This window comes from Trichomycterus rosablanca, chromosome 10, assembly GCF_030014385.1.
Source record: "Trichomycterus rosablanca isolate fTriRos1 chromosome 10, fTriRos1.hap1, whole genome shotgun sequence".
NCBI classification, from domain to species: Eukaryota; Metazoa; Chordata; class Actinopteri; order Siluriformes; family Trichomycteridae; genus Trichomycterus; species Trichomycterus rosablanca.
Window position 1 is genome coordinate 8,411,762 of NC_085997.1, and position 72,089 is coordinate 8,483,850.

Below are 72,089 nucleotides of genomic sequence, written 5' to 3' on the forward strand. Positions count from 1 at the left end.
AGAAGTTGAGTCCACGTGTTCGGCGTCATATCCAGAGGTTGGCTTTAAAAAATAGACACATGAGTGCTGCCAGCATTGCTGCAGAGGTTGAAGACGTAGGAGGTCAGCCTGTCAGTGCTCAGACCATACGCCGCACACTGCATCAACTCGGTCTGCATGGTCTGCACAAGAAAGCCCGCAAACAGTTTGCTGAAGACAAGCAGTCCAAGAACATGGATTACTGGAATGCCCTGTGGTCTGACGAGACCAAGATAAACTTGTTTGGCTCAGATGGTGTCCAGCATGTGTGGCGGCGCCCTGGTGAGAAGTACCAAGACAACTGTATCTTGCCTACAGTCAAGCCTGGTGGTGGTAGCATCATGGTCTTGGGCTGCATGAGTGTTGCTGGCACTGGGGAGCTGCAGTTCATTGAGGGAAACATGAATTCCAACATGTACTGTGACATTCTGAAACAGAGCATGATCCCCTCCCTTCGAAAACTGGGCCTCATGGCAGTTTTCCAACAGGATAACGACCCCAAACACAATCTCCAAGATGACAACTGCCTTGCTGAGGAAGCTGAAGGTAAAGGTGATAGACTAAACCCAATTGAGCACCTGTGGCACATCCTCAAGTGGAAGGTGGAGGAGTTCAAGGTGTCTAACATCCACCAGCTCCGTGATGTCATCATGGAGGAGTGGAAGAGGATTCCAGTAGCAACCTGTGCAGCTCTGGTGAATTCCATGCCCAGGAGGGTTAAGGCAGTGCTGGATAATAATGGTGGTCACACAAAATATTGACACTTTGGGCACAATTTGGACATGTTCACTGTGGGGTGTACTCACTTATGTTGCCAGCTATTTAGACATTAATGGCTGTGTGCTGAGTTATTTTCAGAAGACAGTAAATCTACACTGCTATACAAGTTGTACACTGACTACTCTAAGTTATATCCAAGTTTCATGTCTATAGTGTTGTCCCATGAAAAGATATAATGAAATATTTGCAGAAATGTGAGGGGTGTACTCACTTTTGTGATACACTGTATATCGCGATAGAAAATGTTTCAATAACGGTGATATGATTTTTAAACAAATTCGATCGATATGCATACGTAAGTGCATGATGACGTGCGCCACAGTTACCGCTCTGATTACACTATAATACCTACAACACGGTGGATATTAGCGGCTAAATGAGTTCAACAGCTGTGAGTGAACGAGCATCCACAGTCAATCTGCGACCAGCCGTTCGAGGGGAAAAAAAAGTCTCTGTGACTCTGAAAGTCTCCGGTGCACCAACAGACACACATTAGGCCCATATCTAATCATATCTATAAATCTAAACCAATCAGAGATAGTGAAGGGCGGGACCAGCGTCATCACCGGTGGGCGTTACACAGCAAAATATCATGACGGAGTGTGTAGAATATGTGTGAGCATCTGTGCTGCTGTTACAGATGTTTGTTTTAATGTAAAAACATCAGTCAAATATCGGTGATAAGAAGACGTGACGTGTTTGTCTCAGTTGTTGTTTTCTTTAGTTCACTGACGTGAGAAGAGTTTTGCGCTTCGCTTTCACCGCGACTCTCGACCTAAATAACCGATTTGCTCAGCGCTCGACTCGAGAGATAAAACATCATTAAAGTTCCATGATACAAACAAACATCTGTGTGAAATAACCATCAAACCCAGTCTAACAGCTCCACATGTATCTGTGTTTAACTGGATTTACTTCACGTGTGGTGTTTATATTTCACGTTAAACGTTGTTCGTTCTGTCCGGGTTACTTTTACCGCGTCACATCACACAGTTCATCTTTTCTTTAAGGCACTTTAAAAATATCAGCGACAAACTGACTCAAAATGTAATAATGTCATGTCATGTAGCCTATGTCAATAATATGCGTCTCGTTACTGCATTAATTATATGTAATATTCTTATCATTAAATGAGATGTTCAGTTTGAAGCCCTTAAAACACTTGCACTTTTAATTTAGATTTTCTTTTAATTTAATTTATCTTGAGTTTAAATTTCAGCTTAGTGAAGCACTTTAATCACCAACACTTTTTCAGTAAGTTACCTTTCGTGTAGAATTGTGCTTCAAATACAGAACTTTATGTTGACCAGATTGTTAGTTAATCAATATCAATCAAAGTCAGTATTTAAAAAAGTGAACCTGTAAAACAGGTGTTAAATGCGATGCGGTTGAAAATTGGGTGCACCTAACTTTTGTGCTGGTGCACCTAAGAAAAAAAGTTAGGCACACCAGTGCAGCCAGTGCAAAAAGTTAGTCTAGAGCCATGAGTGTTGCCAGATTGGGCGGTTTTCCTCTAAATTGGGCTTTTTTTTAATGCTAGGCTTGATGTAATTCTACATGACACTCACTGCCTGTTTAAGGTAAATGAGTGAGTGACCAAAACACTACTAGATCCACAGCAACTTGCCACATAAAAAAAAGGTTTCAGACAGTTTCTGTGCCACCCCTGTGTGAGCAATGGTCTCAGTCTGGCCACCCCTATGAAAATTGTCTGGCTCCGCCACTGGTGTAAGCAGCAACATACTTCACCTAAAACTTTATATAATCACCTTCAAGAGAGCCGAAACAGAAATAAAAACATTTTATATTAATTGAAGTTCTACAGGACAACATATGTTAAAGTTTGTAATTTAAGTCACATGCTTGTGGGGATTAAAGCAGGTTGCAGAGCCCGGATAGCTCAGTCGGTAGAGCATCAGACTTTTAATCTGAGGGTCCAGGGTTCAAGTCCCTGTTCGAGTGAGTTGGTTCCTACTGCATTAGGTAAGCGGTAATTTCTAGCATTTAACCAGCCACAGCGAAGAACTGTTGGAGTAGCGACTAATCTTAACCCATCAGATACACGACCATTCTTTTGTTACAGTAAGCTTGCAAGCAGAGCAACAAGACGGTCAGTATTTAAGGGCTTCCTTTCTTACAACATTTCTTCTGCTAAACCATCGTGCTGTATGCTTAATTTAAGACTCTGTGGTGCATCGGTGTGTTTGAGCTTGTTTAAAAGCTCATTGGCTTTAGAACGTATGCTGTTTTCACAGTGTCTGCGTTCCATTTTAGGTATAAACACAGTTATTGGGTGAGTACAATTTTTTATTTTTTATTATGCTTCCTATTATATCATAGTTGCATGTAGTCGGAGTGATGCTAGAGATAACAGCAACGATACAAAGGTACACCAAGTTAAGGTTTGTGTGCACAGTGCGGTCGAACTGTTTCATGTTACATAAAAAAAAAAGTTAAGAAAGGTTGTGGGTCGAAAAGGGCCAATTGAGTATACGTTGCATTGGGTGGGTAAACATGGAGCCGGCATTGAAAAGCCTGAGTTGGCAGCGGTGGGATTCGAACCCACGCCTCTGAAGAGACTGGAGCCTTAATCCAGCGCCTTAGACCGCTCGGCCACGCTACCAGTGGGTAAGGTGCTGATCGAAACGAGCAACTACGTATGCAATTTCTCCTGCATTTTCCAATAGAAGTCAAAGAGGTTGCTCAGTCGGTAGAGCATCAGACTTTTAATCTGAGGGTCCAGGGTTCAAGTCCCTGTTCGGGCAAGTTGTTTCTTACTGCATTAGGTGAGCGGTAATGTCCCGTACTACATGGTTTGTTTAGAATGATGAAGAATTTGTACTTTGTGAGATATTTCTAAGTAAAATAGCATGTACTTGATAAGCTTGAAATAATTGCACACTGCATGTGTAACATGTTCTCCACCCCAACTAGTTGTTTTAAACAGACTGTAGTAAATAGAGGACCGTTTAAATCTATATTTATGTGCAGCCTAATAATGCACTGAGTTTTAGATATTAATACCCACATATTTTATGTTGAATGACATGCATCATAATTTTAGTTCTTGCTTCACAGAGCTGCTTTGTTATTGCACTGCACTAAACAGTTGGTATATCCTGCACTATTTTGGTCCCTACATAATGCAGCATCAACCCTTAAGTCAGTCTGTCAGTGGTACAAAGTTACGATTTGGTTCAGTTCGTCCTAAAGGCTGCGTTAAACGTGAGTACGTGAGCTTAAACACGTTGAACCCCCACTTTAGAATGCAGCATCAATGATCTGTTAGTACATTACAATTTACAAAGGGTAAAGGCGAGTTCTTTATATGGGGAATTAGCTCAATTGGTAGAGTGCTTGCTTCGCGTGCGAGAGGTAGCGGGATCGATGCCCGCGTTCTCCAATGCAGAAACATTATGATCGTTTAAAGGCAACACGTAACATCAGACTCCTTTCGTCATTGCTCACTGAAACGCTGCGTCAAAAATGAGGTCAGTTTTCGCTCTATTTTCATTCATCGTTTAGTTTAAAGACCTTTATTAATTTTTTTAATTGACAAACATGCAATAACTTTGAAACAATCTTGAAACAAATCTTTTCACATTATTATGTATGGTAGAGGGTTAAAGATGTTAATTTGTATAAAGCATGAGCTGTAGCTGCACGCATTCAGTTTAAAACACTGATGCTCGCCTACAAAGCCAAAAATGGACCAGCCCCAAGCTACCATCGTGGTCTAATCAAACCCCGCTCTGTACCACGCAACCTCCGAGCCACTAGTCTCGCTCGACTTGAGCCCCCACCCAGGACTAAAGGAAGACAAGCATCAAGGCTCTTCTCTGTTCTAGCACCCAAGTGGTGGAATGAACTTCCTCTGTCTGTCCGAACATCTGAGTCTCTTGCTGTCTTTAAAAAACGATTAAAAACCCACCTTTTTACTAAGCACTTAAGCTGACTTGTACTTATTTACTAACATTTTTTTTTCCATTTCAAAAAAAAAACAAAAAAAAAAACACTTTGGTTCTAACAGGTTTCAGCAGATTTGTGTTCTTTGACTGTTGTTTACTAAAACTTGAGAAATGAAATGTTTACTATGGAAGCACTTCTGTAAGTCGCTCTGGATGAGAGCGTCTGCTAAATGCAGAAAATGTAAATGTAAAATGTTAGAAGTGGAATTCAAACCCACGCCTCCAGGGGAAACTGCAAACTAAACACAGCACCTTAGACCACTCAACCATCCTGACCTGCTTGCAAAGGTCTAATACCAATCCCACAACACCCTCACGTGAACTAAGCTTTGGATGAACTGTTGTATCTTTTCACATTATTATGTATGGTAGAGGGTTACAGATCGCAGCACCTTAGACCGCATCCTGACTAGCTTGGGTACCGTTGACACCACATCATATATCAATAGAAAGGGAGCCCCATATGAGCACTCCAACTGACCAAATAATGTTTTTGGGTGGACCATTGTTAGCACTGTAACGGCACTAGCATGTTAGGGTGTGTTTTCTCTGGTATGAATGTATTAGGTACAGCCTTCTTGTTGGGTTTTTAACTGACTGGATTATGTGTTAATAACTCAAACCTTGTTTGTGCTGGTTGTAGGCTATTCAATCGACCACTAGATGTAGTGTAGTGTGTATTTGTGTTTCCTTAATTTCGTTGTGTTCTCCCTTAATGTAATTGCGTTCCACCTTAAAGAATTTGTGTTGTCTCTTAATATATTCGCGTTTTTCCTTTTTGTTGTTGTGTTGTCAGCTTTTGTTTGTTTTGTAAATGTTATTGTGTTTTAACTCAGCGGGCCACCGTAATATAGATGGCATAATATGAATACAGTTAGAAAGTAAAACGATGTCGCATGCTGACCTGTGTGGAATACAACTAATGTATGTAGTACTAAGAAGTGTTCCTTAAGGGTTTTTTTTGGTGTTCTTGCTGGAACTGTTCTACAGGACAACATATGTTAAAGTTTGTAATTCAAGTCACATCCTTGTGAGACTTAAAGCAAGTCTGGATAGCTCAGTCGGTAGAGCATCAGACTTTTACTCTGAGGGTCCAGGGTTCAAGTCCCTCTTTGGGCGAGTTGTTTATTACTGCATTAGGTAAGCGGTAATGTCCCGCACTTCATGGTTTAATTAGAAAGTTCAAGAATTTGTACTTTGTGAGATGTTATTAAGTGAAATATCATGTACTTGATAAGCTTGAAATAATAGCACTCTGTGTGTGTAACATGTTCTAGTTGTTTCAAACAGACTGTAGTAAATAGAGGACAGGTTAAATCTATATTTATATTTATATATTTATCTATATTTATATTTATCACTGGGCCAGTGATAGCTCAGTGGTTAAGGTACTGGCTAGTAATCAGAAGGTTGCCAGTTCAAGCCCCACCACCACCAAGTTGCTACTGTTGGGTCCCTGAGCAAGGCCCTTATAATAAGCCTAATAATGCGCTGAGTTTTAAATATTAATACCCACATATTTTTTGTTGCCTTAAAGACTCACTTAAATCCTGATCTAATTTTTGAAGCTACGATTAAGCGATGCCGCAACGAGTTTCATATTACATGATACCCTTAAATAATCATAATGTATCTGCACTGGAGAATGCGGGCATCGATCCCGCTACCTCTCACATGCTAAGCGAGCGCTCTACCATTTGAGCTAATTCCCCTTACGATGCTCCCTTGTTCACATTTTGAAGGTTGTGATATTACTTTAAACTTACCTTTTCTTTTTCATGTAATTACTGATATTTTTTTGGATCTCTGCTGATATCTTGTGGGCCATATTGACTAATCAGTGAAAATTAATGTTTCCTTGTATAATAAAACCATTATGCTTATTTAGCTTTAATTAGCTTTAATTATTAAAGAGTTAATAAGATAGTGATGGTGAAACTAAAAACCTGTTATTACCATCACTAAGTGTTTTTACCATCACAACAAGATATGTGTTGGTAATGACATGTTGAGGTAATGACAGTTTTTACTTAGGAAAAAAGTAAACAGCTAGTATACAATGTACTTTACATACATTTAAATAATGTGAACGTTTCAATTGTAAAATACAGCTGTAACAATGTAAATAGACGCTGAATAAACATACTTCATGATCAGGATGAATACATGTTTAAATTTCTCACACTTATAGAGATCAAAAGCCTGGATCCTGGCATCCATGCGGATGTTACTTTGACACGTACCACCTACTGTACCTCAGCATTGTTGCAGACCATGTACACCCAGTTCATGCAAACTGTATTCCCTGATGGCTGTGTCCTCTGAAGAAGTAAACTTGCATAAAGCATGAGATGTCAGAAGTGGTTTGTACGAACCACTTCTGACATCATTTGTACGAACTGCTTAATCTTTTCATATTATTATGTATGGTAAATTTACTGACTGTAACCCATTTGCTGCACTGTACACTTTGTCACTAGGCTGTAAATCATATATCAATAGAAAGGGAGCCCCATATGAGATCTCCAACTGACCAAATAATGTTTTTGGGTGGACTATTGTTAGCACTGTAACGGCACTAGCATGTTAGGGTGTGTTTTCTCTGGTATGAGTGTATTAGGTACAGCCTTCTTTTTGGGTTTTTAACTGACTGGATTATTTATTAAGAACTCAAACCCTGTTTGTGCTTGTTGTAGGCTATTCAATCGTCCATTAGATGGAATAATATGAATACAGTTAATTTTGCGTTAGAATCAAGCAATAGAACACGAGAGGGAGTGTGTTATCGTGAATAACATCACGGCTGTGATTCGGTCGCAGCCGTGATGTTATTTGCGATAACACATGACCTCAAGTGTTCTATTGATTTTATACAACAGTTTTTACAAAATAAAGAAAGAAAATATATCAAAGAAGCCCTAAATTTCATAATAAATATGCTTTAATATTGACAATACCTTCTGCCAAAAAGTAGTTCCACAACTAATATAAAGTTTAACACTACAAAGCAGACATCCCAAGTTGCAAAAACTCATTTCAGGGAGGTAAGAACAACAAGAAGAAAAAGGCAAGAACCTCCGAAGGGAAACAAAAAATAAAAAACCTCTTGCACACACCAAAGGATATTGGTGATAACAGAACTTTTAGGAGCTGCTAACTGGGCTATTAAACTAACTGTTCGTGTTACAAACACATTAATGTTCCCTACATAGTGCACTAGATTGTGTATCAGATCACGGATTCATGTTCCCTACATAGTGCACTAGACAGTGAATTAGACAACTGATTTATGTTCCCTACACAGTGCGCTAGATTGTATATCAGATAACGGATTTAAAACGCGATCGGGAAAAAGGTCTGTGTCGCCTGCGTGCGCGTTTGTGTGCATGAAGCTTGTCGTTACTGGCAACGTGTCAGCGGAGTAATACAGTTGTGGTGTGAAAAGGCTGTGCTGTTATCACAAATATCACTTCTCAACCAATCAGATTGTAAGGAACTAACTGTTGTATAAAGTAAAACGATGTCTGTTTCTATCACAGTTTCATCGCATGCTGACCTCTAGAATACAACTAATGTATGTAGCACTAAGAAGTGTTTCTTAAGGGTTCTTTTTGTGTTCTTGGTAGAACTGTTTCTACTTGAAGAACTCTTTAGTATAATTTAAGGTTCTTTGCTAACTCAATTTGAGTTTTATGGATTTTTTTTTCTCTTGCCACATATAAATGCACATAACATTTTAATGACTGGAAAACAATCGTGCAATTGATACAGGAAAAAAGGAAAAAGGTGAAAGAAAGGAATCTGTTTGTAATCTACCTGCAAAATTCTCCTCCCGAGATGTTTTTCTTTGTGTGTGTAAGCAGTAACATACTTCACCTAAAACTTTATATAATCGCCTTCAAGAGAGATAGCACGGATCTCTACAGCCCGGATAGCTCAGTCGGTTGAGCATCAGACTTTTAATCTGAGGGTCCAGGGTTCATGTTCGGGCGAGTTGTTTCTTACTGCATTAGGTAAGTGGTAATTTCCTTTACTACATGGTTTATTCAGAAAGTTGAAGAATTTGTACTTTGTGAGATATTTCTAAGTGAAGTAGCATGTACTTGATCAGCTTGAAATAACAGCACCTTGTACAGTGTATCACAAAAGTGAGTACACCCCTCACATTTTTGCAGATATTTAAGTATATCTTTTCATGGGACAACACTGACAAAATGACACTTTGACACAATGAAAAGTAGTCTGTGTGCAGCTTATATAACAGTGTAAATTTATTCTTCCCTCAAAATAACTCAATATACAGCCATTAATGTCTAAACCACCGGCAACAAAAGTGAGTACACCCCTTAGTGAAAGTTCCTGAAGTGTCAATATTTTGTGTGGCCACCATTATTTCCCAGAACTGCCTTAACTCTCCTGGGCATGGAGTTTACCAGAGCTTCACAGGTTGCCACTGGAATGCTTTTCCACTCCTCCATGACGACATCACGGAGCTGGCGGATATTCGAGACTTTGCGCTCCTCCACCTTCCGCTTGAGGATGCCCCAAAGATGTTCTATTGGGTTTAGGTCTGGAGACATGCTTGGCCAGTCCATCACCTTTACCCTCAGCTTTTTCAATAAAGCAGTGGTCGTCTTAGAGGTGTGTTTGGGGTCATTATCATGCTGGAACACTGCCCTGCGACCCAGTTTCCGGAGGGAGGGGATCATGCTCTGCTTCAGTATTTCACAGTACATATTGGAGTTCATGTGTCCCTCAATGAAATGTAACTCCCCAACACCTGCTGCACTCATGCAGCCCCAGACCATGGCATTCCCACCACCATGCTTGACTGTAGGCATGACACACTTATCTTTGTACTCCTCACCTGATTGCCGCCACACATGCTTGAGACCATCTGAACCAAACAAATTAATCTTGGTCTCATCAGACCATAAGACATGGTTCCAGTAATCCATGTCCTTTGTTGACATGTCTTCAGCAAACTGTTTGCGGGCTTTCTTGTGTAGAGACTTCAGAAGAGGCTTCCTTCTGGGGTGACAGCCATGCAGACCAATTTGATGTAGTGTGCGGCGTATGGTCTGAGCACTGACAGGCTGACCCCCCACCTTTTCAATCTCTGCAGCAATGCTGACAGCACTCCTGCGCCTATCTTTCAAAGACAGCAGTTGGATGTGACGCTGAGCACGTGCACTCAGCTTCTTTGGACGACCAACGCGAGGTCTGTTCTGAGTGGACCCTGCTCTTTTAAAACGCTGGATGATCTTGGCCACTGTGCTGCAGCTCAGTTTCAGGGTGTTGGCAATCTTCTTGTAGCCTTGGCCATCTTCATGTAGCGCAACAATTCGTCTTTTAAGATCCTCAGAGAGTTCTTTGCCATGAGGTGCCATGTTGGAACTTTCAGTGACCAGTATGAGAGAGTGTGAGAGCTGTACTACTAAATTGAACACACCTGCTCCCTATGCACACCTGAGACCTAGTAACACTAACAAATCACATGACATTTTGGAGGGAAAATGACAAGCAGTGCTCAATTTGGACATTTAGGGGTGTAGTCTCTTAGGGGTGTACTCACTTTTGTTGCCGGTGGTTTAGACATTAATGGCTGTATATTGAGTTATTTTTTTTTTTTTTCTTAAATTTTTACCCCTTTTTGCGCATCCAATTGTTCAATTAGCATCGTGCTTCCTCTCTGTCTATGCCGAACCCTGCCCTGACGGAGGTGATTGAAGCTAACCCGTATCCCCTCCGAAACACGAGCAGCAGCCAGATGCATCTTTGCCACCCACACATTGATGAGTTTGGCACCACCTAGCGTTGCATGCGGAGAGACACACTCTAAGGGCACCCTCTCTCATCTTTGTGTAAGCGCATCCAATCAGCCGGCAGAGAACACAATCGCATTCTGACAGAGAGAGACCCACATCCGGTTCTTTGTCCCACCCCCCACATGAGCAACCGGCCAATCGTTGCTCATATAGCCACTCAGCTTTGAACCAGTAAAGCAAGGCTGGATTCGATACCACGCTCTCAGAATCCAGCCCTGGTTGCAGCGCGTTTCTTTTTACCGCTGCGCCACCTGAGCGGCTATATTGAGTTATTTTGAGGGAAGAATAAATTTACACTGTTATATAAGCTGCACACAGACTACTTTTCATTGTGTCAAAGTGTCATTTTGTCAGTGTTGTCCCATAAAAAGATATACTTAAATATCTGCAGAAATGTGAGGGGTGTACTCACTTTTGTGATACACTGTATGTGCAACATGTTTTCCACCCCAACTTGTTGTACGCCAAGCTGTTTCAAACAGACTGTAGTAATTGCACTACATTAAACAGTTGGTATATCCTGCACTATTGTGGGCCTTACATAATGCAGCATCAACACTCTGTTAGTACATTACAATTTACAAAGGGTTCTTCGTAAGGGGAATTAGCTTAAATGGTAGAGCGCTTGCTTAGCATGCGAGAGATAGAGGGATCTATGCCCGCATTCTCCAGTGTACAAACATTGTGATAATTTAATGGCATCACGTAATACGAAAGTCAATGCGTCATTGCTCACTGAAACTATATCTTTTCAGATTGTTATGTATGGTAGGGGGTTAAAGATGTAAATTTGTATGTAGCATGCGCTGTCAGAAGTGGGATTCGAACCCACGCCTCCAAGGGAGACTGTGACCTGAACACAGCACATTAGACAGCTCGGCCATGCTGACTAGTGAGTACTTTTGGCAATATAGTGTATTAAGTGACTTCAAAAGAGTCGAAACAGGTATAAAACCTTTTTATATGAATTGAAGTTTTACAGGACAACGTATGTTAAAGTTTGTAATTCAAGTCACGTCCTTGTGAGGATTAAAGCAGGTTGCAGAGCCCGGATAGCTCAGTCGGTAAAGCATCAGACTTTTAATCTGAGGGTCCAGGGTTCAAGTCCCTGTTCAGGCAAGTTGCTTCCTACTGCATTAGGTAAGCGTTAATGTCCCGTACTACATGGTTTGTTTAGAATGATGAAGGAATTTGTACTTTGTGAGACGTTTGTAAGTGAAATAGCATGTACTTGATCAGCTTGAAATAATAGCACACTGTATGTGTAACATGTTCTCCACACCATCTAGTTGTACGTCCAGCTGTTTCAAACAGATTGTAGTAAAAAGAGGACAGTTTAAATCTATATGTATGTGCAGCCTAATAATGCACTGAGTTTTAGATATTAATACCCACATATTTTATGTTGAATAACATGCATTATAATTTCAGTTCTTGCTTCACAGAGCTGCTTTGTTATTGCACTGCACTAAACAGCTGGTATATCCTGCACTATTGTGGCCCTTACATAATGCAGCATCAATGCTCTGTTAGTACATTACAATTTACAAATGGTAAAGGAAGGTCCTTCATAAGGGGAATTAGCTCAAATTGTGGAGCGCTCGCTTAGCATGCGAGAGGTAGTGAGATCGATGCCCGCGTTCTCCAGGTTTTAAAATTATGTAGAGAAACAGATGGACTACAGTCAGTAATTGTAGAACTACAAAGTGCTTCAATATGGTAAGCGGAGCTGATAAAATGGACAGTGAGTCTAGAAACAAGGAGGTTGTTTTAATGTTATGTTCTAACCTGTAATAAATTGCATTTCTGAAAATGTCCACTAGGTAGAGGCAAACCCCAAATTTACAAAATTGCTCCTCATGACTATTGTTTATTGAAACACAACATTTCCATCACAGATCTGCTTCAAACTTAGGGAAATCCGCTGTCAGAACTCGGACACAGTCTCTATGTTCAAGTCTAGATTGAAAACATATTTATTTACTCAGGCTTTTGATTGGTCTTTTCAAACTAAACAAGCAAACCTAGTTATGCTGTAATAGTTAGGGGTGCTGGAGTCTAAACCTGTAAAACTCTCTGATATTTTACTCTTAACGATTTCACATTGTAACAACATCTTCTGTTGTTTTAACCCGAGGAGGCTCTGACGGAAACCTGTTCACCCTCTCGAGGTTAAAGACTGCAAGTCGAGACTGCAGTGCCAACAATGCTGCTCCTACTAGATGTGATGGATACCTGGCGTGTTTGCACCAAAAATGTCCAGAACTTAAAACAGACTTTATCACAGACTGGACTGAACAATGAAGAACTTACATCATTTTTTTGCTAGTTACAACTTTCAGTTCAATTTTATTTTGTGTTTGTATGATTTGTGTAAATCCTATTTATTTAAAATATCCTCCAGGCCACCCAAGAAGGACGGGTCCCTGCTGAGTCTGGTTCCTATCAAGGTTTCTTCCTGAGTTTTTCCCTGCCACAGTCGCCCTCGGCTTGCTCAATAGGGGTTTTTGGTCTGTTGGTCCTGGATTTTGTAAAGTTGCTTTGAGACAATGTTCATTGTAAAAAGCGCTATATAAATAAATTTGACTTGACATGTGTCTGAGATCTCTAACTCAAGCACCGTTTATGCAATCCATTTGAGTACTACTGTATTTTATAGAGTACATCCTGAGCTTTTTAGTAATGTCACATTTGTGGGTGTGTGGCAAGCAGCTCATGAACTTTCTTTTAAAAATGGCTGCCATGTCATATTTCACGTTTTATGGAAATAAGCAAAGTAAGAGATCAGTTTTGTTCAATATGAGTCGTAACTTCAGTTTATAAAGATTACAGAAATGTACAGCAATTTCAACCCTTTCTAAACAAAACATTTATCCAATGTCCTTTGTTGTGGCAAGCAGGACTAACTGCCCCCTGTTTTTAGCCTATTTCTATACAAGGAAGCAGAGAGCTGAGTGAGTAAGGCAGAAAATATTTTATTACAAATTTATGCAGGAAATTCAGGTGGTGGTGTGTTAGTGTGTGTTGTGCTGGAATGACTGGATAAGACACAGCAGCGCTGCTGGACTGAGAATAGTCCACCAACCAAAAACATCCAGCCATCAGCACCCAGTGGGAAGCGTCCTATGACCACTGATGAAGGTCTAGAAGATGACCAACTCAAACAGCAGCGATAGATGAGTGATCGTTTCGGACTTTACATCTACAAGGTGGACCAACTAGGTAGGAGTGTCTAATAGAGTGGACAGTGAGTGGACACGGTATTTAAAAACTCCAGCAGCGCTGCTGTGTCAGATCCACTCATGCCAGCACAACACACACTAACACACCACCACCATGTCAGTGTCACTGCAGTACTGAGAATGATCCACCATCCAAATAATACCTGCTCTGTGGTGGTCCTGTCAATAATTGTAGAACTACAAAGTGCTCCTATATGGTGAGTGGAGCTGATAAAATAGACAGTGAGTGTAGAAACAAGGAGGTGGTTTTAATGTTATGGTTGATTAGTGTAAACTCACACACTGCTGTATGTGCTTGCATGACTGTAGGACGCGTTTTTCAGCGCATTACCGTAATATCCATAAAATGTGTCCTTGAGATTTCAGTGCAGCAAAGTTTGTGTAGAGACTGCAGCAGCGGATACTGTGTTTGTTTAGATTTTGAGGTCATACTTTATTAACAAGGTAAGTTTATTTTTTTAAAGAAAGGTTTGTGTATATTAGCTTCTGGATATTTTCGGATGCTACGGACAAAACTGTGTTGTACTGCTATGATGATACGACTATGTTCCAAACCCTTTTAGACTTCCACCACCGTTAGCGCTTCTCTCAGTTAGTTCAGCTCATTAAATATATTATCCACAGTATCGCTTATCTTTAAAAACCCAATTCCAAAAATGTTTAGACAGAAGAGAAAATGTCAATGTAAATAGACAGCAGTTTGTAAAAGATGTTATTTATATTCTAGCATACAAACATATATCGCTCCAAAATATGAATGAACGCTTCAGCCAGGGTTGCCAGATTGCGCCTTTTAAAGTCCGTCAAAATGCATGGAAAACCGCCCAACATACTCACGAAAAACAGCCGATAATCAGCGCTTAAACAAAATTAAACCAGTTAAACATGATCTACTACTGCTGATATCTCACAAATCAGTGATTATAAATTATTAATGTCATTTGAAATAATAAAAAACTAAGACTAAGAAGTCTTAAGGGTTTTTTATGAGAGGCCGTGTAGGCCATAATTCTAAGTTGATTTCTCACACACACACCATCATACTCTCACACACACACCATCATACTCTCTCACACACACCATCATACTCTCACACACACACCATCATACTCTCACACACACACCATCATACTCTCACACACACACCATCATACTCTCTCACACACACCATCATACTCTCACACACACACCATCATACTCTCTCACACACACCATCATACTCTCTCACACACACCATCATACTCTCTCACACACACCATCATACTCTCATACATGGTTTACTATACTCTGTCACATATACTACTATACCCTCTTACAACTATAATCACACTTTCTTTTATTTACTATTATACTCTCATACACACAGCACTATTTTCTCTTGCACATATAACTATAGCTACTTAAACATGCATTATGTGCTTTCATGATAATCTGTGTAAAAGAGAATAGTAGTATATGTATGTAAGTTTGGTAGTCTGTGTAAGGGACGTTAACACTGTATGTAAAACAAAGATCTACTGTATGTGTAAGAGAATATTATTATATGTAAGCGTAATAAATAGTGTATGTGAATGCAAATAATCATGTTTATGGAACAGAATGATAGTGAATGTAAGACAGAATGATAGTGCATGTGAATAAGAATAGTTGTATGTGTGAGAGAGTTTGATTGTATGTGTGAGAGAGTTTGATTGATACGGAAACGAGTTTGATTGAAACGGAAGTAATGTTGAATTCTCAGTACCTGATTGGTTAATAGAAGACGCGGGATTTCACAGACATGTCCCGCCTTCCTCATTATTACTGATTAGAGAAGATGGTAGACCGAGAGCGAGTCAACGAAGCCATTGGCTTATTAAACAATATTTTAAACTCTCCCACCGTTCCAACAACATTGTCAGAAATGTTGGTTCAAAATCGCCAGTCATCCGCGGGGGTCTCTTCCAACGCGACCGCTGAGCAGGAAATGCGGCGATTGTTTAGAGCCAGATCAGCCGTACCAAGGAGCACCAGCGGCACCTTGAATGTGAGTCAAGTCGTGCAGCCGCGATACCAGACTCAACAATATTTCGGTGGCTGGGCTTCAAAGGCAAGAAAGAGGTGAGTTCACTGAATATGATTTAGCAATTAATTTAGCTCGTAATATAATTTGGTTTAGATTGTGATGTTTAATGAATATTTGTCTTTTTTTAAGGACTGTCTGCAAATGACGTTTTTAACGTTCTAGTAATGCCAAAACGAAGCAAATGACTTCTAATAAGGCAATCTTAAATAAATCTCCGTTTTAGAAGCTTTCATACAAAAACAATACTAAAACAGCTACGTTTTTTTCGGATTCTGATTGCTAACTACATGAGCTGTCTCACACCTGTGGGAGAACGATACGGAGAGTACACGTGTCTGTGGGTATTCTGTAACATCCTTTAGTACTGTATACCTATTTACATAGACTCTTACTTTTGCATAGAGAACGCTTCAGACTTACAGTATAACAGGTTAAACCCGTTTCAGTGGTCACTTGTAAAGTAATCACTTAAAGTTTAAAGGTAAATTAAAGTTTGTTATATTCAGTGGCGGAGCCAGACAATTTTCATAGGGGTGGCCAGACTGAGACCATTGCTCACACAGGGGTGGCACAGAAACTGATACCTTTTTTTATGTGGTCACTCACTCATTTACCTATACAGGCAGTAAGTGCCATGTAGAATTACATCACAAAGAATAATAAGCTTTTTTTTCTCTTCATTTTCTCTGACAAGTGAAAAACCAAAATATAGCCTATAACCTTAACATTATGAGGAAGAATTTCAAAGATATTCCTTTGCAATACTTTATCATTTGGCTGCCAACTTGTGTGTACAGATGACACTCAATTGAATCCCAGAACATGCTAGTGTGAATGCATGGAAAACAAATTTTAATTTTCTTTCAACAATATGATACAGACTGACCAACACTATTAAGCCAAATCAGCATTAAAAATAGACTTTACTTTTAACAGCCTTCTACAATGCTGGGGCTTCTTAAAACGGAATATATTCTTTTAAATAGAAGTGTTATTTAACTGCTATTAAATTGTTTTCCAACAAAATCCGCCCAATTAGGCGGATAACCGCCCAATCTGGCAACACTGGAACGCGCAGAGCAAGCTGGCGCCTTTACTCGTAGCGCGCCACAAATACTACTAAATAGTAATAGTAGTAGTATTAGTACTAAGTAGTACTACATCTGTAATTGTGTTGGTGGTTGACATTTATGTCGAGTGTATTACTGCACTGTTTTGGTGGAGAACTACTTTTTTGAGGTGCGCTGTTGAATTGGGGGGGGCCGGAGGGGTGGCCGAAGATTCATTTATGGTGGCCATGGCCACCACTGGCCACCCCCTGGCTCCGCCCCTGGTTATATTCCTCTTGACATGGGATTTCTGGTACAGATAAAGTTTTATATATATATATATATATATATATATATATATATATATATATATATATATATATATATATATATATATATATATACAACAGTTAGTTCCGACCGTACAATCTGATTGGTTGAGAAGCCTTCTAACCGTGCTGATATTCGTGACAACAGCACGGGCTTTTCACACCACAACGGTATTACTCCGCTGACGCGTTGCCAGTAACGACAAGCTGCATGCACACTGTTGTGATATGCCTTTAAGACGTTAAAGGGTTAACACAGAATACGGAGTTATGCTTGATGCCGTATACGCATGCGTGGGTTCAGTTTAAGGATGCAATAAAACAAAGCTCTACTGAACAGTTTATCTCCTGTATTTCTTTCCAATAATACTTCACACACAAACGTGCACGCAGGCGACACAGCTCCCGATCACGTTTTAAATCCGTAATCTGATATACAATCTATCGCACTGTATAGGGAACATAACCAGTTGTCTAATTCACTATCTAGTGCACTGTGTAGCGAACATAAATCCGTGATTTGATACACATTCTAGCGCACTATGTAGGGAACTTTAATGCTTCTAAGAGCTCTGTTATCACCCGTATATCCTCTGGTGTGTGCAAGATGTTTTTTATTTCTTTTTTTCCCTTCGGTGGTTCTTACCTTTTTCTTGTTGTTGTTCTTACCTCCCTGAAATGAGTTTTTGCAACTTGGAATGTCTGCTTTGTAGTGTTAAACTTTATATTCGTTGTGGAACTACTTTTTGGCGGAAGGTATTGTCAATATTAAAGCATATTTATTATTAAATTTAGGGCTTCTTTGATTTATTTTCTTTATTTATTTTGTTAAAACTGTTGTATAAAAGCAATAGAACACTTGAGGTCGTGTGTTATCACGAATAACATCACGGCTGTGATGGTCTACGGCACTCGCCTTCGGCTCGTGCCTGCGACCGAATCACAGCCGTGATGTTATTCGTGATAACACACTCCCTCGTGTTCTATTGCTTAAATATATATATATATTTAAAGACAGGTTTTTTGAGTAATTGTTTTCTAAATGTTTTTTAGACCTACTGTCCCCAATCACCCTACCTTTAATAAGGATGTAATACTGTTACCTGATTCCACATGGGACAGTGTTTGCAAACACCAAAGAAAAAGGAAGCTTCATGAAAATGGCTTTATTTTAAGTGCCTTTGAAATAAGAAAAATGTGGGACTGCAGGACAGTCATTGCAGAAATAAGAGAAGCATTTAAGGACAGAATTCCTGAGGATGTAAGGTATAATAATATGTTGTCTAAATGTTAAGACATCGCACATTACAGTTCATGGGTTGATTTGCTATAGACTGGTTTTGAAAATAAATGTAATTTTTGTTGTTTGTTATTTTTCAGTATTGAACTTTTAATGGCCTGCGGAAATAAGTTGGTTTCCCCAAAGTTACGTGAGGGCCAGGAACTAAATGGCTTTATAATTCATAAGATTTTTAAATCAAAAGCAGTGTACATTAGGCCATCAAGCAATCTTCTATTTACGGTAAGTTATTTAAAACATAATGTAAGCAGTATGTTAATGTTGCAATTGCAGCATATAGTTTTCATGGTTTGGCAGTGGGCTGAATCCCAACACTTTCTAAATGTGTTTGTTTGTTTTTAGTTTGACACAGATTCAGAGGACAGTTCGACAGACACTACAGCGTCTAGTCACACTAGTCATTGTATGATAACAAGGGCTAGGGGAAACTTAAACCCACTCCAAACATCTACACAGCAGAGCTCTAATGATTCCTTTACTAGAACACCCACAGCTAACCAGCCCTCTCCAACACAGCAAGCGACCAGTGATATCACAACCAGAGCTAACCAGCCTTCTCCAGTCCAGCAAGTGACCATTGATATCACAACCAGCGCTAACCAGCCTTCTCCAGTCCAGCAAGTGACCAGTGTCATTGACTTAAACAGTGTTGCCACAGTAAACCAGACTCCATCAGTCAGCAATGACAACTATGCTGCCTACCTTTCAATTATGGGTTCCATCTCAGAACTTTCTTCAGATGATGAGGAATTTAACCAGGCTATAGTGGCCAGTCTTGAGAGTCATGCGTAAGTGACTGGTCAATACACTCTTGTTTAATTAGTTCAGTAATATACATAGACACAAAGTTAATAGCACATGAACTGTTATAATCTTTGTTGTCTTTATTGAACACAGTCATTAAACATTCACAGTGCTGGTGGAAAAGCAAGTAAAGCCTTGTATTTAATAACTGGTCAAACCTCCTTCGGCAGCAATAACCTCAATCAGGCTCTTAAATGAACTATGGACCAGACTTGGGTCTAGTTTCCCAAAAACATTGTAAACATCTTAAAGCTTTTTAACAGCTTAAAGTTTGTATTGGCTCATTGACATACAGTGGAGCCAAGTTCATAGTGGCCTTAAGATGCTTTGGGAAAACAAGGTATTGCACAGTATTCAGATGAAATTATGGATCATGCTTCCTAACAGAATATCTTCAGCTCAGGAGAGTTAAGTTCTTGAGTAAAGGTTTGTGTTTTGAATGGGCCACTAAGAAGGTGGATTTTCAAGTAGCTGTAAATCATAATTTTCCATCCACCTTGCTCCACTTTTAGGATGATTATTTCATGTTGGAATGCAGCACAAGTTTTACACCATACATAGTGCAGCATGTCCACACAACCTTAGTTTGATCAGTCCACAAAGCTTTTCCCAGTACTATTGTGGAGTGTCCCTGTTCTGATTTGCAAATGTTAAGTACTCTGTGAAATTATTTGTTTTTGGGAGGGGGCACAGTAAACTTAAAAAAAGTGTTAACTAGCTCCAGTGGTCTCTTTTATCCTATATATATATAGTAATTGAGTATTCTGACATGGCTTTGGGGTCATCCTAGCTGGGCACCCACTTCAATAGACACTAAACAGATACTTCAGATCCCTTTCCAGCTATGTGCAAATCAGCAATCATTGACTTGATCATAAGTCTTCTAAGATTTATATTATAAGTTTGTTAGGTTTGGTTAACATCAGCAGAAGGTCGACTGTAAATAGCAAACTCAACAAGTTTTGAGTAAACATACTTGTAACCCACACCTCAAATTTTGTTTAATTGACTGAAGTCAAGGTTAGCTAACTCATGACTTAAATTAGCTTTTGTTTATTAGCAGAGGGTTTATTTAGCAGAAGGTTCGCCATCTCTGTGAATATATGATTAGTAGCTGTTTAATGAAGACACCAAAGATTATAATGGATTGTGTGTCACTAGTGTGTTATAAGCACATTGTCTGTACTTCTGAATTTGATTATGAAATCACATTTTATGAACAATTAATACTGAAAACCAGATCATTTCAAGATGTTCACTGACTTTTTCTTGCCATTGCAATGTAAACAGGGTAAGCATAGCTGAAATGTAATGTATAATTTTGCCTATGGATAGGAAATTCAGCCAGGACTGCTCACATGGTCCCACCATATTTATGTAAAGTTTATAACAGGAGTTGTGTACAATGGGTGAGAAACGAATAGTATGTATCAATAATATTGGGTTTACTAATACAGTGGGCTGTTGTGTTGTGGGTTGAAATTTTCAGTGTTGCATAATTTTCTTTGTGTTGGATCATACTCTATTCAATTATACATATAAACACTGGGGAAGAAGAAAGTGTATGGTTTAGACATAGTCAGCAGTAAGGAGGCTTATCTGGCATTGTTGTGTGAGAATAATACATTGCACAGAAAGTATGATCTCATCCCGATTCTAATACCTAGGTTAACATCTTTTCTTTTAACAGGGCATCTGAACACCGAAACACTAAATCAGCACAGGAGGTGCTCCTGAGTCTTGCATCTCAAATTGATAGTAACCAAAGGTGTAGGTTCAACATTAATAGATCTTCAGTACTGGATGGTGCCCTACGGGGCTTCAAACGACTGTCCTATAATCCTATGTATCAGATGTGCATCAAGTTTTCAGATGACTCGGGAATGGATGAAGAGGCTGTGGACCTTGGTGGCCCTAGAAGAGAGTTTTTACGCTTGCTTATGGAAGCCCTAATACTGTCACCGATGTTTGAAGGAAGAAATGGCAAGTTGAACCTGGCTTTGGACAGTTCAGGTATATGCTTTATTTGTTGTTCCAGTTATATATATTTTTTTATATATACTTTCTGCCCTAGTTTTGTCGTTTGTTTTGTGCTTTCATATGATTCTGTATTTTGTCTTCTCTGCCATGCTTGCTTTAGCTTTAAGAGAGGATAGATATTTTTTTGCTGGTCGGGCAATTGCTGTAAGTCTTGTCCATGGCGGTCCTCCACCAGGATTCATATCACCAACACTGTATTCTCATCTAGTTGGTGACAATTCCTTTGTAAAACCTGTCTTGGAGGACATTGCTGATACAGACCTCTATCAGAAGGTTAAACAGGTAATATTGTTACATTGTTAATACACACTTAGGTGCCAATTGTTAGGTCTATCCTGCTAAGCAGCAAAACATCGTTAAATAGGAACCTGCAGATTCATCATGTATACTGTTTGCATTCTTGGTTATTTAACTGTGCTTTAGTTTATTGTTTTTCTCTTTTTGTTGTTGTTTCTAGTTGTCTGAATGTATCTCATTTGATGACCTGATATACGCCACAGAACCACTGCAGGACTACCTGGCAAATGCTGGATGTCTTAGGCCACTAAAATGCATTGAAGACAGAGATCTACTAGTTGAAGATATTCTCATGTTTCAGGTGGTGCACAGAGTCTGTGGGGCTTTTGAAAGGTTTGTGTATATATTATGTGATATGATATGATACGATGTTATATTAATTTTATACCATAAAAAAAGCTGTTTGCACATAAAAAAAAAAAAAAAAAAAAAAAAAAAAATATATATATATATATATATATATATATATATATATATATATTTATATAAAATATATTTTAGGGATGGGGTTGGGGTAATGTTCAGGTTTTATTTAGAATTTTTTATTTAGAATTTTTATTTAGAATTTTATTTAGAATTAATTTAACACATTGTAAAAAAAAAAGTAGGAAGTTTGTAAGAATTACACACACCTTTCTTTATTTTGTCTTTCCAGTAAAAATAATGTAACATAATGTAATGGCGAAGTCAGAAAATTTTCATAGGTGTGGCCAGACTGAGACCATTGCTCACACAGGGGTGGCACAGAAACTGAGACCTTTTTTTTATGTGGTCACTCATTTATTTACCTATACAGGCAGTGAGTGCCATGTAGAATTACATCACGAAGACCCGCATACTAATAATAAGCTTTTTTTCTCTTTCTTTTTTCCCTGTCTAGATAGATAGATAGATAGATAGATAGATAGATAGATAGATAGATAGATAGATAGATACCTTAACATTGTGAGAGAATTTCAAAGATATTTCTTTGCAATACTTTCTCATTTGGCTGCCAGCTTGTGTGTAATGATGACACTCAATTGAACCCCAGAACATGCCAGTGTGAATGAATGGAGAATGGAGAGAATTTCTTTCAAAAATGATACAGACTGACCAACACTATTAATCCAAATCAGCATTAAAAATTGACTTTTAATAGCCTTCTACAATGCTGAAGCTTTTTTAAAACGGACTATTTTCTTTTAAATAGAAGTGTTATTTAACTGATATTAAATTGTTTGCCGGATAACCGCCCAACTTGGCAACACTGGAACGCGCAGAGCCCGGTGGGCCTTTACTCGTAGCGTGCCACAAATACTACTAAGTACAGTAAATAGTAGTACTACAGCTGTGTTGGTGGTGGACATTCATGTTGAGAGTATTCCTGCACTGTTTGGTGGAGGTGCGCTGTGTGAACCTGCGTGGAGAAATACTTCCGCAAAAAAGTCGCAGCGGTGGTTGGGTTGCCAAATATTAATTTATGGTGGACATGAAGTTTTTGGAACGAGCACCTCCACCGCAGAGCCCAAATGACCCACGTAACGAACGTACGCCATTTGCGTAGCTGCGTGACGTCATTACGTAAAGTACGCAGAATATCGCTTTTATTACGATATGGCACTTTTTGTATCGTTTTAAAACTTATACCGGTATTATCGTGAACGACACGATATAGCACACCCCTTATATATATATACTTTTTACAATTGAGACGTTTTACATACAAAAAAACTAAATCCACAACACAATTAACAGAATGCAGCTGAAATGATTTCTAGCTTGCACATATGGGACTGAACTGGATTTGGTTTGTGAGTCTGAACAGATTTATTTTAGATTATCACATACTTTAAACCAGGGGTTTTCAACCTTTTTGGACATGCGGCCCCCTTTCTGTGCTGAACGCGACTCCCTTGATAAACCGGCGCTGAGCCATGGCTTACGCGGTCGCGGGTGCTGACTCGGCCACACACGGCGCTCAGTCGCAACTCGTGTGGCTCGCCCCCCTCCCCTTGGTGTGCGCGCGCTCGGCTTCATCTGATATGTATCCCGCTGTAGTTAGCCTTTGTTGTGGAAGTGCAAAAACTGATCTCGTAAAGCAACGCCCCCCGCAGTCAGGTACTCGCGCCCCCCCTGACAAGTACTCGCCCCACAGGTTGAAAACCCCTGCTTTAAACAAATTCAAGTTTTGCCATCCTAACTTCTGCTGGCATCTTGGAGCTTTTCTAGCTTTTATTTTGCATTGGTTGTCATCACATGGTACTCGCTTGTCCAAGGATATGATTGTCACACACATTTTTGTCTTATGTGTCTCATTTTTATAGATTTAGAGAGGGACTGAAGACACTTGGTGTTTTGGATGCAATCAGAATGTATCCAGACAGCTTTAGACCCTTAATCTGTCATGAACCATCCCCACTTACTGCTGACTTAGTGGATCAGTTTTTCCACATCCGGTTGTCTGCAGTGGGCAGCAACAAGAGAAGGGCAGAGGAATGTGTTGTTGCATTTTGGAGGGATTACCTCCAGGATGTTGAAGGTAAATATTGCTGCTTAATATAGCATTTTCTCTTATGATTTGTCTTGTTTATAAAGTGTACAAAGACTGGGGTAGGAGAATGAAAAGGATAACCTTTGCTATAGTGGCACTGTCTGGCCATTTTGTCAGCTTGTTGTTATTTTTTTATTATATATAATATAATAAAAAATATATTGAGGGGCTTCTCCCCTCAACCATCAATTGATTTTCTGCATGATCAATCTGTCAGCCACAGACGCTGTTTGCCTATGGCAAACACCTGTATCAACTGCCTTAAGTTGCCACTGCTTGACACATATGAGGATTTCAAAGAGAGTTTGGACTTTGCATTTAGTAACACACAAGGTTTTGGTAGAGAATAATATGGGAAATTTATTTTGTGCCCTGTGGATGTTTCTGTTAGACTTGGTTATTATTAACATGTAAGCTTTATTATTTTGAAAGATTAACTATTTACATAAAATTGTATACATCAGTCTTTACAATGTATTCATAGGCATTCATGTTTATATGAGCAATCTGTTATTCTGTAAGTTTCCTTGATCATCTAACTAAAACTGAAAATACATTGTCAGACCAAATAAAAGGCAGCTTTGTTACTGTTCACTGTTTAGAAAATTAACCAGGCCTAAAAACAGTTGTATGCCATGGTTACCATCATCAGTCAGTGGGTCTACTGTTTCTTGAATTCTGTTCATAGTGGTTTGATTTACAATAAAGTCATTTAGTGGAACAACAACATTATTTTCAGTGTCTAATTGTAAAGGGGTGTCCTCATGGTTTTCGATGGTATCATTTCCTGCAAAAATGTCTTGAATTGCACCAGCTCCGGCACTGTTAAGAACCCCTCTTTGCCAAAGTTGAAGAGGTGTTTGTCCTCCCTGTGTAGATAATCCATTGTTGTACCACTGATTTCGGAATTCTGTAGCTGCCCTCTGAACTCTTGGCAAGTAAACATAGTGTAGACAAAACAGATGAAGTTCATCTGTAGAATCCAGTATGCCCTCATTTTCCATAAAGGTGAAAAGGTTACTGAAGTGGAATGAGACAACTCTATTTAGCTCTGCCCACAGTCGTTCTATCCTCTGATTGTGGACACTGCGCCCGGTAATGACGCTGTTTCTGTTTAGCCCCCTTCTCTCTAGCATATACCGTGCAACCCCTGTGTTCTCCATGCCATGATCACAGCGTACTCTTAAAGGAAGGCCAAAGCTCTGTACACCAGTACAAAACAGTTCCAGTACATTGGATGCCCTGTTGTTATTTAGGCACTGTAAGTATATGATTGTCCGACTAAAGCCATCAATGCATCCATGAAAGACCATTCTCCACCTCACCAGTTTATGGTTACCATCTATATGCCTGTAAAGAAATAAATTGGCAATAATAACAACTGCATTTATCCCTATGATTGGTAATTTGTCCAAGGTGTAAAAAAATAATTATATTATTTATAATACAATTATTATATATGTTAAATAATATAACTAAAATAGACCTTATATTGTTACATTGAATTTTAGTGACATTTTTCTATCATGCATGGTTTTTAAATAACACTGTACCCTCCTCCTGGGCAAAAAAATATGCCAGATCCAAATTTGTAAGATATTAAGCTTTAGCTGGTCCTAACGACAAATGGTCAGACAACAAATGAGCTGTTTGTCACTATTTGTTGATATATTGAACTGTTGCAGGGAAACGCTGGAAACAGGGAAATTCACATACACAGTATTCCTATATGCAACAGTAAAATAATCTAAATATTTAAAAGTTTAATAAACTGACACATCTGGGTGTTTAAAATTGTCCAGAATCTGATGCAGTGACAGCAATTGCAAGTGACATATTGTTTGCTGTTGAAACCATTAAAAGCTTAATATTTTTGCAGTTTTGTGACTGTATAATATGTTCTGAAATGAAACACTAATGACTAATTTTACATTAGGTACTTCTAAGTATAATTTTAAGTTAAAAAACAATTTAATACAAATGACTTAATTTCTACACTGTGGTATTTGTACTTCTACTAAAATAAACTTCTGAGTACTTCCACCACTACTGGATACACATTATATCAGACAATATAGACTACTTTATTACTAGGGTGTGTATTTCATACATCAATCTTTTCAATACTATTACAAATTACTCACCATAATTGATTGGGGGTTTGAACATTGTAAATTCTTCTGCGAATTGCACGCCGGTGACGGAAAGCCCGTCCAATTGGGTCAAGCAGTTGCAGGCAACGTCTCACACGCCAACGTTGTATTCTGATGTTGCGAGACCGTAGTCCTCCTAGCACGTACCTTTCTCCTGCATTTGGGGTAGTTTGAAGGATCCTACTAACAATGTCTGCCAGAGCAGCATCAGACATTGCTATATAGGTCAGTTGACCAATTTGAAGTTGCTGTCTGTGCCTGTATAATGTCCTCCTGCTGATTCCAAAGCATACAGCTATTCTTTGCCAACTCATTCCAAGAGACAAACAGTAGGTAATTTGTTCAACAAGAACATTGTACTGAGGGCGACCAGGATGACCAGTTCTGATTGTTGGAGGTACACTTGGAGTAAATGTATCCCTATGTCTCATTTCCACCGATCTTGAGTTTTCAAATGCATTTATTAGGGAACAAAAACATGAATAAAGTGCCTCCAGTGCACCCAAACTTCTTTGACCATTACCCCCTTCTAACTGCTGACGAATTAAAAGAAAATAAGAAATTGTCCGTGTGTATCCATGAAGCTCACAAAATAATCTTTCCAATATCGTACTGTCATGTCCCATGCTGTCAGATTCCCTTGCAATGTTTTGAATGCATCTCATTGTATTAGTAAAAAAAATAGTAATGTCCTCCTCATTTCCATTTACTTCCACAAACAAAAAGTGACCTTGTAAAAGAAGGTAAATAAGTAGAAATGCCATGGCTTTCTAGGAAAGCGGTAAAGTAATTGTTAAAAGCCTGATTTAAATGTTTTTTGTAGCTACAATTCATCTACCAGTGCTCTGAGTGCAGGCTCTGTTTTTAAGTCTGTAAGCCAATCAGGGGATGGGAATGTAAACTGTCTTCCTGTTTGATCAAACTAACTTCCTTTTTACATGTATATTTCACACTATCAAACTTTCCCTCTCACACACACTATCATTCTCTCTCACACACACCATCATACTCTCACACACACACCATCATACTCTCTCACACACACCATCATACTCTCACACACACACCATCATACTCTCTCACACACACCATCATACTCTCTCACACACACCATCATACTCTCTCACACACCATCAAGGTGTTAAAAGGAGGCCAGGAAGGAGGACAGGAAGTCAGATTGGCTTACAGCTGTAAGAACAGAGCCTGCACATAAATTGGTCTACAAAAAACATTTAAATCTGGCAGCAGACCTTTTAACAATGACTTTACACTTTTGTTGAGCTTTGTTGAACTAGCCATGATATTTCTACTTTCTACCTTTTTTACAAGGTCACTTTGGTTTGTGGAAATAAATGGTAATGAGGAGGACATGTTTTACTATTTTTGTCCATGACAATGAGATGCATTTAGAACATTGAAAGGAAAACTGACAGCATGGGACATACCAGCATGATTCTGGAAATATTATTTTGTGAGCTTAATGGATAAACACTGACAACTTTTTACTTTCTTTTAATTAGCCCCCAGTTAGAAGGAGGTGACAGTCAATGAAGTTTGGGTGCACTGGAGGCACATTATGCATGTTTTTGTTCCCTAAAAAATGTATAGGAAAACTCAAGATCAGTAGAAATTAGACATAGGGATATATTTTCTCCAAGAGTACCTCCAACAATCAGAACTGGTCATCCTACATAAACAAATTACCTTCGGTTTGTCTCTTGAAATTCGTTGCTAAAGAATAGCTGTATGCTTTGGAATCATCAGGAGGAAATTATACAGGCACAAATAGCAACTTCAAATTGGTTAACTGACGTGTGTGTGTGTGTGTGAGAGAGAGCATACAGCAATGTCTGCGACTTTGGCTGACATTGTTAATAAGATTCTTCAAATCACCCCAAATGCAGATGAAAGGTACGTGCTAGGAGGACAACAGTCTTGCAACATCAGAAAACAGCGCTGGCATGCGCTGCAGGTGCTGGACCCAAATGGACATGCCTTCCATCACGGGTGTGCAACTGGCCAAAGAATTTACAATGTTCAAATTCCAAATTAGTTATGGTTATTAGAGTTATTTGTGATAGTAATTAAAACGTCATAATGTATTTCTGATAAATGAAACAATGCAGTAATGTAAAAAAAAACAAAAAACAAAAAAAACGAGGACACCCCATATAATATTTAGATATTTATTATCAAGTTATGGACAGGTCAGGAAATCACTATTATACTGGTTAACAAAGATCTTGTCCCAAGCAAACAAATGTTTCTTATTTATTGTTGCATGCAGAAACCAAATATTTCAGAACAGTCTCAACAGCAAATAATTTGTCACTCAGGTGGATTAAGGTATCCTTAGCCCTTGTAGTCATACAATGACTGGTGTGGTACTTCTGTGGTCACTAGATGCTGTTGTCGTGTCAACCTCCACACCACTGTCCTCTAAATCTGTGGTGACAAACTAAAAACAAACAAAACAAACACACACACAATGCATTTAGAAAATGTTGGGGGTTAGCCTATTGCCAAACCATGAAATCTAAATGCTACAAATTACTTATTATTATTAATAATATGCAATATAAACATACTGCTTACATTATTTTTAAATAACTTACCGTAAATGTGTCATTGTCTAATGTACACTGCCTTTGATGTAAATGTATTGTCAATCATGAAGCCATTTAGTTTCTGGCCCTCGTGCAACTTTGGTGAAACCAGTTTGTTTCCTCATGCCATCAAAAGTTCAATACTGAAATCACAAAAATTGAATTTAGTTTCAAAACCAGTCTATAGCAATTCACCCAATCAAATATTTAGAGAACAGTTACTCAAGAGAGCTTGGTCTCAATCTATAATGAATTACATTTTCTGTAATAAAAGAAATATAACAAACTTTAATAGTACAAGTGACTAAGTTAGAATGAGCACTGAGACAGATTTTGAAATGTTAGACTGTAAGTCTGTAGCTTTCCATGTGCAGCAGCTTGTTTATGATTGTGTATATAAAATGAATCTATATTTTATTTTACTTATTAAGACCTACATAGGGAAGAGTCCAAAAGTTCCATGTAATTCGACTCGAATGTAGTGACACATTAATGTGGAGCAACTATAGCCATTAAAACGATAAAGTAATTTTATTTATTGTTCTTTAAGAAAGCTTCCAAAACAAAGTTTCTTATAAATGTGCTTTATGAGAACTCACTTACTTAGTTTGGCATTACTAGAACGTTTAAAACGTGTAATTTGCAGACGGTCCCTTACAAAGACGAATATTTATAAAATATCCCAATCTAAACCTGAATCTATCAGAAGCTAAATGAGTTTAATCATGTTTAGTGAACTTACCTGTTCCCTGACTCTGGAGCCGCTGCTCTCTGTGGTTGAGGCTGATATGGAGGTCAGCACCTGGCTGATGGTTCGGATATAAAGCTTCACCGCATCTCTTCCTCCGCGGCCGCGTTTAGACTCCTGTCGGGCTGTCGGGTTTAAATCCACATTTCTGACATGGATGTGGCAGCGGTGGAAAAGTTTAAAATGTTAACAGGCCGAAGCTCCATTGATTCTCTCTCGGTCCACTATCCTCTCCTATCAGTAATAATGAGGAAGGCGGGACATGTCTGTGAAATCCCGCGTCTTCTATTAACCAATCAGGTACTGAGAATTTAACATTACTTCCGTTTCAATCAAACTCGTTTCCGTATCAATCAAACTCTCTCACACATACAATCAAACTCTCTCACACATACAACTATTCTTATTCACATGCACTATCATTCTGTCTTACATTCACTATCATTCTGTTCCATAAACATGATTATTTGCATTCACATACACTATTTATTACGCTTACATATAATAATATTCTCTTACACATACAGTAGATCTTTGTTTTACATACAGTGTTAACGTCCCTTACACAGACTACCAAACTTACATACATATACTACTATTCTCTTTTACACAGATTATCATGAAAGCACATAATGCATGTTTAAGTAGCTATAGTTATATGTGCAAGAGAAAATAGTGCTGTGTGTATGAGAGTATAATAGTAAATAAAAGAAAGTGTGATTATAGTTGTAAGAGGGTATAGTAGTATATGTGACAGAGTATAGTAAACCATGTATGAGAGTATGATGGTGTGTGTGTGTGAGAGTATGATGGTGTGTGTGAGAGAGTATGATGGTGTGTGTGAGAGAGTATGATGGTGTGTGTATGATGGTGTGTGTGTGAGAGTATGATGGTGTGTGTGTGAGAGTATGATGGTGTGTGTGAGAGAGTATGATGGTGTGTGTGTGAGAGAGTATGATGGTGTGTGTGTGTGAGAGTATGATGGTGTGTGTGTGAGAGTATGATGGTGTGTGTGTGAGAGTATGATGGTGTGTGTATGATGGTGTGTGTGTGAGAGTATGATGGTGTGTGTGTGAGAGTATGATGGTGTGTGTGTGAGAGTATGATGGTGTGTGTGAGAGAGTATGATGGTGTGTGTGTGAGAGAGTATGATGGTGTGTGTGTGTGAGAGTATGATGGTGTGTGTGTGAGAGTATGATGGTGTGTGTGTGAGAGTATGATGGTGTGTGTATGATGGTGTGTGTGAGAGAGTATGATGGTGTGTGTATGATGGTGTGTGTGTGAGAGTATGATGGTGTGTGTGTGAGAGTATGATGGTGTGTGTGTGAGAGTATGATGGTGTGTGTGAGAGTATGATGGTGTGTGTGAGAGAGTATGATGGTGTGTGTGAGAGAGTATGATGGTGTGTGTGAGAGAGTATGATGGTGTGTGTGTGAGAGTATGATGGTGTGTGTGTGAGAGTATGATGGTGTGTGTGAGAGAGTATGATGGTGTGTGTGAGAGAGTATGATGGTGTGTGTGTGAGAGAGTATGATGGTGTGTGTGTGAGAGTATGATGGTGTGTGTGTGAGAGTATGATGGTGTGTGTGAGAGAGTATGATGACACACGCGAGACAGATTGATGGTGTGTGTGTGAGAGTATGATGGTGTGTGTGAGAGAGTATGATGGTGTGTGTGTGAGAGTATGATGGTGTGTGTGTGAGAGTATGATGGTGTGTGTGAGAGAGTATGATGGTGTGTGTGTGAGAGTATGATGGTGTGTGTGTGAGAGTATGATGGTGTGTGTGAGAGAGTATGATGGTGTGTGTGTGAGAGTATGATGGTGTGTGTGTGAGAGTATGATGGTGTGTGTGAGAGAGTATGATGGTGTGTGTGTGAGAGTATGATGGTGTGTGTGTGAGAAATCAACTTAGAATTATGGCCTACACGGCCTCTCATAGTTTTTTGTGTTTTTGCTAGAACTGTTTCTACTTGAAGAACTCTTTAGTATAATTTAAGGTTCTTTGCTAACTCAATTAGATTTTTATGGATTTTTTTTTCTTGCCACATATAAATGCACATAACATATAAGCACTGGAAAACAATCGTGCAATTGATACAGGAAAAAAAGGAAAAAGGTGAAAGAAAGGAATCTGTTTGTAATCTACCTGCAAAAATTCTCCTCCTGAGATGTTTTTTTTTGTGTGTGTAAGCAGCAACATACTTCACCTAAAACTTGATATAATCGCCTTCAAGAGAGCCGAAACAGAAATAAAAACATTTTATATTAATTGAAGTTCTACAGGACAACATATGTTAAAGTTTGTAATTTAAGTCACATTCTTGTGAGGATTAAAGCAGGTTGCAGAGCCCGGATAGGTCAGTCAGTAGAGCATCAGACATTTAATCTGAGGGTCCAGGGTTCAAGTCCCTGTTCGAGTGAGTTGCTTCCTATTGCATTAGGTAAGCGGTAATTTCCAGCATTTAACCAGCCACAGCGAAGAACTGTTGGAGTAGCGACTAATCTTAACCCATCAGATACACGACCATTCTTTTGTTACAGTAAGCTTGCAAGCAGAGCAACAAGACGGTCAGTATTTAAGGGCTTCCTTTCTTACAACATTTCTTCTGCTAAACCATCATGCTGTATGCTTAATTTAAGACTCCGTGGTGCATCGGTGTGTTTGAGCTTGTTTAAAAGCTCATTGGCTTTAGAACGTATGCTGTTTTCACAGTGTCTGCGTTCCATTTTAGATATAAACACAGTTATTGGGTGAGTAAAATTTTTTTTTTTTATTATGTTTCCTATTATATCATAGTTGCATGTAGTCAGAGTGATGCTAGAGATAACAGCAACGATACAAAGGTACACCAAGTTAAGGTTTGTGTGCACAGTTACATAAAAAAAAAAGTTAAGAAAGGTTGTGGGTCAAAAAGGGCATGTGCCACACTTGGGATTGTGATTGAGTATACGTTGCATTGGGTGGGTAAACATGGAGCCGGCGTTGAAAAGCATGAGTTGGCAGCGGTGGGATTCGAACCCATGCCCCCGAAGAGACTGGAGCCTTAATCCAGCGCCTTAGACCGCTCGGCCACACTACCACTGGGTAAGGGGCAGATCGAAACGAGCAACTACGTATGCAATTTCTACCTGCATTTTCCAATAGAAGTCAAAGAGGTTGCAAGTGCAGTCACCACACTTGTGATGGAGCACAAGCTACACCAAACTGGTAAACATCATGAGTTGAGAACCTGGATAGCTCAGTCGGTAGAGCATCAGACTTTTAATCTGAGGGTCCAGGGTTCAAGTCCCTGTTCGGGTGAGTTGTTTCTTACTGTATTAGGTAAGTGGTAATGTCCCGTACTACATGCTTTGTTTAGAATGATGAAGAATTTGTACTTTGTGAGATATTTCTAAGTAAAATAGCATGTACTTGATAAGCTTGAAATAATTGCACACTGCATGTGTAACATGTTCTCCACACCAACTAGTTGTTTTAAACAGACTGTAGTAAATATAGGACCGTTTAAATCTATATTTATGTGCAGCCTAATAATGCACTGAGTTTTAGATATTAATACCTACATATTTTATGTTGAATGACATGCATCATAATTTTAGTTATTGCTTCACAGAGCTGCTTTGTTATTGCACTGCACTAAACAGTTGGTATATCCTGCACTATTTTGGCCCCTACATAATGCAGCATCAACCCTTAAGACAGTCTGTCAGTGGTACAAAGTTACGATTTGGTTCAGTTCGTCCTAAAGGCTGCGATAAACGTGAGTACGTGAGCTTAAACACGTTGAACCCCCACTTTATAATGCAGCATCAATGATCTGTTAGTACATTACAATTTACAAAGGGTAAAGGCGAGTTCCTTATATGGGGAATTAGCTTAATTGGTAGAGTGCTTGCTTCGCGTGCGAGAGGTAGCGGGATCGATGCCCGCATTCTCCAATGCAGAAACATTATGATCATTTAAAGGCAACACGTAATGTAAGACTCGTTTCGTCATTGCTCACTGAAACGCTGCGTCAAAAATGAGGTCAGTTTTCGCTCTATTTTCATTCATCGTTTAGTTTAAAGATCTTTATTAATTTTTTTAATTGACAAACATGCAATAACTTTGAAACAATCTTGAAACAAATCTTTTCACATTATTATGTATGGTAGAGGGTTAAAGATGTTAATTTGAGCTGTAGCTGCACGCATTCAGTTTAAAACACTGATGCTCGCCTACAAAGCCAAAAATGGACCAGCCCCAAGCTACCATCGGGGTCTAATCAAACCCCGCTCTGTACCACGCAACCTCCGAGCCACTAGTCTCGCTCGACTTGAGCCCCCACCCAGGACTAAAGGAAGACAAGCATCAAGGCTCTTCTCTGTTCTAGCACCCAAGTGGTGGAATGAACTTCCTCTGTCTGTCTGAACATCTGAGTCTCTTGCTGTCTTTAAAAAACGATTAAAAACCCACCTTTTTACTAAGCACTTAAGCTGACTTGTACTTATTTACTAACATTTTTTTTCCATTTCCAAAAAAACAAAAACAAAAAAAACACTTTGGTTCTAACAGGTTTCAGCAGATTTGTGTTCTTTGACTGTTGTTTACTAAAACTTGAGAAATGAAATGTTTACTATGGAAGCACTTCTGTAAGTCGCTCTGGATGAGAGCGTCTGCTAAATGCAGAAAATGTAAATGTAAAACGTTAGAAGTGGAATTCGAACCCAGGCCTCCAGGGGAAACTGCAAACTAAACACAGCACCTTAGACCACTCAACCATCCTGACCTGCTTGCAAAGGTCTAATACCAATCCCACAACACCCCCATGTGGACTAAGCTTTAGATGAACTGTTGTATCTTTTCATATTATTATGTATGGTAGAGGGTTAAAGATGTAAATTTGTATAAAGCATGAGCTGTCAGAAGTGAGATTCAATCCCACGCCTCAATGAGAGACTGTGACCTGAACGCAGCACCTTAGACCGCATCCTGACTAGCTTGGGTACCGTTGACACCACATCATATATCAATAGAAAGGGAGCCCCATATGAGCACTCCAACTGACCAAATAATGTTTTTGGGTGGACCATTGTTAGCACTGTAACGGCACTAGCATGTTAGGGTGTGTTTTCTCTGGTATGAATGTATTAGGTACAGCCTTCTTGTTGGGTTTTTAACTGACTGGATTATGTGTTAATAACTCAAACCCTGTTTGAGCTGGTTGTAGGCTATTCAATCGACCACTAGATGTAGTGTAGTGTGTATTCGTGTTTCCTTAATTTCGTTGTGTTCTCCCTTAATGTAATTGCGTTCCACCTTAAAGAATTTGTGTTGTCTCTTAATATATTCGTGTTTTTCCTTATTGTTGTTGTGTTGTCAGCTTTTGTTTGTTTTGTAAATGTTATTGTGTTTTAACTCAGCGGGCCACCGTAATATAGATGGCATAATATGAATACAGTTAGAAAGTAAAACGATGTCGCATGCTGACCTGTGTGGAATACAACTAATGTATGTAGTACTAAGAAGTGTTTCTTAAGGGTTTTTTTTGGTGTTCTTGCTGGAACTGTTCTACAGGACAACGTATGTTAAAGTTTGTAATTCAAGTCACGTCCTTGTGAGGGTTAAAGCAACTTGCAGAGCCCGGGTAGCTCAGTCGGTAGAGCGTCAGACTTTTAATCTGAGGGTCCAGGGTTCAAGTCCCTGTTTGGGCAAGTTGTTTATTACTGCATTAGGTAAGCGGTAATGTCCCGTACAACATGGTTTAATTAGAAAGTTGAAGAATTTGTACTTTGTGAGATGTTATTAAGTGAAATACCATGTACTTGATAAGCTTGAAATAATAGCGCTCTGTGTGTGTAACATGTTCTCCACACCAACTAGTTGTTTCAAACAGACTGTAGTAAATAGAGGACAGTTTAAATCTATATTTATGTGTAGCCTAATAATAGGCTTAGATAGTTTTAGATATTAATACCCACATATTTTTTGTTGCCTTAAAGACTCACTTAAATCCTGATCATAATTTTTGATGCTGCGTTTCATTAAGCGATGCCGCAACGAGTTTCATATTACATGATACCCTTAAATAATCATAATGTATCTGCACTGGAGAACGCGGGCATCGATCCCGCTACCTCTCACATGCTAAGCGAGCGCTCTACCATTTGAGCTAATTCCCCTTACGATGCTCCCTTGTTCCCATTTTGAAGGTTGTGATATTACTTTAAACTTACCTTTTCTTTTTCATGTAATTACTGATATTTTTTTGGATCTCTGCTGATATCTTGTGGGCCATATTGACTAATCAGTGAAAATTAATGTTTCCTTGTATAATAAAACCATTATGCTTATTTAGCTTTAATTAGCTTTAATTATTAAAGAGATAACAAGATAGTGATGGTGAAACTAAAAACCTGTTATTACCATCACTAAGTGTCTTTACCATCACAAGAAGTTATGTGTTGGTAATGACATGTTGAGGTAATGACAGTTTTTACTTAGGGAAAAAAGTAAACAGCTAGTATACAATGTACTTTACATACATTTAAATAATGTGAACATTTCAATTGTAAAATACTTCTGTAACAATGTAAATAGACGCTGAATAAACATACTTTATGATCAGGATGAATACATGTTTAAATTTCTCACATTTTTAGAGATCAAAAACCAAGGTCCTGGCATCCATGTGGATGTTACTTTGACACGTACCACCTACCTCAGCATTGTTGCAGACCATGTACACCCTTTCATGCAAACTGTATTCTCTGATGGCTGTTGACTCTGAAGAAGTAACTTTGTATAAAGCTTGAGATGTCAGAAGTGGGATACGAACTCACGCCGCCAGGGGAGACTGCGACCTGAACGCAGCGCCTTAGACCGCTCGGCCATCCTGACATGCTTACGAGGTCCTAATGCCAATTACCAACAACACTCCCACATGGCCAAAGGTTTGTACAAAGTGCTGAATCTTTTCACATTGTTATGTATGTTAGAGGGTTCAAGACATAAATTTGTATAAAGCACTAGCAGTCAGAAGTGGGATTCAAACCCACGCCTCATGGGACACTGTGACCTGAACTTAGCGTTTTAGACCTCATCCTGACTAGCTTGGGTACCATCGACACCACCATTTGTACGAACTGCTTAATCTTTTCACATTATTATGTATGGTAAATTTCCTGATTGTAACCCATTTGCTGCACTGTACACTTTGTCACTAGGTTGTAAATCATATATCAATAGAAAGGGAACCCCATATGAGCACTCCAACTGACCAAATAATGTTTTTGGGTGGACCATTGTTAGCACTGTAACGGCACTAGCATGTTAGGGTTTGTTTTCTCTGGTATGAGTGTATTAGGTACAGCCTTCTTGTTGGGTTTTTAACTGACTGGATTATTTATTAAGAACTCAAACCCTGTTTGTGCTTGTTGTAGGCTATTCAATCGTCCATTAGATGGAATAATATGAATACAGTTAATATTGCGTTAGAATCAAGCAATAGAACACGAGAGGGAGTGTGTTATCGCGAATAACATCACGGCTGTGATTCGGTCGCCTCTAGAATACAACTGATGTATGTAGCACTAAGAAGTGTTTCTTAAGGATTCTTTTTGTGTTCTTGGTAGAACTGTTGCTACTTGAAGAACCCTTTAGTAGAATTCAAGGTTCTTTGCTAACTCAATTTGATTTTTATGGATTTTTTTTTCTCTTGCCACATATAAATGCACATTACATTTTAATGACTGGAAAACAATCGTGCAAAATTCTCCTCCAGAGATGTTTTTCTTTGTGTGTAAACAGCAACAGCCTTCACCTTTAAAGCACCTTTAAAACCCCCTTTAGCCTTTTGTCAATTGTAATGTACTATCAGAGCGTTGATGCTGCATTATAAAGTGAGGGTGCAACGTGTTTAAGCTCACATACTCTTTTCTGTATTATACCTTGCTTTTAAACCATCACAGACTCTATTTATCGCAGCCTTTAGGACGATCTAAACCCAATCAAAACTGTCTTTGTACCACTGATAGACTGACTTAAGGGTTGATGCTGCATTTTAAAGGGAATGTCGTGAGTTTCAGCTGTTCATCTTCTATGAAGCAGTTTCACCAGAAGAAAAACCATTAAAAAGTCACGTACCTCTACTTTAACAAAAAGTCATTTCAGATAAAACTCCGAGACATTTCAAAATTGGAGAATTATAAGTTATTGTGTGTTTGTGTAGCCCAATTAAAATTTGGGCATAACTAATATTTTGTTTATGTTAATTTATATCTAGTAAATAAGTTGTTCTTATTTGTTCTGTAAATAATGTTCTGGTTGTTTTATGCTGTTTAAAGTAAAGTGTATGTATAGCCCTCCCTTGATTTATTTTTAAGCCAATCAGCATGAACTGTCACAGGTCGGGAAAAGAGCGGGAGAAAGTGGGTGGAAAAGAAGAAAAAAGTGGAGAAAATAGCGTGATGTGAAACAAGTGTCATGTAAGCGGGTAAAACACCTGTTTAGGATTTATCTCTCTTGATGCATTAAGACAAACGGACAGTGAGTCTTATATTAACATCTTGCAGTCGATTAGTGACATTGTTTATGCTGTATCAGCCGTGAACTTCGTCTCTTGAGTTTTCGTGCATGGACATTGAAGGCAGTACGCTTCCTCAGCAGCTGTGATGATTACAGTGGATTAAAAGCATCGGATAAACTCTGATTGTTTCATCCAAGATCAAAAGGAAAAAGACTGGTGGATTTGTTCTGTTTCATCCATGTAAACAAAGAACATGGACAGCTCCACCACAACCGACCAAATATACTTCGTGATCTGTGCTGATTGGGACTATTAGGTTGGATCAGGCCTGCAACGGTAATTTTGGGTACCCTTTTTTTAGTTAGTTATTTACCTAACTTAGGAGAGATTGATAATGTTTTGAATATTACTGATGGTAATTTGAGTGAATCTGTATTATAACATTTTTGTAAAATATATTGGGGTTTGAAATGCATATTAATGATTGTGTAAATGAGTAAATAGTTAATTTGTTTAAGTATTATTAACGTATACAAGTTTGGTATGTGAGTCAGGGATAATGTTAATACAGCTACTGTAAATGGTGTTAGTAAATGGTGTTTTTTTTGTGCAAGGTTAGTACCACATATATACTGTATATAGGGTAATTGAAGTAGTTTTTTCAGTTTAAATAAGAGTATAGCTTAAATATAAAATAATCGTAAGTACTGATAAGTAGTGGCCCTTTTAAATCCTTACATTACCACAAAGAAAGAGATTTCTTAAACAAATAAAAGAAGTCAGGGAGCGCTTTCCAAATACAGCCAGGGGTGCTAGGGGGCGCTATATTTGTCAATTTAAACAAGTCAAAAAAGGTCTTTAAACCAAACGATTTGAGTAAAAATAGAGCATAACTGTCGCTGTAGAACTTACAGACTGACCTAATGTTTGAAGCAGCATTTCAGTGAGCAACGACTTTCATATTATGTGTTGCCCTTAAGTGATCATAGTGTTTTGGCATTGGAGAATGTGGGCATCTATCCCACTACCTCTCGCATGCTAAGCGAGCGCTCTACCATTTGAGCTAATTCCCCTTACACAGAACCTTCCTTTAGGATTTGTAAATTGTAATGTACTAACAGAGTGTTGATGCTGCATTATAAAGTGAGGGTGCAACGTGTTTAAGCTCACGTACTCTTTTCTATATTATGCGTTGTTTTTAAACCATCACAGACTCAGTTTATTTAAAACCTTGATCTTAGCCTTTAGGACGAACAATGTGAGGTCTTTTATGAAGTGCATTTTTTCTTTGATTTTGTTGGACCTGTAGGAGATTGTCCTGTTCTTGTTGCAGCTCTGCTGGAGGGTTATTTTCTTGGTGTTTGTGGTGGTGGTGGTGGTGGTGGGGTCTTTGTTCCCATTTTGGTTTATTTAGTAAATTATGTACTTTACATCCATTTCAATAATGTGAACATTTCCATTTTTGTCGTAAAATACTGCTGTAACAATGTAAATGGACGCTGAATAAACATACTTAAATGGATATTTAAGTATTTAAGTACATATTTAAATGGATGTAAAGTACATCATATACTAAATAAACCAAAATGGGAACAAAGACCCCACCACCACAAACACCAAAAAAATAACCCTCCAGCAGAGCTGCAACAATAAACAGAGCAAGATCAGGATGAATACATGATTCAGTTTCTCAGAGATCAAAAGCCTGGGTCCTGGCATCCATGTGGAATTTACTTTGACACGTACCACCTACCTCAGCATTGTTGCAGACCATGTACACCCTTTGATGAAAACTGTATTCCCTGATGGCTGTGTCCTCTAAAGAAGTAGATTTGTTTAAATCATGAGCTGTCAGAAGTGGGATTCGAACCCGTAAACTGCTTAATATTTTCACATTATCATGTATTGTAAATGTACTGACTGTAACCCATCTGCTGCACTGTACACTTTGTCACTAGGCTGTAAACCAAAATTCAATAGAAAGGGAGCCCCATATGAGATCTCCAACTGACCAAATAATGATTTTGGGTGGATCATTCTTAGCACTGTAACAGCACTAGCATGTTAGGGTGTGTTTTCTCTAGTCTGAGTGTATTAGGTACAGCCTTCTTGTTGGGTTTTTAACTGACTGGATTATTTTTTAAGATTAATTATTATTCATTAAGAACTCAAACCCTGTTTGTGCTCGTTGTAGGCTATTCAATTGTCCACTAGATGACATAATATGAATACAGTTAGAAAGTAAAACGATGTCTGTTTCGAGCAAAGTTTCATCGCATGCTGACCTGTGTGGAATACAACTGATGTATGTAGCACTAAGAAGTGTTTCTTAAGGGTTCTTTTAGGTGTTCTTGGTAGAACTGTTTCTACTTGAAGAACCATTTAGTATAATTTAAGGTTCTCTGCTAACTCAATTTGATTTTTATGGATTTTTTTATTTTGCCACATATAAATGCACATAACATTTTAATGAAAAACAACGCATAATATAGAAAAGAGTACGTGAGCTTAAACATGTTGCACTCTCACTTTATAATGCAGCATTAACACTCTGTTAGTACATTACAATTTACAAAGGGTAAAGGAAAGTTTTGTGTAAGGGGAATTAGCTCAAATGGTAGAGCGCTCGCTTAGCATGCGAGAGGTAGTGGGATCGATGCCCACATTCTCCAGTGCACAAACATTATGATCATTTTGCAATCTGAAAAGATGAAATTACGGTAAAATTCTTTGCAGCATTAACCATAAGGCTAGTCTGTCCGTGTTACAATGTCAGTAACGCCCTATTTACGCTAAAACAGTTTTGTTTACATACCTTTTTTGTTTTGTTTTGACAGAAACGCATAAACTTATAATTTTTTATAATGTTTTATTATTTGATACTGTTACAATTGATACATTATAAAGTATTGTACATATTTAAGTTCGGTGGCATAATTGGCTTGCTTTTAAAAACGACCACAGTGCGGCATCTACAGGCCATTGTTGGTACGTCTTTTTAAACCGTAGCCAATGTAAAACTGGTGCCCACACTTCTGTGGCTTGGGATCTACTATTTCAGTCAACAGGTCATCGGGATCTACTTTTTAAAAAGGTTGGCCTGATCATTTTTTAAGAATGCTTTAAAGCTTTTTTAAATGCGCTTCATTTGCCTGTATTGATATTCAGCATTACAGGGCAAGCGTGGGTCCAGTGTCACGAACACTGGGCTCGAGACAAAAATACACCCTGGACAGGGCGCGTCAAACCATCGCAAAGCATCACACACTAATTTATCCACTCACTCACACATACAGGTGCAATTTAGAGCAGCAATTACACCTACTGGCACATTTTCAAACCCGGAGGAAAGCCACGCATACAGTGTATCACAAAAGTGAGTATACACCCCTCACATTTCTGCAAATATTTCATTATATCTTTTCATGGGACAACACTATAGACATGAAACTTGGATATAACTTAGAGTAGTCAGTGTACAACTTGTATAGCAGTGTAGATTTACTGTCTTCTGAAAATAACTCAACACAGCCATTAATGTCTAAATAGCTGGCAACATAAGTGAGTACACCCCACAGTGAACATGTCCAAATTGTGCCCAAATGTGTCGTTGTCCCTCCCTGGTGTCATGTGTCAAGGTCCCAGGTGTAAATGGGGAGCAGGGCTGTTAAATTTGGTGTTTTGGGTACAATTCTCTCATACTGGCCACTGGATATTCAACATGGCACCTCATGGCAAAGAACTCTCTGAGGATGTGAGAAATAGAATTGTTGCTCTCCACAAAGATGGCCTGGGCTATAAGAAGATTGCTAACACCCTGAAACTGAGCTACAGCATGGTGGCCAAGGTCATACAGCGGTTTTCCAGGACAGGTTCCACTCGGAACAGGCTTCGCCAGGGTCGACCAAAGAAGTTGAGTCCACGTGTTCGGCGTCATATCCAGAGGTTGGCTTTAAAAAATAGACACATGAGTGCTGCCAGCATTGCTGCAGAGGTTGAAGACGTGGGAGGTCAGCCTGTCAGTGCTCAGACCATACGCCGCACACTGCATCAACTCGGTCTGCATGGTCGTCATCCCAGAAGGAAGCTGACGCACAAGAAAGCCCGCAAACAGTTTGCTGAAGACAAGCAGTCCAAGAACATGGATTACTGGAATGCCCTGTGGTCTGACGAGACCAAGATAAACTTGTTTGGCTCAGATGGTGTCCAGCATGTGTGGCGGCGCCCTGGTGAGAAGTACCAAGACAACTGTATCTTGCCTACAGTCAAGCATGGTGGTGGTAGCATCATGGTCTTGGGCTGCATGAGTGTTGCTGGCACTGGGGAGCTGCAGTTCATTGAGGGAAACATGAATTCCAACATGTACTGTGACATTCTGAAACAGAGCATGATCCCCGCCATTCGAAAACTGGGCCTCATGGCAGTTTTCCAACAGGATAACGACCCCAAACACAACCTCCAAGATGACAACTGCCTTGCTGAGGAAGCTGAAGGTAAAGGTGATAGACTAAACCCAATTGAGCACCTGTGGCGCATCCTCAAGTGAAAGGTGGAGGAGTTCAAGGTGTCTAACATCCACCAGCTCCGTGATGTCATCATGGAGGAGTGGAGGAGGATTCCAGTAGCAACCTGTGCAGCTCTGGTGAATTCCATGCCCAGGAGGGTTAAGGCAGTGCTGGATAATAATGGTGGTCACACAAAATATTGACACTTTGGGCACAATTTGGACATGTTCACTGTGGGGTGTACTCACTTATGTTGCCAGCCATTTAGACATTAATGGCTGTGTGTTGAGTTATTTTCAGAAGACAGTAAATCTACACTGCTATACAAGTTGTACACTGACTACTCTAAGTTATATCCAAGTTTCATGTCTATAGTGTTGTCCCATGAAAAGATATAATGAAATATTTGCAGAAATGTGAGGGGTGTACTCACTTTTGTGATACACTGTACACCGATCAGCCATAACATTAAAACCACCTCCTTGTTTCTACACTCACTGTCCATTTTATCAGCTCCACCATATAGAAGCACTTTGTAGTTCTACAATTACTGACTGTAATCCATCTGTTTCTCAACATGCTTTTTTATCCCCCTTTTATGCTGTTCTTCAATGGTCAGGACTCTCCTGTGTTGTGCTGGTATGAGTGGATAAGACATAGCAGCGCTGCAGGTTTTTAAACACCTCACTGTCACTGCTGGACTGAGAATAGTCCACCAACCAAAAACATCCAGCCAACAGCGCCCTGTGGGAAGTGTCCTATGACCACTGATGAAGGTCTAAAAGATGACCAACTCAAACAGCAGCAATAGATGAGCGATCGTTTCTGACTGTCTCTACAAGGTGGACCAACTAGGTAAGAGTGTCTAATAGAGTGGACAGTGAGTGGACACGGTATTTAAAAACTCCAGCAGCGCTGCTGTGTCTGATCCACTCATACCAGCACAACACACACTAACACACCAACACCATGTCAGTGTCACTGCAGTGCTGAGAATGATCCACCACCTAGATAACACCTGCTCTGTGGGGGTCATGTCAATAATTGTAGAACTACAAAGTGCTCCTATATGGTAAGTGGAGCTGATAAAATAGACAGTGAGTGTAGAAACAAGGAGGTGGTTTTAATGTTATGGTTGATTAGTGTAAACTCACACACTGTTGTATGTGCTTGCATGACTGTAGGACGCGTTTTTCAGCGCATTACCGTAATATCCATAAAATGTGTCCTTGAGATTTCAGTGCAGAAAAGTTTGTGTAGAGACTGCAGCAGCGGATACTGTGTTTGTTTTGATTTTGAGGTCATACTTTATTAACAAGGTAAGTTTATTTTTTAAAGAAAACTTTGTGTATATTAGCTTCTGGATATTTTCGGATGCTACGGACAAAACTGTGTTGTACTGCTATGATGATACGACTATGTTCCAAACCCTTTTAGACTCTTCCACCACCGTTAGCGCTTCTCTCAGTTAGTTTAGCTCATTAAATATATTATCCACAGTATCGCTTACTTTTACAAACCCAATTCCAAAAATGTTTAGACAGAAGGGAAAATGTCAATGTAAATAGACAGCAGTTTGTAAAAGATGTTATTTATATTCTAGCATACAAACATACATCGCTCCAAAATATGAATGAACGCTTCAGCCAGGGTTGCCAGATTGCGCATTTAAAAGCCCGCCAAAATGCATGGAAAACCGCCCAAACATACTCACGAAAAACAGCCGATAATCAGCGCTTAAACAATATTAAACCAGTTAAACATGACCTACTACTTCTGATATCTCACAAATCAGTGATTATAAATTATTAATGGCATATCTTTTCACATTATTATGTATGGTAGAGGGTTAAATATGTAAATTTGTTTAAAGCATGAGCTGTCAGAAGTGGGATTCGAACCCACGCCTTCAGGGAAGACTGCAACCTGAACGCAGCACCTTAGACCGCTCGGCCATCCTGACCAGCTGGGGTACCATTGATACCACCCTCGCCCCACATGGTCTAAGATTTGCACAAACTGCTTAATCTTTTCACATTATTATGTATGGTAGAGGGTTAAAGACGTAAATTTGTGTAAAGCATGAGTTGTCACAGTGCCTTAGACTGCTAAAACCATTCTGTCTAGCTTGGACACTGTTGACGCCACTCCCACCCCACACAGACTAATATTTGTACAAACTGCTTAATCTTTTCACAAATTATTATGTTTGGTAAATGTACTGACTGTAACCCATTTGCTGCACTGTACACTTTGTCACTAGGCTGTAAACCATGTATCAATAGAAAGGGAGCCCCATATGAGCACTCCAACTGACCAAATAATGTTTTTGGCACTGTAACGGCACTAGCATGTTAGGGTGTGTTTTCTCTGGTATGAGTGTATTAGGTACAGCCTTCTTGTTGGGTTTTTAACTGACTCGATTATTTATTAAGATTATTTATTATTTATTAAGAACTCAAACCCTGTTTGTGCTCATTGTAGGCTATTAAATCGTTCACTAGATAGCATAATATGAACACAGTTAGAAAGTAAAACGATGTCCGTTACTAATAAATAAATAAATGTCTGTTATTAATAAAGCTACTTTGAATCTTGAATCTACTATCAAAGTTTCATCGCATGCTGACCTCTGTGGTATACAACTGATGTATGTAGTACTAAGAAGTGTTTCTTAAGGGTTTTTTGGTGACTTTTATTTTTGGCCAGGCAGTGTATGTTGAAGTTTGTAATTGAAGTCACATCCTTGTGGACATGTCCTTGTGAGGATTGAGGTTTCTTGCAGAGCCTGGATAGCTCAGTCGCTAGAGCGTCAGACTTTTAATCTGAGGTCCAGTGTTCAAGTCCCTGTTCGGGAGAGTTGTTTCTTACTGCATTAGGTAAGCGGTAATGTCCTGTACTACATGGTTTGTTTAGAATGATGAAGAATTTGTACTTTGTGAGTTTTTTGTAAGTAAACTAGCATGTACTTGATAAGCTTGAAATAATAGCACACTGTATGTGTTAACATGTTCTCCACACCAACTAGTTGTACGCCCAGCTGTTTCAAACAGACTGTAGTAAATAGAGGACCGTTTAAATCTCTAATTACATTTACATTTTACATTTTCTGCATTTAGCAGACGCTCTCATCCAGAGCGACTTACAGAAGTGCTTCCATAGTAAACATTTCATTTCTCAAGTTTTAGTAAACAACAGTCAAAGATAGGGGTGGGTTTATAAAATCGATTTTTCGATTTTAATCGATCTTTATTTGAACGATCCGATATCGATTCATATAAATGCGAGATAGATTTTTTTAAATACGCCCCTTTTTACGGTGCACACGGAAATCTATTACTATTGTTACCCCCTTTAATTTCGCGTGACCAGCCACTGTTTTTTCATGCAACGAGATCTGACCTGCACATCAGTTTAGCATGGCAGAAGCTCAAGTTATGACCACTACACAACTTTTTGCACTGATTTTCGCTCGGCTCTGGATTCGGGAGGAACTCGGTGTTCGCTCTGCGATCAAAACTCGGCTCTCAATCAATGTGAGAAACAGCGAGGGGAAACACAGGGGAGAGGTTGGAAACAGGTGGTGGAGCGCAATATAGTTTCTATCAGAATACATCAGCACACGCGAGATCGTTCTCTACAAAACAAAATATTTATTAACCTCCAACTCACTACAGAACGATCCATGCTGCTCGTGTTGCCAAATCCACTCAGATTCATTTATTTCATCAGCGCACAAACTTTGATTGCTCGCTACTTGTTGATGTGCATGTTTGGACGTGGTATCATTAAACCTTTCATCACTGTAGCGGCAGATAGTGTTAAATGACTATCCAGAGCCAAGACCAGGCAGCAGACTAACAGGCCTAACCGACTGTCTGCGAGTCGCCATCGGACGTCACCTGGAATCCTTAGGTCACAAACCATTGAGACTGTGTCTGTTTACCGTGGCAGGTGTAAGCCAAAACAAATTCAAAAAGTATGTCATAATAACTTAATTAAAATTAATCTAAATGAGCATCATGAAAACCCTAGTAAAGTTAAACTAAAGTTAGGACTTCTAAACATCAGGTCACTTGCATGCAAAACAGTAATTGTAAATGAAATAATTACAGATAATTGTCTTAGTGCCCTGTGTTTAACCGAGACCTGGGCTAGACCTGATGAGTATCTAGGTTTAAATGAAGCATCTCCTCCGGGTTACAGTTATGAACATAAGCCACGTCTTAGCGGTCGTGGTGGAGGAATAGCCGCAATTTATGATAAAGACATAGGTCTTACTGTAAAATCATCTCCCATAACAAACTCGTTTGAAGTTCTTATCTCTGACATAACCAATAAATGTTCATCTGATAAAAATAGTATGTTTAAGCTGGTTACTGTTTATCGACCCCCTGGTCCTTACTCAGAATTTCTTAACGAATTTGCCGATTTTCTTTCTAAATTAGTTTTATCAACTAAGAAAGCTTTAATTGTTGGTGACTTTAATATTCATTATGAGGATAAGTGTAATCCACTCAAAATTGCGTTTGACTCTATTTTAGAATCCTTAGGCATCACCCAAAATGTAACAGGACCCACTCACTGCTGTAAACATACCTTAGATTTAATACTTACTTATGGTATAAACATAGACAACCTGGAAATTATACCACAGAATGACTTAATCTCTGATCACTCTCTACTAATTTATGAAGTGTCCCTGTCCAATAATATACAGCAACCAAATCGTTTTAAATGTAAGCGCACTATTACATCTGCAACTGCAGCAGCGTTCATAAACTGCCTACCAGAATTACCAAATATATCAGCATCAGAACCTAAAGAACTAGATCAGGCAACTCAAAACCTAGAGACCGTACTGCGCACAACCTTAGATAACGTAGCCCCACTCAAAACTAAACTGATTAGGGAGAAAAAACTTGCTCCTTGGTACAATGACCACACATGCGCACTTAAACAAGCAGCACGGAAATTAGAACGCAAGTGGCGTCACACTACACTAGAAGTGTATAAGATTGCTTGGAAAGATGCTCTAACTGAGTATAAACATGCACTTATAAAAGCTAAATCTTTATATTATTCATCCCTAATAGAGAAAAATAAAAACAATCCCAGATTCCTTTTTGAGACAGTGTCCAAATTAACTAAAAACGTCAATGAAACTGAATCTAATATACCGCCTGACTGTACCAGCGATGATTTTTTAAAATTCTTTAATGACAAGATAGAAAAAATACGACTTCAGAGTCAGATTGTGTCACTTGCCAATGTTAAGTATGGACTCACTCCGAGCAGCATTGGTGATAACAGTGGTGATAATAGTAACGAGTTAATCCAACTAAATTCCTTTAATCCAATCTCCCAAAATGAACTAACTGTGTTGATTAAATCATCGAAGTCATCATCGTGTATACTCGATCCTGTTCCAACTCGTTTACTTAAAGATTTACTCCCAGCTATTGTAGAGCCCCTGCTTACATTAATCAATGCATCCCTTAGCCTTGGATATGTACCTAAATTGTTTAAAAGTGCTGTTATTAAACCCCTGATTAAAAAACCTAATCTTGATCCACATGTACTAGCTAATTATAGGCCAATTTCAAACCTTCCTTTTGTCTCAAAGATATTAGAAAAAGTCGTTTCCAAACAGTTATGTTCTTATTTGAATGAAAATTGTATTCATGAAAAATTTCAATCAGGATTTAGACCCAATCATAGTACCGAAACCGCATTAATTAGAGTAGTTAACGAGTTGTTAATGTCTTCTGATAATGGATGTGTCTCTTTTCTTGTTCTATTAGATCTTAGTGCAGCGTTTGATACGGTCGATCATAACATTTTACTGGAGAGGCTAGAAAATACAGTAGGTGTTAAAGGACTCGCACTCTCTTGGTTTAAATCATATCTGACTGACCGCTCTCAATTCGTTTATGTAAATAATAAATGCTCGGAAACTACAAAAGTAAAGTATGGTGTTCCACAGGGGTCGGTACTGGGACCGCTATTATTTACACTCTATATGCTTCCACTAGGTGAAATTATTCATAAACATGGCATAAACTTTCACTGCTATGCAGATGACACACAGCTGTATATATCAGCCAAACCAAATGATACTGACACAATCAGTAAGATAGAAGATTGTATAAACGACATAAAAAACTGGATGTCGTGTAATTTTCTTTTACTTAATTCAGATAAAACAGAGGTTTTACTTGTTGGCTCTAAAGCTGCAAGAGACAAATTGTCTAACCTGGTGCTAAACTTAAACACGTTCTCTGTTACTCCCAGCCCAGATGTAAAAAACTTAGGTGTCACAATAGATTCAGATCTCTCATTTGATACACACGTTAATAATATTACTAGAGTTGCTTTCTATCATTTGCGTAACATTTCTAAAATAAGAAATATACTATCTGTTAATGACGCCGAAAAACTGATCCATGCGTTTATAACTTCTCGGTTAGATTATTGTAATGCTCTTCTAACTGGATGCTCTGGTAGATCCTTAAACAAACTCCAGTTAGTTCAAAATGCAGCAGCTCGAGTGCTAACTAGAACTAAAAAATTTGACCATATTACTCCTGTTCTATCATCTCTACACTGGCTGCCAGTTAAATTTCGCATTGATTACAAAATACTTTTACTAACTTATAAAGCGCTACATGGTCTGGCTCCACAGTATCTGAGTGAGCTTATTAATTACTACAACCCAGCACGTCCACTTCGTTCACAAGATGCAGGGTTACTTATAGTTCCTAAAATTAAAAAGATCACGGCTGGTGGAAGAGCGTTTTCCTACAAAGCTCCACAACTCTGGAATAATCTTCCTGCCTCTATTCGGGATTCGGACACAGTCTCAATGTTTAAGTCTAGACTGAAAACATATTTATTTTCTCAGGCTTTTGATTAGTATAGACAAAGGCGCAGAGCTTGGGGGTTCTTGGTCATAGAAACTTGTGGTGATCAGGGATGTTGGGTTGCTGTCGTTCTGCCTCTCTTGTCCGATCACTCAGGTTTGGTGACGGTGGGGAGATGGGCGCTGATGTCCTGTGAAAGCCTTCATGACCTTGTTACCTGCTTGCTCTCCCTTTTAGTTATGCTGTAATAATTAGGGCTGCCGGAGTCTAAAACTCTCTGTAAAACTGTTTGTCAACTAGCATTGTACATTATTAACTACATTCTCTGTTGTTTTACCCCGAGGGCATTCTGATGGAAACCTGTTTACCCGCCGAGGTTAAGGATTGAAGTCGAGACTGCCGGGACAACGATGCTGCTCCTGTCAGATGTGACTGGTCTGGAGTAATTGCAACGACAAGAAATCACTACAGACTTTATTGAAGACTAGAGTGGATAACAACTCTATTATTATTTAATTGTTTATTTATCTATTTATTACCAGTTATGACTTTTAGATCATTTAATTCTGTGTTTGTATGATTTGTGTAAATCGTGTATTTATTTAAAGTATCCTCCAGGCCACCCATGAAGGATGGGCCCTGCTGAGTCTGGTTCCTCTCAAGGTTTCTTCCTGTAATTTTCAGGGAGTTTTTCCTTGCCACAGTCGCCCTCGGCTTGCTCAACAGGGGTTTTTGTATCTGTTGGTCCTGGATTTTGTAAAGTTGCTTTGAGACAATGTCTATTGTAAAAAGCGCTATATAAATAAAGTTGACTTGACTTGACTTGACTTCTCACGTGTGTTTTCGTGACAAAACGTAGTTTTGGAGACCAGAGAAGCTCGCCTGTGATTCCCCCTGGTGATGGATGGTGTAGTGTAAAACTCCCCATCGCCGATCAGTCGTGTAGTGTGAACATTACAGTGACCACGTGTTAATCAGAGTGTCGTGTAGTGTAAACTTGGCATAAGCTGTACAACAGCCAGGTGTATGTTTACATTACATTTACAATGTTGTAGCATGTCAGACAAATGGAAGAAAACAGTAACATTCATTTTTTATTATTATTTCATTTGTCTGACATGCTACAACATTGTAAATGTAATGTAAACATACACCTGGCTGTTGAATGTTACTGTTTTCTGTTTTGGATTAATTATTTATGTAAACAAAATACACAAATATTTTTAATAATGAGTGTTCTTTGTACAATTATCACATTCGTTCTCTGAACATCTGTACATATGTAAACAAAACCTGTTAATGTAACTCAAATATGCCTAAATTTACATTTTTACATTTTCAGCATTTAGCAGACGCTTTTATCCAAAGCGACTTACACAATGAGCAGAACACGATGAGCAATTGAGGGTTAAGGGCCTTGCTCAGGGACCCAACAGTGGCAACTTGGTGGTGGCGGGGCTTGAACCGGCAACCTTCTGTTTACTAGTCCAGTACCTTAACCACTGAGCTATCACTGGCCCCTAAATGTGTTGAATCGAAATTGGATCGAAAATCGAATCGAAAATCGAAGATCGAATCGAATCGGGACCTGGTGAATCGGAATCGAATCGATCCAGGAAATTGGTGGCGATACCCAGCCCTAGTCAAAGAACACAAATCTGCTGAAACCTGTTAGAACAAAAGTGGGTTGTTTTTTTTTTGGAAATGGAAAAAAAATGTTAGTAAATATGTACAAGTCAGCTTAAGTGCTTAGTAAAAAGGTGGGTTTTTAATCGTTTTTTAAAGACAGCAAGAAACTCAGATGTTCGGACGGACAGAGGAAGTCCATTCCACCACTTGGGTGCTAGAACAGAGAAGAGCCTTGATGCTTGTCTTCCTTTAGTCCTGGGTGGAGGATCAAGTCGGGCGAGACTAGTGATTCGGAGGTTGCGTGGTACAGAGCGGGGGTTTGATTAGACCGCGAAGGTAGCTTGGGGCTGGTCCATTTTTGGCTTTGTAGGCGAGCATCAGTTTTTAAACTGAATGCGTTCAGCTACAGGAAGCCAGTGAAGAGAACGCAGCAGTGGGGTGATGTGGCAGTGTTTGGGCTGGTTAAAAACCAGACGGGCAGCTGCATTTTGAATGAGCTGCAAGGGTTTAATAGTGGACATGGGAGCTCCTGCCAGGAGGGAGTTGCAGTAGTCCAACCGTGAGATTACAAGTGATTGGACCAGAATCTGGGTAGCTTTCCTGGAGAGAAATGGCCGAATCTTCCTGATGTTGTACAGGAGGAACCGGCACGATCTTGTCATGTTGGCTATATAAGGAGAGAAGGTCAGCTGGTTATCCAGGACAGCACCAAGACTTCTTACCTTATCAGATGGTCTGATCTGGGAGTCATCCAGAGAAATGACTAGGTCCTGGGTTGGAGACTGATCTCCAGGAATAAGCAACACCTCTGTCTTGCTGGGATAAAGTTTTAGATGATGAGCTGACATCCATTGTGAGATATCTCGCAGACATGCTGAGATGCGAGCTGAGACTTGTGTGTCTGAAAAAGGAAATGACAGAACGAGCTGAGTGTCATCTGCATAGGAGTGGTAGGAGAAGCCATGGGAGGCTATGACCTTACCCAGAGATTTGTACTAACTCCTTAATCTGTAACCCATTTGCTGCACTGTACACTTTGTCACTAGGCTGTAAATCATATATCAATAGAAAGGGAGCCCCATATGAGCACTCCAACTGACCAATTAATGTTTTTGGATGGACCATTGTTAGCACTGTAACGGCACTAGCATGTTAGGGTGTGTTTTCTCTGGTATGAGTGTATTAGGTACAGCCTTCTTGTTGGCTTTTTAACTGACTGGATTATTTGTTACGAACTCAAACCCGGTTTGTGCTTGTTGTAGGCTATTCAATCGTCCACAAGATTGAATAATATGAATACAGTTAATATTGTATTATATAATACAGTAGAATGACTATAAAGCTGAGTCTGAGCTTAAACACTTGCACCCTGACTTTATAATGCAGCATCAATGCTCTGTTAGTACATTAGTAAAGGTGGAGTCTTCGTAAGGGGAATTAACTCAAATTGTAGAGCGCTCGCTTAGCATGCGAGAGGTCGTGGGATCGATGCCCGCATTCTCCAGTGCAGAAACATTATGATCATTTGGCAGCAACTCGGAATCTGAAATGATAAAATTAAGGCGAAATTCGTTGCAGCATCAATCTTTAGGCCAGTCTGTTACCATGTCATTAACGCCCTATTTACTCTTAAACAGTTTTATTTACATACCTTTTTTGTTTTGTTTTGACAGAAACACATGAACTTATAATGCTACAATATTAAAATGCATCAGAGTTTTATTTCTTAGTTTGATCACTGCTATTGATATAACTGAAATTATATTATTATCTTTTTTATTTAGTTTTTGAAGTTTTTTTGAAAAAAAGACTCACAGTGATCATTACCAGGATAAAACAGGCAGTGAATGAATGAATGTATTCCATAATAAGAAACAATAAGAACATCCATCATACCACCAGGTGGTGGAAGTGTGATTGTGTGGGGATACTTTGACATTTGGGTGACTTCATGGGAGTCTTAATCGATTGAACCAGGAATAATGAACCACTGCCCTGATTCTCAGTGCTGAGAATCATCCACTATCTAAATAATACCTGCTCTGTGGTGGTCCTGTGGGGGTCCTGACCATTGAAGAACAGAGTGAGCAGTCTAGAGTCAGTAATTGTAGAACTACAAAGTGCTTCTATATGGTAAGTGGAGCTGATAAAATGGACAGTGAGTGTAGAAACAAGGAGGTGGTTTTAATGTTATGGTTGATTAGTGTAAACTCACACACTGTTGTATGTGCTTGCATGACTGTATGACGCGTTTTCCGTGCATTACCGTAATATCCATAAAATGTGTCCTTGCGATTTCAGTGCAGAAAAGTTTGTGTAGAGACTGCAGCAGCGGATACTGTGTTTGTTTAGAAAATGTGGTCATACTTTTTTCAACAAGGTAAGTGTATTAAAATAAATGTTTTTTGTATATTAGCTTCTGGATATTTTCGGATGCTACGGACAAAACTGTGTTGTACTGCTATGATGATACGACTATGTTCCAAACCCTTTTAGACTCTTCCACCACCGTTAGCGCTTCTCTCAGTTAGTTCAGCTCATTAAATATATTATCCACAATATCGCTTACTTTTACAAACCCAATTTCAAGGTTTAGACAGAAGAGAAAATGTCAATGTAAATAGACAGCAGTTTGTAAAAGATGTTATTTATATTCTACAACCCCTGGCAAAAATTATGGAATCACCACTCTTGGAAGATGTTCTTTCAATTGTTTAATTTTGTAGAAAAAAAATAAATCACAGACATGCCACAAAACTATCATTTCTCAAACTGTCAACCCTCTGGCATTAAGAAACAATAAAAAAAGAAACAAGTATAATAGTTGTGGTCAGTCACAATTGCTTTTTTTTAGATCAAGTAGAGGAAAAAAATATGGAATCACTCAAATCTGAGGAAAAAATTATGGAATCATTAGAAAACACTGCACCATTATTACTTTGTTGCACCACCTCTGGCTTTTATAATGGTTTAAACTCTCTGAGGCATGGAGTTAACTAATGACAAACAGTATTCTTCATCAATCTGCCTTCAACTGTCTCTTGCTGTTGCCAGATCAGCTTTGCAGGTTGGAACCTTGTCATTGACCATTTTCTTCAATTTCCACCAGAGATTTTCAAATGGATTGAGATCCGGACTATTTGCAGGCCATGCCATTGACATTATATGTTTTCTTGAAGGAAAGTTTTCACGTCCTTTGCCCTATGGCAAGATGCATTATCATCTTGAAAAATGAAGTCATCATCACCAAACATCCTTTTAACTGATGGAATAAGAAAAGCGTCCAAAATTTCAATGTGGACTTTGGCATTTATTGAAGACCATCTCCCCTGTGCCTTTACCCAACATGCAGGCCCATATCATCAACAACTGTGGAAATTAACATGTTTTCTTTAGGCAGTTATCTTCATAAATTTCATTGGACAGACACCAAACAAAAGTTCCAGCATCATCACCTTGCCCAATGCAGATTCGCGATTCATCACTGAAGATCACTTTTATCCAGTCACCCACAGTCCACGATTGCTTTTCTTTAGCCTACTTTAACCTTGTTCTTTTCTTTTTAGGTGTTAATGGTGGCTTTTGTTTGGCTTTTCTGTATGTAAATCCCATTTATTTTAGGTGATTTCTTACAGTTCAGTCACAGACATTGACTCCACTTTCCGGCCACTTGTTTCTCATTTGTTTTGTTGTGCATTTTCTGTTTTCAAGAAGTTTTCTATCTTGATGCTTTGATGTCTTACTTGGTCTACCAGTATGCTTCCCTTTTACAACCTTCCCATTTTGTTTGTACTTGGTCCAGATTTTAAACACAGCTTACTGGGAACAACCAACATCTTTTGCGACATTCCACAATGATTTATCTTCTTGAAGGAGTTTTATAATCCTCTCATTTGTTTCAACTGACATATCTTGTGTTGGAACCATGATTCATGACAATCTGCTTTGTGCAACAGCTCTCCGAGGTGTAAGCACTCTTTTTAAACTGAAGAATAATTAGCAAATCTAATCTGCTGCAGATGTTTTGTTTTTAAACTGCAAATTACAGAGTGATTCCATAATTTTTTCCTCAGATTTGAGTGATTCCATATTTTTTTCCTCTACTTGATCTAAAAAAAGCAATTGTGACTGACCACAACTATTATATTTGTTTCTTTTTTTTATTGTTTCTTAATGCCAGAAGGTTGACATTTTGAAAAATGATAGTTTTGTGGCATGTCTGTGATTTATTTTTTTTCTACAAAATTAAACAATTGACAGAACATCTTCCAAGAGTGGTGATTCCATAATTTTTGCCAGGGGTTGTAGCATACAAACATACATCGCTCCAAAATATGAATGAACGCTTCAACCAGGGTTGCCAGATTGCGCATTTCAAATTAAGCCAAAATGCATGGAAAACCGCCCAACATACTCACGAAAAACAGCCGATAATCAGCGCTTAAACAATATTAAACCAGTTAAACATGACCTACTACTGCTGATATCTCACAAATCAGTGATTATAAATTATTAATGGCATTTGAAATAATGAATGGCATTTGAAATAATAAAAAACTAAGACTAAGTCTTAAGAAGTGTTTCTTTAGGGTTTTTTGTGTTCTTGCTAGAACTGTTTCTACTTGAAGAACCCTTTAGTATAATTCAAGGTTCTTTGCTAACTCAATTTGATTTTTATAGATTTTTTTTATTTTGCCACATATAAATGCACATAACATAAAATTTTCCTCCTGAGATGTTTTTCGTTGTGTGTGTAAGCAGCAACATACTTCACCTAAAACTTGATATAATCGCCTTCAAGAGAGCCGAAACAGAAATAAAAACATTTTATATAAATTGAAGTTTTACAGGACAACGTATGTTAAAGTTTGTAATTTAAGTCACATTCTTGTGAGGATTAAAGTAAGTTCGAGATCCTGGATAGCTCAGTCGTTAGAGCATCAGACTTTTAATCTGAGGGTCCAGGGTTCAAGTCCCTGTTTGGGCGAGTTGCTTCTTACTGCATTAGGTAAGCGGTAGTGTCCCGTACTACGTGGTTTATTTAGAATGATGAAGAATTTGTACTTTGTGAGATGTTTGTAAGTAAAATAGCATGTACTTCATCAGCTTGAAATAATAGCACACTGTATGTGTAACATGTTCTCCACACCAAATAGTTGTACGCCCAGCTGTTTCAAACAGACTGTAGTAAATAGAAGACAGTTTAAATCTATATTTATGTGTAGCCTAATAATGCACTGAGTTTTAGATATTAATACCCACATATTTTATGTTGAATTACATGCATCATAATTTTAGTTTTTGCTTCACGGAGCCGCTTTGTTATTGCACTGCACTAAACAGTTGGCATATCCTGCACTATTTTGGCCCTTTCATAATGCAGCATCAATGCTCTGTTAGTACATTACAATTTACAAAGGGTAAAGGAGGGTCCTTCATCAGGGGAATTAGCTCAAATGGTAGAGCGCTCGCTTAGCATGCGAGAGGTAGCGGGATCGATGCCCGCATTCTCCAGGTTTTAAATTCATGTAGAGAAACAGATGGACTACAGTCAGTAATTGTAGAACAACAAAGTGCTTCTATATGGTAAGTGGAGCTGATAAAATGGACAGTGAGTTTAGAAACAGAGAGGTTTTTTTATGTTATGTTCTAACCTGTAATAAATTAGGTGGAGGTGGAGGCAAACCGCAAATTAGAAAAACAGTGGCCACATTTCATGTAAATCACGCTGACCTGTTAGAATGAGGGGCGATGTACCAGTATGCACTGTGCGAACAACTGGTAGATCACGATCGACGTATTGGGCACACCTGATGTATAACAACTGTACTTTTGGTAACCCCTTTGGTGTCCTTCTAAGGAATTGCTCCTGATAACTTTTATTGTTTATTGAAACACAACATTTCCATCACAGATCTGCTTCAAAATTTGTAAGGTCAGTTATCAGATCTTGTATTTCTAAAGTAAACTGTAATGAGTGACATTATGAGCTTTAATTAACATATCCTTCTGAGACAGAGCAATTCATTTTTGTCCCCTGTGGGAACATGTGTCCGAGATCTCTAACACAAGCACCATTGATGCAATCCATTTGAGTACTACTGTACTTTATAGAGTACACCCTGGGCTTTTTATTAATGTCACATTTGTGGGTGTGTGGCAGCTCATGATCTTTCTTGTAATCTTTTCCTAATAATCAAATTGTTTTAAAAGATTTAAAAATGTACAGCAATTTCATTCAATGTCCTTTGTAGTGGACAGCAGGACTTTCTACCCCCTGTATTTAGCCTATTTCTATACAAGGAAGCAGAAGGCTAAGTAAGACAGAAGATTTTATTACAAATGTATGCAAGAGAGTCAGATTTAAGGGGTGGCTTGGTGGGTAGCACTGTCACCTCACAGCAAGAAGGTCCTGGGTTCAATCCCCAGGCGGGCTGCTCTGCGTCCTTTCTGTGTGGAGTTTGCATGTTCTTCCAGTGTCTGTGTGGGTTTCCTGGGGTTAATTGGAGACACTGAATTGCCCAATGGGTGTGTGTGTGTGTCTTCCCTGCAATAAGACACACACAGCAGCGCTTCTGGAGTTTTTAAACACTGTTACTGCTGGACTGAGAATAGTCCACCAACCAAAAACATCCAGCAAACAGCACCCTGTGGGAAGCGTCCTATGACCACTGATGAAGGTCTAGAAGATGACCAACTCAGCAATAGATGAGCGATCGTTTCTGAATTTACATCTACAAGGTGGACCAACTAGGTAGGAGTGTCTAATAGAGTGGACAGTGAGTGGACACTGTATTTAAAAACTCCAGCAGTGCTGCTGTGTCTGATCCACTTATACCAGCACAGCACACACTAACACACCACCACAGTGGTAGCCTAGTGGGTAGAGCTTTGGGCTATTACCCAGAATTGGTGGTTCAAATCCAGGCTCTGCTATGCAGCCACTGTTGGGTCCTTGAGCAAGGCCCCTGTCTGCTCCAGGGGTGCTGTACGATGGCTGACCCTGCACTCTGACCCCAGCTTCCAAACAAGCTGGGATATGCAAAGAAATAATTTCTTTGTACTATGTATATAAGACAAATAAAGTATGTCTATATCTTTATATCTACCATGTCACTGCAGTGCTGAGAATCATCCACCACCTAAATAATACCTGCTCTGTGGTGCTCATGTCAATAATTGTAGAACTACAAAGTGCTCCTATATGGTAAGTGGAGCTGATAAAATAGACAGTGAGTGTAGAAACAAGGAGGTGGTTTTAATGTTATGGTTGATTAGTGTAAACTCACACACTGCTGTATGTGCTTGCATGACTGTAGGACGCGTTTTCAGTGCATTACCGTAATATCCGTAAAATGTGTTCTTGCGATTTCAGTGCAGCAAAGTTTGTGTAGAGACTGCAGCAGCGGATACTGTGTTTGTTTAGAAATTGTGGTCATACTTTTTTCAACAAGGTAAGTTTATTAAAATAAATGTTTTTTGTATATTAGCTTCTGGATATTTTCGGATGCTACGGACAAAACTGTGTTGTACTGCTATGATGATACGACTGTATCCAAACCCTTTTAGACTCTTCCACCACCGTTAGCGTTTCTCTCAGTTAGTTCAGCTCATTAAATATATTATCTACTGTATCGCTTACTTTTACAAACTCAATTCCAAAAATGTTTAGACAGAAGAGAAAATGTAAATAGACAGCAGTTTGTAAAAGATGTTATTTATATTCTAGCATACAAATGTACATCGCTCCAAAATGTGAATAAACGCTTTAGCCAGGGTTGTCAGATTGCGCATTTCAAAGTCAGTCAAAATGGATGGAAAACCGCCCAACATACTCACGAAAAACAGCCGATAATCAGCGCTTAAACAATATTAAACCAGTTAAACATGATCTACTACTGCTGATATCTCACAAATCAGTGATTATAAATTATTAATGGCATTTGAAACAATAATAAAAAAAAAGACTAACTAGGACTAAGATTTGTACGAACTTTTGTATCTTTTCACATTATTATGTATGGTAGAGGGTTAAAGATGTAAATTTGTATAAAGCAGGAATTGTCAGAAGTGGGATTTGAACCCACGCCTCCAGGGGAGACTGCGACCTGAACGCAGCACCTTAGACCGCTCGGCCATCCTGACTAGATGGGATGTCAGTGATACCACTTTCGCCCACACCGACTAAGATTTGTGCAAACTGCTTAATCTTTTCACATTATTATGTATGGTAGAGGGTTAAAGACGTAAATTTGTATAAAGCATGAGCTATCAGAAGTGGGATTTGAACCCACCCCTCCAGTGAATACTGCATACTGAATACAGTGCCTTAGACTGCTAAACCATTCTGTCTAACTTGGACACTGTTGACACCACTCCCGCCCCACACGAACTAATATTTGTACGAGCTCCTGAATCTTTTCACATTATTATGTATGATATATTTACTGACTCTAACCCATCTGCTGCACTGTACACTTTGTCACTAGGCTGTAAATGAAATATCAATCGAAAGGGAGCCCCATATGAGATCTCCAACTGACCAAATAATGTTTTTTGGGTGGACCATTGTTAGCACTGTAACAGCACTAGCGTGTTAGGGTGTGTTTTCTCTGGTATGAGTGTATTAGGTACAGCCTTCTTGTTGGGTTTTAAACTGATTGCATTATTTATTAAGAACTCAAACCCTGTTTGTGCTTGCTGTAGGCTATTCAATCGTCCACTAGATGGCATAATATGAATCCAGTTAATAATGCGTTGGAAAGTTTCATTGCATGCTGATCTGTGTGGAATACAACTGATGTATGTAGCACTAAGAAATGGAACGCCTTTTTAGAAGAGTTGAAGCTGTTATAGCTGCAAAGGGTGGGCCGACATCATATTAAAGCCTTTGGATTAAGAATGGGAGTCACTCAAGTTTATATGCAAGTCAAAGTTCAAATACAAGCTGGAGAAAGGTCAGCAAAAAAGGAATATTCAGAAAAGCTGAAAAGCCAGATTGCTGCTAACGACCCAACTTCAGTCTGGAGGGGCCTCGAAGAGATCACTAACTACAAGGTGCGAAAGACCCCCCTTCTCCTGAATGACCGTCAACTCCCCAACGACCTGAACGAGTTCTACTGCAGATTCGAATACAATAAGGACAATTCTCAGCCTTTCTCAGCTAATTCTTCATCCTCCTCCTCCTCCACCCTGGCTCTCTCACCTCTGTCCCCGGCTCCTTTAACCATCAACGAGCGGGACGTTAACAGACTCTTTAAGAAACAAAAGGTGAGAAAAGCTCCTGGGCCAGACGGAATCTCTCCATCCACCATTAAGCACTGCAGCAATCAACTGGCGCTTACCTTCACTCACATTTTTAACAGATCATTAGAACTTTGCCCTGTTCCTTCATGCTTCAAAACATCGACCAGTCCCCAAAAAAATGAACATTTCTGGACTGAATGATTACAGACCTGTAGCCCTGACATCTGTAGTCATGAAGGTCTTCGAACGCTTGATCCTAGCCTACCTAAAGAGCATCACAAATTCTTTACTGGATCCCCTGCAGTTTGCATACAGAGCAAATAGATCTGTCGATGATGCAGTCAATGTAGCCCTGCACTTCATACTACAGCATCTCGACAGTCCTGGAACCTACGTTCGAGTTCTGTTTGTGGACTTCAGCTCGGCTTTTAACACCATAGTGCCAGAGCTGCTGCAGGTCAAACTGTCCCAGCTGTCAGTGCCGGATGCCATCTGCCGGTGGATCATGGACTTTCTGACTAATAGGACACAGCAGGTACGGCTAGGAAAACACACTTCAGACCAGCGGAACCTAAGTACTGGTGTACCACAAGGCTGTGTGCTTTCACCCCTTCTCTTCAGTCTTTATACCAATGACTGTGTTTCTAAGGAACCAGCTGTAAAGATCCTTAAGTTTGCTGATGACACCACTGTGGTGGGCCTCATAACCGATGGTGACAAGTCTGCCTACAGAAAGGAAGTCGAGCAGTTGGTCTCCTGGTGCAGCGACAACCACTTGCTGATCAACACACAAAAGACTGTAGAGATGGTGGTGGATTTCAGGCGCAACGCACCCTCCTTACACCCCCTCACAATTAATGGCTCTATGGCCTTAGTGGTGGAGTCACTTAAGTTCCTGGGCACCACCTTATCCAGGGACCTAAAGTGGGAAAAGAACACGCTCTCCATCGCCAAGAGGGCTCAGCAGAGAATGTTCTTCCTGAGACAGCTGAAGAAATTCAACCTGCCACAGAGTCTGCTGATCCAGTTCTACACAGCAATAATAGAGTCCATCACCATCTGGTTTGGTTCTTCAACATCACATGAACGAGCCAAACTCCAGCGTATAATCAGGACAGCGGAGAGGATCATTGGATGCAGTCTGCCAACGCTTCAGGACATTTACAACAGCAGAGTGCTGAAGCGTGCCGGCAAAATTACAGCAGACCCCTCTCATCCTGGACATCACCTTTTTCAAACTCTTCCATCTGGCAGAAGACTCAGGACAATAAAAACAAACACATCAAGACACGCTAACAGCTTTTTCCCCAGAGCTGTAACACTTTTTAACCAAAGTTGTTCTCTTGGGCAAATGTTGGTAAATACTGGTTAACAGTCCGTGTGCTGTCGGGTCTGTTAAATATGTTCTATGTTACATGTCATACATGTGTAATTGTCTGTACTATTATGTGTATTGTTTGTACTACTATGTGGACTGTTGTGTGTATCATTGAGTGTATCACCAAAGCAAATTCCTCGTATGTGTAACATACCCGGCAAAATAAAGTGATTCTGATTCTGATTCTGATATGCGTGTGAAGGCAGACGAGTGAATACTTTTGGCAATAAAACCTTTTTATATTAATTGAAGTTTTACAGGACAACGTACAGTATGTTAAAGTTTGTAATTTATGTCACATCCTTGTGAGGATTAAAGCAGGTTGCAGAGTCCGGATAGCTCAGTCGGTAGAGCATCAGGGTCCAGGGTTCAAGTCCCTGTTCGGGCGAGTCATTTATTACTGCGTTGGGTGAGCGGTAATGTCCCGTACTACATGGTTTATTTAGAAAGTTGAAGAATTTGTACTTTGTGAGATATTTCTAAGTGAAATAGCATGTACTTGATCAGCTTGAAATAATAGCACACTACATGTGTAACATGTTCTCCACACCAACTAGTTGTACGCCCAGCTGTTGCAAACAGACTGTAGTAAATAGAGGATCGTTTAAATCTATATTTATGTGCAGCCTAATAATGCGCTGAGTTTTAGATATTAATAGCCACATATTTTATGTTGAATTACATGCTTTATAATTTCAGTTCTTGCTTCACAGAGCCGCTTTGTTATTGCACTGCACTAAACAGTTGGTATATCCTGCACTATTTTGTCTACATAATGCAGCATCAACGCTCTGCTCTGTTAGTACATTACAAAGGGTAAAGGTGGTTTCTTCGTCAGGGGAATTAGCTCAAATGGTAGAGCGCTCCCTTAGCATGCGAGAGGTAACGGGAGCGATGCCCGCATTCTCCAGGACAGAAACATTATGATCATTTAAGGGCATCACGTAATATGAAACTCGTTGCGTCATTGCTCACTGAAACACAGCATCAAAAATCAGATCAGTCTGTAAGTGTTACAAAGACATTCAGGCTCTGTAATTAATCGTTTTGTTTGATTTTTTACATTGACAAACATGCAATAACTTTTAATTTTCCAAATTTGTAATGTCTTGGATTTTTAACACCACTTTTTTGTATCGTTACGTGACCTTTTGATGGTTTATTAAGTGAACTGCTTGGTAAAAGATGAACCGCTGATATTCACAACATTCCCTTTTAAAATGCAGCATCAACACTTAAGTCAGTCTGTCAGTGTTACAAAGACAGTTTTTTTCAGTTCGTCCTAAAGGCTGAGATGAACATCTTAAATAAACTGTGAGTCTGTGATGGTTTAAAAGCAACACATAATATAGAAAAGAGTACATGAGCTAAAACACTTGAAGGCAAAACAAAATATGAACTCGTTGCGTCATTGCTCACTGATATGCAGCATCAAAAATCAGGTCAGTCTAGGTTCAACTACTGGCTGACTTGGTTACCTTATGGCTTTTTGGTCTCTTTATGGGTATGGGAAGTGGTCTTTATTGTAGCATAAAAGAGAGATTTGCATTTAATTATTTTTTTATAATTAATAGCTTCACGAGGCACCACCAACATTTAGTTGTTTGGTTAGGCTAAATTGTTTCAAAAAACCTAATTCATAACATATCAGTCCCTTTCTGTTGGGGTAAATAAATAAAGCAGATTATTTTTCTCACCGAGGTAATTAAAACCACAGCGCTAAGTTTTGAATCGTTGTAATGTTTCTTAAACTAACAAAACATAACACATATAATGACAGTTAATAAGTAAGCGGCATAACTAAGTGGTAATGATAGAAGTATAAATCTGTAGGCGAACTATAACATGAAATTAGCATATGATTCAAGAGATTTAGAGCCTGATTGAAGCGTATGCTATTGTAACCCATGTGAAATATGGAGCTACTAAAACCTCAAAAGTCATTTAAGAGGTGTAATTACTTGTCGTCCCCAAAAGAGGGCGCAGTGGTAGAAAAAGACTTTTACCTTGGTTAGTTTTTTCCCTTTTTGGCTTGAGAGATCTTGAGAGATTGCTGCAGATCAGCTGAGCAATGTTCGGTACAAAATACTACATAATGGTTTAAAATATTGACTTTTAGCATATATTAGAGCTGATAAACTGTTTTGTTCTTTTTTTTTTACCAGAATTCCAGCTATGAACGTGAGGGAGGCGGTTTTCTGTCAAGTGTTTGAAACTCCCGTGAGTTTATTATGATAGCCTAGCTAGCCACTGTAAAGGGAGAGTACACCTTTCTTTTGAGTTCATCCGCTTTTCATAATGGAAGGAATAAAAAACCAATTGGAGTTATGAGAATGTTCTTTAATGCTTGTCGAAATTATTTAAAATTGCTAGTGGCTAGTTAGCAAGTAGAATTACTAATAGTGTGGTGGAGCCTTAAAGGCACAGTGCACATATTCTGTTAAGTCATTCAGTTTGGTTAGATTGATACATCTTAATTATTTACAGCACAACTGTGCTATGATTGAACATATTTTGGTTATCATAATGTACATATTAATGGAGTTTAGTGATGGTTCAATTCAAATTCATGTTAAAGGGATAATTGCACGTTACAGCTAAAAAGTTGGAAAAGAGTAGTAATTCATTAGTCAGTGCTAAAATACCAATACTGAAGTGATGTTCATGTTAAATGTCAATGTTGCTGTGATGTATGAATGTTAATTAATCATTTGTAGTCAAGGTGCATCCTTAGTTTTTGTACATGTTATAAGATGTTCTGAAATGAAGAAAATAACTTAATGAGATCTCATTTTAGGGAACATAAAAGAATAGGAGCATTCATTGTTCTGCACTATCTGTGTAGATTGGTTTTTCTTAGATGCACAGAAAGACGTAGAGAATTGTGATGGCGAGCCCAGCCCTGTGAAACTGTTGATGGTCGTAGAAGCGGTGTGGCCTACCGTTTAAAGAAGACTCCGGATATATCAGAGTTTTTGCCCAGGACCAGATAAGAACCTACTCACACTATTTACTCTACCTGGGTAAAACAGCCATAGGAAAATACCTTTAATACACACATTCAAGGACTAGAACTTAATTTTTGAATCTATACCTCTTTAAATATAAGGAGTGGTATTGAATTGAAGATCTCTTAACATAATTCCTATTTGTAAGAGCTTATTTATTTCTTTATTTCTAAGGTTTTTTTGCAGCACTGTATGTGATATTTCATTGCTTGTGTGGCAATAAATGTGTTAGCTGTTTAACTTCACCTTAACTCCTCTCATGATTTCAAAGTATACCGCTGTTCGAACCTAGTTAAATGTTAGTGCCTTTTTGTTACTGTTATTAGCAAGCATAGGTGCTACACTGTCAATTATTAGTAGAAACAAATTAAACAGGGTAGCGAAGCCAACAATTCACCGTGAGCACCTGAAAAACGTGTACCTGTCCGCTGAAGGAAAACTGCAGGGGAGGGTCCGGAGTAGAGCTGCAACTATCGATTATTTTTGTAATCGAGTATTCTATGGATTATTCTAGCGATTAATCGAGTAATCGGATAAGAAATACTTTTGCTTTAATAAAGAGCAAAAATTAATACATAATACGTAAGATTAAATACGACATGTCTCTGGAAACAAACTATATATTTTTATTACTTGCATACAGGACAGTTTGAAGGGTTTATTATGTATTATGAAAACATTTGGGTTTCCAGATTTACATCTGGATCTGATACACAGTTCAGAAGATAGCACCTTTTGTCTAAACCCACCCACATAATCAGTGTAACAGGACACACCTGGGCAACAAAACACACCTGACAGTCATCTGTTCCAATACTTTTGCTCACAAGAAAAATGGGTGGGTTCAGACAAAAGGTGCTATCTTCTGAACTGTGTATCAGATCCAGATGTAAATACCTGGAAATAAAAGCTGAAATGTTGAACTTTTGTCTCATAATCATCTTTTAATGTCAAAACCAAATGTTTTCAGTCTACAGCAAAAATGAAGGGATTGGCCTCACTGTTCCAATACTTTTGGAGGGGACTGTATATATTTATATATATATATATATATATATTAGGGCTGTCAAACGATTAAAATTTTTAATCGCGATTAATCTTAGAATTTCATATAGTTAATCGCGATTAATCGCATTAAAAAAAAAATCTGTGTAAATGTTATAGAAAACAAGGATTTTTATGTGAAATGTTACAATTAAAATGGTGAACACATTTTATGCTAAATGTACTGATGTTAAAAACTGCTGGGACAAGAGAAAACTGTAAGGGAGTTTTATTCACTCACATACTAGGCAGTAAATGTCAGATTGTAGTTTAGAATTTCTCCATCAGCAAACATTGTAGATCAGCGGTGCTTTAGGTGGGATAAGGCGTAGTTATTGTAACAGACTTTTCTGTGGTTGTATTGTGACAATGGTTTGATGGCCGTTTCTACACGAAGTGAGTGTGTTTTGACCCTTTGGGGCTTCCATAGTGCATGGACTAACGTGCTTGACTCAGCTTTCCGGTATTTGGTACCTTAACAGAATAAGTTAATAAAAGTGTTCTGCTCCCGACAACTTGTGAATATAGCGTGCATTTATTTCTTTATAAGTGCATCACTACAACGCTCGGTTACATTATGTTAACAAACCGCAAATGAAAAACGGTGGCAAGTCCGACATTAAAACGTTTGTTTTAACATAATGTTAACATAATGTAACCGAGCGTTGTAGTTCTACCAGTCAAGTCTCAACATTAACTAGAATTTGCGTTAACGGCACTATTATTTTTAATCGCGTTAAATTGAAATCGCGTTAATGCGTTATTATCGCGTTAACTTCGACAGCCCTAATATATATATATATATAATAAACAATAATACATAAACATTGCCTCTAATTTGTGCAACTGATATCAAACTTTCAGTCGTTTTCTCTGTTCCTCTCTGCTCATCCCGCTATATTCTCTCTCTCTTTCCATTTTACAGTCCGCTCTATCAAATCTCGGCTCCGTTTCAAATCGCTACTACATACTGAACAGTACGAGTGTGTACAAACAGGTGAAAACTACCCGGATTAAGTCCTGTTAGGTACTGTTTAATTGAGAGTTTTGGGACGCAGCCCTGGGGCTTCCTTGCGTCACCTAAACACAGCGTGAACGCGTTGTGAAAGTGAAAGTCCGTGCGGAACACCGTGAGCTAGGTATCGGTGTATGGAATAAACGATTCCTCGATGCGAAAAATTTGAATCGATCATTTTTAGTATTCGAATTACTCGAGTTACTCGAGGAATCGTTTCAGCCCTAGTCCGGAGCCGAATCACCTCAACGTCGGTCGGTTTCTCTGTTCAGGCCCTGATTCATGAACAAATGGCTTTGTCTGCCAGCAGAACTAATCCCAGGCTCCGCGACACAGCGACCGTTGGTTCAAAGTTGTTCAAATCGGACTGAAGCGCTTCCCTTTCTTTGTCTTTGCCAGTGCTGTGCTTGCAGTTTCCCATACGGTCCAGCGGTCAGGATTCCTGATTTTCACCCAGGCAGCCCAGGTTTGACTATTTTTTGCCTATTAGTTCCTCTGCGCCTTGTTGCTGTTGCTCAAGCGTCTTGTTCTGTTGGAAGTATGACTGCAGTCTACCAGGGAGCAGCTTGTTACCTTTTGCCCTTGCCTTTCGTCTTTCTTCAATGATCTTTAGAGTCTTTTCTGTTATCCACGGCTGCTGGGGTCTTTTCTGTCTCTTGTTTATTGACTTGCTAGCTTCTTCGGTAATAATAGTCTTTATATGTGTTCCTCAGGCTTATTTTCATCCGTGTCCAGAGATGTGAACCGGTTGTGCAGACTATTCCAGAAAACTTCAGGTATTTTGGTCAAGTCAAAGTTAGGAACAGCCTGTTGTCTAGTCCGTTTGTGCAGCTTGACTCTAATTTTTTATGTTAAAAGTTCATGATCAGTTCCACAGTCAGCTCCTGGCTGTGTCTTCACGGTAATGATAGACGACCTCCATCTTTGGCGAACACATATGTAGTCAATCTGATTCTTATAGGCCCCATTTGGTGATGTCCATGTGTACTGTAGAGTCTCCTTTTGTGATGTTGAAAGAAAGTGTTCATGATGGACAGTTGATTTTTTGTACAAACGTCAATTAATCTTTCTCCAGCTTCATTTCGTTTGCTAAGTCCAAACTTTCCAACAACAGTTCCTTGTTTGCCATGGCCCACTTTGGCATTAAAATCTCCCATGATAATGAGTAAGTCTTGATTTGGCGTCCTGTCAATTTCCTCTTGAACTTGTTCATAGAATAGTTCAACATCCTCCTCCTTGGCATCTGTTGTTGGTGAGTAGACTTGTATGACTGTGACATGGATTGGTGCTCCTTGTAGTCGTATCAAGATGACTCTATCGCTCACTGTGTTGTACTTCAGGACAGTATTGGCCAGTCTTCGATTAAGAATAAAGGCAACGCCATTTCGTCTTTGGTTATCATTTCCAGAATAGTAGACCCAATGTTCGTTTGACTGGAAATGTCCGGATTGAGTCCACTTTAGTTCACTAATTCTGAGTAAATCAAGTCCTGTTCTGTCCATTTTGGCTTTGACAATGTCGAGTTTGCCTTGGTTCATGGTTCGTACATTCCAAGTTCCTAGTCTGATGATATATCTGATTTGATCTTCCCTTTCGACCAAGCGACATCAGCACCAAGACGACCTTGCGGCTTTGATCCTGGCGCATCATAAGCATTGATCCTACTCAAGATGACCATCGGCTCTTCCCCAGTAGCTTGTTGAGTGCCTTTCGACCTAGGGGCGCATCTTCCAGCACTATATCGCATTCCTTTAGTTGTACGCTACATCAAGTTTTCTTGGCATAGTACGGAAGTACACTCCCGCGCAGTAATGTGGTACCTGTGAGGAGCCACACTGGATCAGTGTTGTAGCCATTGTCAATACGAGATTGATAAGAGATTGATAATTTGCTTCCATCACGCAACGTCCTGCTGCAGACGTTGGGCTGTACGTTTAGTCTGGCACCTCAGTTGAGACCTATCCCCCTTGGGGGCCCCTGCTAGCATAATACACTTGGCTCTAAACTGCTTTTAGCCAGGTGGCCTGCGTTCGACTCCCGGTATATGAGGGAGTCTATCAAGGAGCAGCCAACATGAGCCACCAGTGGCTGACCACTGGGAAGCTTGATTGTATAGTGGTTAGTACTCTGCGTTGTGGCCGCAGCAACCCCGTTTCGAATCCAGGCACTGTCTTTTTGTATGCCGTGCTTCTCTCCTCGGTCAAGAGACAGAAATGGGGCTGGAGCTTCAGGGAGGTCACGACCATAATCATGCAGGGGCAAGTGGCGCAATGGATAATGCGTCTGACTACGGATCAGAAGATTCTAGGTTCGACTCCTGGCTGGCTCGGTTACCTTATGCCTTTTTTCTCCTTGTGTGTGGTTCTTTGTACCCCAGATCCAACAATGCAGGTCTTGTTAAGGGGACAAAGGCTTGGCAGAGCGAAAAGAAGTGGCTGATGCTGGTGTCAGCCGGTGCAGAGCCTTGCAGTTTCCCATATGGTCTAGCGGTCAGGATTCCTGGTTTTCACCCAGGCGGCGGAGTTCGACTCCTGGTATTGGAATTGGTCTTTATGATTGGACTTGAGCAAAAATTTGCCTATTTGGCTCTCGCTTAGCATGCGAGAGGTAGTGAGATCGGTGCCCGCGTTCTCCAGGTTTTAAAATTATGTAGAGAAACAGATGGACTACAGTCTGTAATTGTAGAACTACGAAGTGCTTCAATATGGTAAGTGGAGCTGATAAAATGGACAGTGAGTTTAGAAACAAAGAGGTTGTTTTAATGTTATGTTCTAACCTGTAATATATTGCATTTCTTAAAATGTCCACTAGGTGGAGGCAAACCGCAAATTTACAAAAACAATGGCCACGTTTCATGTCAATCACGTTGACCTGTTAGAATGAGGGGCGATCTACCAGTATGCACTGTGCGATCGACTGGTAGATCGTGATTGACGTATTGGGCACCCCTGATGTAAAACAACTGTACTTTTGGTAACCCCTTTGGAGTCTTTTTAAGAAATTGCTCCTGATAACTTTTATTGTTTATTGAAACACAACATTTCCATCACAGATCTGCTTCAAACTTAGGGAGATCCGCTGTCAGAACTCGGACACAGTCTCTATGTTCAAGTATAGATTGAAAACATATTTATTTACTCAGGCTTTTGATTGGTATTTTCAAACTAAACAAGCAAACCTAGTTATGCTGTAATAGTTAGGGGTGCTGGAGTCTAAACCTGTAAAACTCTCTGATATTTTATTCTTAACGATTTCACATTGTAACAACATCTTCTGTTGTTTTAACCCGAGGAGGCTCTGACGGAAACCTGTTCACCCTCTCGAGGTTAAAGACTGCAAGTCGAGACTGCAGTGCCAACAATGCTGCTCCTACTAGATGTGACGGACACCTGGCGTGTTTGCACCAAAAATGTCCAGAACTTAAAACGGACTTTTATCACACACTGGACTGAACAATGAAGAACTCACATTATTTTTTTGCTAGTTACAACTTTCAGTTCAATTTAATTTAGTGTTTGTATGATTTGTGTAAATCCTATTTATTTAAAGTATCCTCCAGGCCACCCAAGAAGGACGGGTCCCTGCTGAGTCTGGTTCCTCTCAAGGTTTCTTCCTGAGTTTTTCCCTGCCACAGTCGCCCTTGGCTTGCTCAATAGGGGTTTTTGGTCTGTTGGTCCTGGATTTTGTAAAGTTGCTTTGAGACAATGTTCATTGTAAAAAGCGCTATATAAATAAATTTTACTTGACATGTGTCCGAGATCTCTAACTCAAGCACCGTTTATGCAATCCATTTGAGTACTACTGTATTTTATAGAGTACATCCTGGGCTTTTTATTAATGTCACATTTGAGGGTGTGTGGCAAGCAGCTCATGAACTTTCTTTTAAAAATGGCTGCCATGTCATATTTCACGTTTTATGGAAATAAGCAAAGTAAGAGATCAGTTTTGTTCAATATGAGTTGTAACTTCAGTTTATAAAGATTACAGAAATGTACAGCAATTTTAACCCTTTCTAAACAAAACATTTATCCAATGTCCTTTGTTGTGGACAGCAGGACTTACTACCCCCTGTTTTTAGCCTATTTCTATACAAGGAAGCAGAGGGCTGAGTAAGGCAGAAAATATTTTATTACAAATTTGTGCAGGAAATTCAGGTGGTGGTATGTTAGTGTGTGTTGTGCTGGAATGACTGGATAAGACACAGCAGCGCTGCTGGACTGAGAATAGTCCACCAACCAAAAACATCCAGCCATCAGCACCCTGTGGGAAGCGTCCTGTGACCACTGATGAAGGTCTAGAAGATGACCAATTAAAACAGCAGCGATAGATGAGTGATCGTTTCGGACTTTACATCTACAAGGTGGACCAATTAGGTAGGAGTGTCTAATAGAGTGGACAGTGAGTGGACACGGTATTTAAAAACTCCAGCAGCGCTGCTGTGTCAGATCCACTCATGCCAGCACAACACACACTAACACACCACCACCATGTCAGTGTCACTGCAGTGCTAAGAATGATCCACCATCCAAATAATACCTGCTCTGTGGTGGTCCTGTCAATAATTGTAGAACTACAAAGTGCTCCTATATGGTAAGTGGAGCTGATAAAATAGACAGTGAGTGTAGAAACAAGGAGGTGGTTTTAATGTTATGGTTGATTAGTGTAAACTCAGACACTGTTGTGTGTGATAGCCAGTGATAGCTTGGTGGTTAAGGTACTGGACTAGTAATCAGAAGGTTGACGGTTCAAGCCCCGCCACCACCAAGTTGCCACTGTTGGGTCCCTGAGCAAGGCCCTTAACTCTCAATTGCTCATTGTGTAAGTCGCTTTGGATAAAAGTGTCTGCTAAATGCTGAAAATGTAAATGTACTGTATGTGCTTGCATGACTGTAGGACGCGTTTTCAGTGCATTACCGTAATATCCATAAAATGTTGCTTGAGATTTAAGTTTGTGTAGAGACTGCAGCAGCGGATACTGTGTTTGTTTAGATTTTATGGTCATACTTTATTAACAAGTTTAAGGTAAGTTTATTAAAATAAAAGTTTTTTGTATATTAGCTTCTGGATATTTTCGGATGCTACGGACAAAACTGTGTTGTACTGCTATGATGATACGACTATGTTCCAAACCCT

The 72,089-nt window shown here is 39.2% G+C and overlaps 1 protein-coding gene, 7 non-coding genes and 1 pseudogene across 8 annotated transcripts; 5 read left to right on the forward strand and 4 right to left on the reverse strand.

The window, feature by feature from the left end:
* Positions 1-3,339: 3,339 nt before the first annotated feature.
* On the reverse strand, positions 3,340-3,421 carry trnal-aag (transfer RNA leucine (anticodon AAG)). Its single transcript has one exon. It is a non-coding gene; the product is annotated as a tRNA-Leu (tRNA).
* A 15,869-nt stretch (positions 3,422-19,290) lies between these two features.
* On the forward strand, positions 19,291-24,353 carry LOC134321634 (G2/M phase-specific E3 ubiquitin-protein ligase-like). The gene is made up of 5 exons (XM_063003434.1): positions 19,291-19,367; positions 21,074-21,396; positions 21,632-21,705; positions 21,881-22,053; positions 24,027-24,353. The coding sequence occupies exons 1-5, from the start codon at positions 19,291-19,293 to the stop codon at positions 24,262-24,264; spliced, it is 885 nt and encodes a 294-aa protein (XP_062859504.1). The 3' UTR covers positions 24,265-24,353.
* An 8,406-nt stretch (positions 24,354-32,759) lies between these two features.
* On the reverse strand, positions 32,760-32,841 carry trnal-aag (transfer RNA leucine (anticodon AAG)). The gene has a single exon. It is a non-coding gene; the product is annotated as a tRNA-Leu (tRNA).
* Positions 32,842-32,989: 148 nt separating this feature from the next.
* Positions 32,990-33,062, forward strand: trnak-uuu (transfer RNA lysine (anticodon UUU)). The gene has a single exon. It is a non-coding gene; the product is annotated as a tRNA-Lys (tRNA).
* Positions 33,063-35,382: 2,320 nt separating this feature from the next.
* Positions 35,383-35,455, forward strand: trnak-uuu (transfer RNA lysine (anticodon UUU)). Its single transcript has one exon. It is a non-coding gene; the product is annotated as a tRNA-Lys (tRNA).
* A 5,412-nt stretch (positions 35,456-40,867) lies between these two features.
* On the forward strand, positions 40,868-40,940 carry trnaa-agc (transfer RNA alanine (anticodon AGC)). The gene has a single exon. It is a non-coding gene; the product is annotated as a tRNA-Ala (tRNA).
* A 15,766-nt stretch (positions 40,941-56,706) lies between these two features.
* trnaa-agc (transfer RNA alanine (anticodon AGC)) lies at positions 56,707-56,779 on the forward strand. The gene has a single exon. It is a non-coding gene; the product is annotated as a tRNA-Ala (tRNA).
* Positions 56,780-59,327: 2,548 nt separating this feature from the next.
* On the reverse strand, positions 59,328-59,410 carry trnal-cag (transfer RNA leucine (anticodon CAG)). Its single transcript has one exon. It is a non-coding gene; the product is annotated as a tRNA-Leu (tRNA).
* An 8,242-nt stretch (positions 59,411-67,652) lies between these two features.
* Positions 67,653-68,812, reverse strand: LOC134321635 (craniofacial development protein 2-like; annotated as a pseudogene).
* Positions 68,813-72,089: the final 3,277 nt, after the last annotated feature.

Bases quoted from the DNA above. Each gene is read 5' to 3' on its own strand.
- LOC134321634 (XM_063003434.1), top strand. From the start codon at position 19,291: ATGGGTTCCATCTCAGAACTTTCTTCAGATGATGAGGAATTTAACCAG. The intron at 21,397-21,631 runs GTATATGCTTTA...ATTCTCATCTAG, and splicing joins CCTGGCTTTGGACAGTTCAG to TTGGTGACAATTCCTTTGTA. The intron at 21,706-21,880 runs GTAATATTGTTA...TGTTGTTTCTAG, and splicing joins TCTATCAGAAGGTTAAACAG to TTGTCTGAATGTATCTCATT.